A 72089-nucleotide genomic window follows, 5' to 3' on the forward strand; every position below is an offset into this window, starting at 1 on the left:
TGGACAGTGGCCAGCCCAGGCACAGAGGGAGGCTCCCGCCTTCAGCGCAGGCTGAGAGTTGGAATCCTTGAAACGACCAGGAGCTGCAAATGGGACCGAGCAAAACAGAAAAGATAAATTTTATGTCTTCACCAACCTGTGTCTCTACAAGTCTCCTTATGCCCAAGCGTCTGGAAAATAGAAAGGACCTACTGACATGACTTGTGGGGTTAGTATGGAAACATAAACCTGCAAAAATTGTTGTAAAATTATAAAGAAAAAATCCCTTCAAGAGTGATGATTAGTCATCTTGTTTGAAAATTTTCAGTTGAGAAGATTCAATCTCTCTTTTCTTCCTGTTGCTTTTTCTTTTTATAGCTTCATTTACATAGAATTGAGGCACAATAAATTGCACACATTTAAAGTGTAAATTTGATGAGATTTGACATATGTATACACTCGTGAAACTCTCACCACCGTCAAGATTCTCAATGGATCCATCACCCCGATGGTTTCCTTGTACACCTTGTACTTTGTCCTTCCCACACATCATCTCTAGACAACCACCGTATTTTTGGTCATAGATTAGTTTGCATCTTATAAAAATGGAATCATATACTATATACATCCAATTTTTTGGTCTGGCTTCTTTTACTCAACAAAATTATTTTGAAATTCATCCATTTATTTGCATGCAGCAATACCATAGTTTTGGTGCTGTTGTTGAGTAAAATTCTACTGGATAGATATACCACTTTTAAAAAAGCCCACAGTGACATCTTTTTTTTTTTAAACTCTTTCTTTTTAAAAAATTTATTTACTTGGAGTATAGTTGATTTACAATGTTGTGTTAATTTCTGCTGTACAGCAAAGCGATTCAGTTATACATACATATACATTCTTTTTCATGTTCTTTTCCATTATGGTTTATCACAGGATATTGAATATAGTTCCCTGTGGCGTACAGTAGGACCTTGTTGTTTATCCATTCTATATATAATAGTTTGCATCTGCTAATCCCAAACTCCCAATTTATCCCTCTCCCTTGGCAACCACAAGCCTGTTCTCTATGTCTGTGAGTCTGTTTCATAGATAAGTTCATTTGCATCATATTTTAGATTCCACATATAAGTGATATCATACGGTATTTGTCTTTCTCTTTCTGACTGACTTCACTTAGTGTAATAATCTCTAGGTCCATCCGTGTTGCTGCAAATGGTTTAATTTCATCAAACCTCTGTTTCTTTTTCAACATTGTTCCCACTTGCTCTTCAGTGAATGAGATGGTGGACTTCCATTCACAAGAGTTCTTCATCCTTTTCACCCTTTTATATATGAAATGACTCCCTTTAATGCATTTTATTTCAGTGGCAAAGAAGTGGGCTTCCTGTGTTCATCCAGGATATGTCAGCACCTGAACCATGAACCAGGTTTCCAGGAAGCAAAGCAATGAGTGGGGACGTATAGGGACTTACAAATGTGGAGGACAGGTACAGAGCCTGCCTCAGCCTAGAGATCTTGGAAAGAATAGAAGTGGTCAGATTGGAGATGGTGCTTATAAAATATTGCCTAAAAACAAACAAACAGGTAAATTTGTCAGAGCTTTCCCTGAGTGTTTTTTTAAAAAATGTTTCTTAAATTCCTACTATTCATGAAATTCAAGGATTTTCATTTTAACCTTTCCGCTGTTCATTCATAATTTCCGTTAGGGTTTCAGCAAAACATTAAAATTTATTTTATTTAGAATGCAATGCAATAAAAATAAATACAAGCAAGCAAGAATACAATTTGAGAATTCAAATATCTTCTGGTTTAGTCCAGGCTCCTTAGTACGCACTTTTCTTTGTTTGCTTCATTTAAACATTAACATTTTATTTAAATCAAATTAGCCCCACATGGCCCCTCTCCTTACTTAGATTGTATATGGATGTTTCCTCTCCAGCTGACATGAAATGGATTTATTCTTTTTTCCTGCAGACAAAAACTATGATGTGTAATTTCAGTGGAAGCCTGGTTTTTTATGACTGTTCTTTTGTGATGACAGATGGTCAGGTGTGGGCAGAAGGGAGGGTTAGGCAACCATGAGCATAGACAATGCTGGAACATTCAGCTTTAGGAGGGACAGGGGGATTGGATAGAGAAGTTGTCTTCCTAGCCAGAAAGCCAATGACAGAGAAGAGGGAGCTGTTGAGACAGAATCCTCCAAGCTAGACACTGGGGAGCCACTTCAGGTCTTTCTTTTAATTCAGTTAGAAGACAAGCCCTGGGAACCCTCCTATACTGTTGGTGGGAACGTAAATTGGTGCAGTCACTATGGAAAAATGGAATTACCATATGATTCAGCAATCCCACTCCTGGGCATTTATCCAGACAAAACTATAATTTAAAAAGATACATGCACCCCTATGTTCATGGCAGCACTATTCACAATAGCCAAGACACAGAAACAACCTAAATGTCCATTGACAGATGAATGGATAAAGAAGATGTGGTACATATATATATATACACAAAGGAATACTACCTAGCCATAGAAAAGAACAAAATAATGCCATTTGCAGCAACGTGGATGTAACTAGAGATTATCATACTAAGTGAAGTAAGTCACAAAGAGAAAGACAAATACCATACAATATCATTTATATGTGGAATCTAAAATATGGCACAAATGAACCTATCTTTGAAATAGAAACAGACTCACGAACATAGAGAACAGACTTGTGGTTGTCAAGGGGAGGGTGTTGGGGGAGGGATGGAGTGGGAGTTTGGGATTAGCAGATGTAAGCTATTATATATAGAATAGATAAACAACAAGGTCCTACTGTATAGCACCAGGAACTATATTCAATATCCTATGATAAACTAGAGTGGAAAAGAATATTTATAAAAGAAAGTATATATATGTATAACTGAGACACTTTGCTGTACAACAGAAATTAACACAACATTGTAAATCAACTATACTTCAATTTTTTTTAATTTTTTAAAAAAGAATCCAAACCCTGTTGGCTTTGTATCCTTAGCCTCTTCCTGCCCTGTCTTGTTTTCTCTCTCCAATGATGCTTTGACTTGACTGCCATCACCTGTCGGCCGTGTCCCACCTGATGGCGACTGCATAGGTGCTCATCTGATGTCCTACCAGACCAAGTCCAAGTCCTAAACTTGGAGTCCCAGCCTCACCTGACCGCTGCCCGTATCTGCAGCCTCTCATCCAGCTGCACCAACTCTCCAACCATGTCAACCCCCTTGCAGTTTCCTGTAAGAGCTTTCTGAGAAAAATGGATTCCCAGGCCACTGTTCTGATTCAGTGGGTCCAAGGTGAGACCAACGACTCTCTTTAGTTCAAGATGCTCCCCAGGTGATGGGGATGATGGGATGGTCAACTAGGTTCTGGAGCCCCTAGACTGCATCATCCTTTGGGGATTACCTAAGTCAATATATGTGAAACACCTTGCAAACTGTCACTCTCCATGCAGATGTCAGGCAGTGTGACTAAGGAGAGGAACCATGCTGAAGAGTGGGCCGCAGCCCTGAGGTTAATGTAGGCAGGGGCTCTCCCTTCCCTCCCCAGAAAAACTGGGGCAGGATCAGCAAGACTAGCTTTCCACATAAACAGCCCCAAGGCCGGCCCAGGAAAAGTTCTCAATACTCCTAGTTTGTCCAACACATTTTTTTTTCAGTAGCAAAATTATGTTATCAAATGATGCGTATAAGAAACCCAAATCCTAGCAGGCACTGCTAGTAAGAGTCCCAAAAGCCTTTCTGTCCTACGTTCATGCTGGCCAGACCCCGGTTTGGTTGAGGGTCCATGATTCAGGAAAGGCCAATGATGGTGGGCCTTCCCCTTGCCGTGACTGGTTTAGACAGTTTCTAGGCAATGAAACGCCAGGGGATACCTGTTCAGGGGCTTCTAGGAAAAATTACTTGCTCCTAAGAGGAGACTCTTTGCCCCTTCCACCCATTGGATATTTCCACGTGTACATGGGATGCTTAAAACTATGGCAACTATCTTGACATTTTGAGGGGAGTTAGCCCAAAGTCAACACTCCGAGGAAAGCAGAACAGAAAATGGGAGGAACCTGGGTCCTTCACAATATTGCTGAGCCATGGAATTTCTTTTTATGTAAGATGACAAATCCTCTTATTGTTTTAAGCCATTTTGAGTTGGGTTTTCTGTAATTTGCAACGGCAAGCATTCTGAAATACTAATGTAGAAAACAGATTAAAATGGTCAAATTATTATTAAACATTTATTTTATAGACTTTAATTCATAACTTTTATTTATTAGAAGTCACTCAGGGAGATAATGGAGAACTTTTGTGATGCATAATTTAAAATGGGGAGTTAGGGTCATAAATAAAAGTCATACCAGTCTAAGCATCCAATTTATTTTAGCATTTTGTTTTGATTGTATAATCCTGAGGAAAGACTGATTCCCACAAATGAGGAGCTGCAAATGTTAACAGTTTTGAAAAAAACTGTTTGCTTTGCAAACTCAAGACACTTTTCAGTTAACAGTGATAGCGGGAAAAGCTTTATTCCAATATCTGGGCTCAGACACATGAAGTTAGGTTGGCAGGCACGAGGTTATGTGGTGATCGTTAAAAGCTGGTAGAGAATATATTATTTGTTTACAATTTAAAACACGGTATTTAAAATTTTTCAATAAAACATTTGCAAAATTCCCCAAAGATCTTCATAGAATCTTAGGTTCCTTAGAAAACACTTTGAAAACTTCTGTCCTAAGTGTAATTAAATTATGCTAATTATGTATAATTAACTTAAAATCCAGGTTTCAAATGTGGTAGACAAGATCATTCCCTCTTGCTCTAATTCCAATTTCCAAGAGCTCCAGGCCAGACCCTGTATAATGTCATTCAAGTCTGGCAATAAGACAAACACTCCATTAACATAATAGGAGATGCGCTCCCGGGAGATTATGATTCACTGAGGAAAAAGGCTGCGTGTGGGGCCAGACCACAGAGAGGGCCTCTTTTCACTGACCTCCTCCTCCCTCCTGGTCCAAAGCATCCCTACCCTCATGACCATCCCCAGCAGCAGAACCACCCTGAGAAGAGACTGACAGTCCACACTGAGGCCGGACAAGAGAAAGCAGAAGCTGGACAGGGTAACTGTGGGGTTGCTGGGGCAAATGAGTCAAGGACCAGAATGAAAGAGAGAAGAAGTAAGGAAACTGGACTAGGGGACATTGTCTTTGCTGGCTGTGCATTTGGCTTCATGATGCATCTGTGGAACCCAGGAGGAAGGCCTCCATCTGGGAAAAAAGATGAGTAAAATGAGGAAAACCACTAATCTCCAATACCCACTGTGCTGGTTTTAAAATATGTCCATGAATTCTTTGTTCTCTCTCCCTTTAAAAGGTGGAATCTAATTCCCCTTGTCCTTAACTGTGGGCTGTATTTAGTGACTTACTTCTAACAAACAGAACGTGGTGGAAGTGATGGTATAAGACAACTAAGATTAAGACATAAAAGGCATGGTGGCTTTCTCCTCGTTCTGGCTCTTGGATCACCCACTCCAGAGGAAGCCAGCTGCCATGTCAAGAGGATGCTCAAGCAGCATTGTGGGAGGCCCACGTGGTGAGGAACTGAGGCCTCCTGCCTATAGCCATTCAAAGGAGTCATCTTGCCAGGGGATCCTGCAGCCTCAGCCAACAACTTGGCTACAACCTCATGAGAGACTGTAAGCCAGAACCACCCGTCTAAGCTGCTTCCACATTCCTGACCCACAGGAACTATGAGATAATAAATGTCAGTTGTTTTAAGTCACTAAGTATGGAGTAATTTGTTATGCAGTAACAGATAAGTAACACACCGTGAATATCAGATATGACTGAAAGCCCAAGTAAAGGACTCACGGAACCCACTCTGGGGGTTCATGTGTGAGCTGGCTGGCAGGGCCATCTTCTTATAGAAGCCCACCCCCCGCCTCCATAATAAGTTGTGGTGTGGCAATCAGAAACCTACAGTGGAATCACACGAGAGCCTTTAAAAGTTGTACTGTTGGGGTCCCTCCCCCAGAGCTTCTGCTTTAATAGTTCAGGGAGTGGCCTGGGCTTTGGGAGGCTTAAAACGTCTCAGGCGTGCAAGGTGGTGCCAAGGTAAGAGTCTCAGGTGCGGTGTGAACTGTTCCCTCAGCCAGTGCCCTGCCCCCTCTGGTTTGCACCCCCCTACCCCCTTCCCCCGCCCCCTTCGTTCAAGTTCAAGCATCTCATCTCTCACGTGGTCATGTTTCCCTGGACAGGGTTTGGACAAAGTTGGATGAGTTCTTCTTTGAAAGGTGCCTAGGACATTAAAAGAACTAACCATTAATGTTGTTTTTGTAGTGGAATGTTTTCTTCCATAAAGTAAGAACACAGGCAATAAAGAAAATAGGGAGAGAGAGAGAGTAGATTGAAAAACCCAGCATTCCTTTTAGCACTGGGCATTTTTCAGTGTCAGACGAATCAATAATCAGCAGATACTCGGTATGCAGAATGAGAAGTAGATCTTGGGTGACAGACCCCGGAGCTTATAGGACAAGGCGAGAAGGAATCGTGCTTTTTAGCAGCAGAAGCATAACTCCTGCTGAGGTGCTAGTGCAGGTTTTCCCGTCACCAGCACCACCCCCAGAGGGATGATACATCTGAGGACCCTCTCTTTTCCCTACTCAGTAAGTAAAAATGTAGGTACCCATATCTGAGCACCCGTGAAGATATCCAGGGATCCAGAAGGAGAAGTTTCTGCTCTCAGTGATCCCTGGTAAAACTCTTGAATTGATTCTCAACAAACGTTTTATTGGAAAATGGCAAAGCAGGCTAGTGCCATGGGTAAGGGCTCAGGCTCTGGAGTCAGACTCCTTGGGTTCAAATTCCTGTTCTCTTACGTCCCGTTGCCCTCAACTCTGCCTCAGTTTCCTCATCTGTACAATGGGGGTAAAAGTGGCATCTACCCCATAGGCTGGCTATTAGAGGAGATCATTTTTCCCACCGATAGCAGCGGATGACAACGTGGGGCACAGGAGGTGACAAAGCCCAGCCTGACTGTGCCCTTGTTGGGAGAAGAGCTTTACATAGCTAGACTCACACTTGCCTAATTTACTGATCATTATGAGGTAAGTCAGCCGTATCTGCTTCCTAAATCTGGCTAGAGATTTCCTCCTATCTCGTTACTGAGGAAAGCAACCACAGAGCGGACCGGGGGTGTGCTTCCCACCGTCCTTACCCCTCAGCTCTTCTCTTACTGAGCCGGATCTCCCCAGCTCCCACCGCTGTCGATATGCCCAGCCCCCACCCTCTGCTCTGACTCTTTCAGAAGGAGACTTTTTTTTTTACTACTGACTCTGCCTATTGAGATGGGCTTTTTCATTTACCTCCAAGGAGACCCTATGTTCAAGTGGGAAAGTTCTGGCTTGGGGCAGAGCCACCAAGAATACAGTCTACCCCAAGGAAGGAAACCGATATCCCTGTACCATCTCCTCCTTGGTTCCAAGAGAGCAGTCCCACTCCACGGGCTTTGGATGCCCACCCAGAGCAGACAGCAAGTACCACCACGATGAGTGCCACGCGGGGAGACAAGGGCTGCAGGGGGCTGTGGCTCCCTCTGGGCACCTTTCCAACCATTAACCTGTGACCATTAAAGATGGGGAAACATGTTAGGGTGATGTGTTGCTATGATCATTGTTAGAATAGGATAAACCGACCTCAGAGGAAGCAGTGAGCATTGTGAGATGATTACCCTAGTGGCCAGACCGTTGGACAAGTGAAAAAGGGCTTCAAAGGGCAGAGCCACTTTTCTGTGCGGGTTCCTCCACCAGCCCCGAGCGTGGCCCTGCCCTCGGATCTGAACCACCCTCGGCCTCAGCCTCCCTCCCTTTGTGGTCAGAACCTGGCCGTCCCTCTGGTACCCCTGTGTACATTCACTCATTTTCTACCCAGACAGAGCTAACAGGGCAGGACCCTGGCCAATTATTGAAGGAGGTTGCCTTGGTCTTTAAGCTATTTTCTCTGCAACTTTCTCCACTTCCTTCTCACTCCTCCCTCCCTCCCCTCTGGGCAAAAGGATTTCCTCCTCTCTAGTCTCTTCAAATGATTCCGACAGGAAAAGATCTGGTCTCAATACTATTCTCAAGTGAAAACACACCCAGACACTCCAAGGCATTTATTTATTGAGACAGTGAAAGATGGAGATGTCTATTGAGGGAGACCAAGACACGAGCCACAGATGGGGAGACCTGAAAGGAAATTGGGAAGCCCTCTGGTCCTGGAAAACGTGTTACACTTGAGAACTTATGTCATTTTAGAGCCCTGGTGACAAGTTGAAGAGGGACAGAGAAGGCACTGAGATGATCCTTTTCCCAAGCCCTAAGCTCCCCATCTTTCCAGCCTGGTATTAAGGATCCAGAACTGAGTCACAGCATACAGATGTGCAGTGCACAACGTATACAATTGTACAGGGCAACCTGCCAGCACTCTTTCCATAGTGCCACCTCAAGGTGCCATTGTTCTCATTCAACAAACCCCTTTTAAGTGTCTACCATGTGCCAGGCACTGTGCTAGCCATAGGACAAATCAAGAGGAACCAAATTTGCCCTTCAGAGTCCACAGTCTAGTGGAGAAGACAGGCACCTGGAGATAAACATCCAGTGCTAATAAAGTTATATACAAAGTACTAGAGAGGCAAAGAAAGAAGATTTAATGTTACCAAAAAAGATTAGAAAACTTCAAAGAGGAGGTAACAGTTGGGGCAGAATCTTGAAGGAAGAAGAGTAGTAACTCACTAGGCCAACAAGAACATTCTAGACATAAAGCACAGTCGAGGCCAAGATATGGAGACATGAGGCAGGGTGATGTTTGCACAACAGTTTGGCTTCACTTCTATCCTAGATTACCCCACCACACCTAGAGTCCCCGTAGTTCCTCTTCCTCTAGATCTCCCCACCACACCTAGAGTCCCCGTAGTTCCTCTTCACTCACTGCCTCTCAGGCAACTCTGCCTCCCAGGCTTTCCTTCTCAAGGTCTTTTCTCTCCAAATCTGTGAAGTCAAAGAAGTGATTCCTTAAGTACACACAAAGCTGGGAGCAGGGGATGGGGAGGGAGTCCCAGAAGAGAAAGGCTGTTTGCTTGCCTGAATATATCCAATGGTGTAGAGGAGCAGTAAGCTCTCAACTTCTACATCAGACTTCCTCTGACTACATTCACTCATTCCATTAACAAATATCAGGTATCTTTTACCTCCCAGGGGCTGTGGGAAGAGATACATGGATAAACCAGGCCCACGGGAAGCTTCTTGTCATGTTCCCTGGTACGTTTTACATCTGTTCCATCTTCCTGGACCCAGAACAGTGACTGGCTCTGCTGAGTCTGCAAAGTGGAAGAACCGTTCCTTCCCGATCCAGGAGAAAACCCCACCTTCTCTACCAGCTCTAAAACTTCAAGAGCACTTCCCAGAACTCCTTAATGTGGATTAGAGACCCTTATGTGTTTGGGGGAGTCCTGATGGGACATCAGGGATAAAAGGAAGGAAGGAGAGATGGGAGGGAAGGAAGAATAATCATCATTTTGCATAATTCTGCCCAGCATCTGTTAAGAAGATAAAATAGGACTGAATTTGCAGCCATAGGCCCCTGTCTTCAACCACCACAGACTAATTCGTGTCTATTGGCACTGACTTTTCTTTTTGTACATTTCTCCTTATTATGCTTTTTCTCTTTGACTTTAAAAATAGTCTCTTCTCTTAGGAGAGAAAAATGTGTCCTTAATTCTTACAAATCATATTTGACACATAGCTATCCAAAGTTTGTATTTTATTCAAATAAGAGCTATCAATAAGTTCTAGGTCAATAAAAAAGGAAGATACGATTTATTAAAATCAAATATTTTTAGTCTATGAAGGATTTCCCTAGATGGTATCATGGGCTGGCATTCCATAGGCCTATGGCAAATTAAATAAGCGTTCAAGCCAGTCCCAAGTGAAATGGTATTTTAAAGTGTTCATTTTTATTTTATTATTTTATTTATTTATTTTTTTGCGGTACGTGGGCCTCACTGTTGTGGCCTCTTCCACTGCGGAGCACAGGCTCTGGACGTGCAGGCTCAGCGGTCACGGCTCAAGGGCCCAGCCGCTCCGCGGCATGTGGGATCTTCCCCAACCGGGGCACGAACCCGTGTCCCCTGCATCAGCAGGCGGACTCTCAATCACTGCGCCACCAGGGAAGCCCCAAAAGTGTTCATTTTTAGAAGAAGAAGGAGTGGGGAGGAAGAGAAGGAGGAGAAGAAAAAGGAGAAGCAGCAGCAATTGCTAGGAGACAGTTGTTCAATCCAATAAAGTAATGGTCTGTGTGAACTCTAATGATTGTATCTGCAAAACAGTACATGTATGATTTGTGGACATTCCCCCCCCCAAAATAATAAAAGACTCATTTCATGGAAACATTTTGTGTTTTCTTTAGAAGATTTGGACAAAAACAATACATCTTTAACTCTGAACGCAGAATAATGGATCCGTGAAAGATTTATCTGGAATCCAGTGCAGTTATCTTTCTATATTGATCATCTTTGCTATTCATTATCATATTCAGTCCATCATTTATACGCAGATGACACTATCATTTATGGTCGTAGATTATGCTGGGAGAAAGCTTAATATTATCTCCAAGCTGATTTAAATGAAGTTTAAGATCATCTGGCACAATCTAAATTACTCTTAAATATTAATGAAACAAAAATCATGTTATTTGGCTCAAAACAAAAAGTTGGGAGAACTGAAAACCTGATATGTAGCATGACCTTGGAAAGAGTAGACAGTAAGATTCAAGATTCAGGGATGCACTCTGCTTTCACCTGTGACTGATAATATAACTGATCAGCAGGAAAGGATAGAAACATCCCAACTCCTCATTCTTGTAAGTATCATTCTTTTATTTAAAAAAAAAAAGATTGTTTTCCATGTCTCCAATGTTGCAGTTATGTGCCTTGGGTTTGGTTGGTTTTATTTATCTGAATGCAGCTCAACATTTGTTAGCCAAGTTAAAGATGCTTTATCTTCTCTATCTGGACAGATTTGCCTTGAATTATACATCTCATAAACATTACCATCTGTTGTCTTTTAAACAATTGGCTAAAAATTAGAAGACTCTCAACATTTTGTTGGCATAATAGCTTCCCTCACACTCTATTCCCCAAAATCAGACCACTTCATTCTTCTTTCTCAGTCATCCACATTTTCTCAGCAAAATTTAGTGAATGGAGAGAAAAAGCGATAGCCGCGAGAAGCAATCCTCTGACAGCCCCTAGTATTCCAGCTCTGTGTGTGCATGCGTGGATGTGTGCCCACACATGCACGTAAAGAGGAAAATGTCTTAAATTATGTAGATGACCTTTCTGGACCCCTTCTACTCTCAAATGTCTCACTAATGGATGGGAAATCCCTCAGCTGCCAAGCCAAGGTAGGATGGGGCTCATGAGGCACCAGAGTTGAAGCTGAACGTGGCCATATCCTTGGCTGGTTTCCCTGGAGAGGATGTAGATGAGCCCCAGGCCTGGCTGGCAGAGACAGCTCAGCCCCTGACCAGTGATGCACTAGATCCATCTTCAAGGTAGGAGCTGGGGGTACTCAAGGTGAAAATGATGAGAGTTGGGGCAGACCTCCATCTTTGCTATTATTATTGCTAATGGCTTTCCTTTACTACAACCTTCCTGACTGTTGAAAACTTCATCCAGTCATCAGTGTCATTGAGATACATCTCTACTGCCTCATCACACCCACTAGCAGCTATGGCTGCCTTTGGGGGGCAGAGATTTCGTTTACCAGGGGCCTCCTGAAGGGGTGTGTGTGTGTGTCTCATGCTTATTCTGCACATTGCCTCTCACTTGCCAAATTTTCTCCATCTCTGATCTTCCAAGAGAAGGAAGTTGAATCAAAGAAGGATTGAGTGTGTGGGGAGGTAGATGAATGGATGGATAGATGGTGACCACATGGAGTAAGAAATTAGGGATGTTTTGCTACTGGTTCAAGAGCCCCCCCTCTCCATCTCCTTAGAGAAAAAAGAAATGAAAGAGGAGAAGAAAAATAGCTTGAGAAAGGATGATGCCGTCATTTCTCTGAAGAAATTTACATGTAGAGAAGCGTGGACCACCCCCTCACCTACTGGCAGAGCTTAGCTAGTCCAGTGCTTGTGTCCAGTGACTATTTTTAATCTCGTTTTTCAAGGCTCAGTTCACGAGTTATCTTTTCTAAGTCTCCTGGGAAGACTTTACCACTCTCTCCTTTGTATTTATTCCACTTGATTCATAGGCCATTTAGACCCTTTATTGTTTGTGTGTGTTAGAATTGCGTACATGTTAGAATCTATGCTGGGCCAGCCCTTGCAATTTTCTACCCAACCCGTGTTCAGTGTCAGAAGCCCAGCCATGTGCCTCCGAAGTGAACCCTGCTGCCTCCATCCAGTGATGGCCATTCAGTCATGTATCCATCTTAGAACCAACATGTGATAAATCTCATCAGTGAGACCAGAGGTGAAATGCTGGGGCAGTGGCAGCGGGGACTTCTAAGAAGTGTTTATTCTTAGCAAGAGAAACACAGGAAGAAAACACTCACACCGATGCTGTTGTGGGCAGAGATGTGGCAACTTGTCTTGTGGCCATGAGGACACAGTCAACATGCTGAAGAAGGCAGAAAGGAAAGATGGAAGAAACCTGAATCCTTGATGTTGTTTGTATTGAATCAACGCAAGGACCACCCCATCTCTAGACTTCCTGTCCATTCTGACCTGTGTCTTCTGTGATTCACAGCCAAAAGCATCCTAATTGATTTCTCCTCTAAACCTGCTCTGTCCAATGCAGTAGCCACTCATGTGTGGCTATTTAATAATATTCAGTGCCTCCGTTGCATTAGCCATATATCAAGTGCTCAATAGCCCACGTGTGGCGAGTGGCTACCATATTGGATGGTGCAGAGTTAGAGAACATTGCCAGCACCTCAGGAAGGTGCATTGGACAGCACTGCTCTGAACTGCAAACTCCTCGAAGGCAGAAACCAGACTGTATTTGTCTCCATTCCTAGTTCCTGATGGATAATCATGCAAAATAAATAAAATTGCTGAATAAAAGAATGAATGGTCTAAGTATCATCTTTTCTGAAGGAACTGGCACTACTGAGTTCTGACTAATGTCTGCCCCAGTGATTCTTGAGTTCACACAGGTGGCAACATCGGTGGTCCAGTCAGCATCCCCACCCACTCCTCCCCCAAACAGCAGCTCCCTTCAAGCTGCTTCCTTTGCTCCCTCTGCTCCAGGAATCCGACTTTCTCCAGATTCACTTCAACCTCCTAACCCCTCAACACCTTCCTCCTCTGAAAGATGCTGCTGCAAATAAAACAGTCACTGGGCCCAGGCTTGCTCCACTCTTAAGTGTAGTGTAGACACTAGAAGTGTGCCAATGTAGACAGAAGCTGCCCACACACTGGCCAGAAAGGATGATGTTCCAGCCAAGCCTGTTAAGAGCCAGAGGCTCCACAGGGGTGGCGCTCCCCACCCCACCCCAGCCTGGTTGGTATTCATTCTGTGGCCAGATGCTTCCTCACCAAAGCCCAAGGTATTCTCCTGCCTCTTGGGCAAGAGTGCCCTTGGAACAAAGCCCGGGTGAAGGTCAAGTTCACAGGTAACACGGAAACATCTGCAGAAGTGTCCTGCTGCTCCTTTAGAATCCCGCAGTGGCCCTTGGCACAGTGGCCTGGATGAATGGCTGCCTTCTCCTTTAGACTTAACTTCAGGGAAGGGGCTCTGCCCTTCTCCCCTGGAGAAGTCCACCTTCTCTTGTTCGAACGGCCCTGGGAAGAGTCTCACTTGAGCCTGATCTGCCACAAATTAGAGTTTCTTCTGCCCTGTACACTCCCACGACCTCCCACCCAAATGAGGTGCTACAATTCTGCACCCAGTTTCAGTGTGTGTGTTTTTAACACATTGAGCAATGCCCTGGACACCAGTTAGATGTCCTACAATTCAACTCAGTTTTGACACTGTCTCCCCGGAGATGACACCATATCCCACAGGTTAAGTGCTCAGTCCCAAAACACTGGCCCCTCCCCCACTTCAGATACCAATCACGAGTCCAGGTTGTCCCCTGGGCTTCTGACCAGTCAGCTACAGGTTAGAGGTTCCCATGCTTGGGTTCGATTAATTTGCTAGAGCAGCTCACAGAACTCAGAGAAACATTTTACTTCCTGATCACCGGTTTATTATGAAAGGATATAACTCAGGAACAAACAGATGGAAGAGATGTTGAGGGTAAGGTGTGGGGAAAGGGTGAGGGGCATTCATGCCTCCTCTGGGCTCACCACACTCCCTGAATCTGCACGTGTTCATCAACCCAGAAACTCTCAGAACCTCATCCTTCTGGGTTTTTATGGAGGTTTCATGACATAGGAATGATTGATTAAATCATTGGCCATTGGCGATAGACTCAACCTCCAGCCCCTCTTCCCTTTCCAGTCTTTGGGGAGGGACTAAAAGGTCCAACCATCTAATTACATGGTTGGGTCCCCTGGCACCCAGCCCCCATCCTCAGGTTACCTGGGTGCTTTCCAAAGGTCGCCTTATTAGCATAACAAAAGACATCTTAATTGTTCTCCCTACTTAGGAAATTCCAGTGGTTTTCGGAACTCTGTGCCAGCAATGGGAACAAAGACCAAATACGTATATCTTATTATAAATCACAATATCACAGGTGCAGAAGCACTTTAAATGTAATGAAGCTTTTGCTCTCATAATTGCTTAAAAGTCTTGGGTCACAGAGTTGCCCATCAGAAGTGGCTGCAGGGCTTCCCTGGTGGCGCAGTGGTTGAGAGTCTGCCTGCCGACGCAGGGGACGCGGGTTCGTGCGCCGCCCGGGAGGATCCCACATGGCGCAGAGCGGCTGGGCCCGTGAGCCATGGCTGCTGAGCCTGCGCGCCCGGAGCCTGTGCCCCGCCGCGGGAGAGGCCGCAGCGGTGAGAGGCCCGCGCACCGCAACAAAAAAAAAAAGAAGAGGCTGCAAAACGTAGCCCTTTGAGTTTTTCCCAGCTCCTCACCACACCTTCCTCAGCACAACTGCTTTTTTTTTTTTTTTTTTTTTTTTTTGCGGTACGCGGGCCTCCCACTGTTGTGGCCTCTCCCGTTGCGGAGCACAGGCTCCGGATGCGCAGGCTCAGCGGCCATGGCTCACGGGCCCAGCCGCTGGGCGCCATGTGGGATCTTCCCGGACCGGAGCACGAACCTGCGTCCCCTGTATCGGCAGGCAGACTCCCAACCACTGCTCCACCAGGGAAGCCCACAACTGCTTTTTTTAAAAATCCTAACCCTTCGCATCAACTCTCCCAGCCCTTACGTAAACACTCACCTCACAGGCACACACAAATGGCTCTATATGGGCCAAGCATCACTCAGTAGACCATGTTTTAGATTCTGACCAGTTTAAGCCACTTGGAGAAGGATGCTGGGATACTGTGAGAATCTGAGGGGTACCCAGAGACTTATGATCTGCCCTTCTTTCTGGAGTGCTAAGGAGGTCTCCCTCCCAGTCAGTCAGATAGGAAGAGGGTGGGGGAGGGTGTCATATGTGTACCTCAGGGGCCTGTTGACCCATAAGTTTCAAGAGGCATTTTATTAAGCAATGTTCACATGCTTGGCTTCAATCAGTGCCTTTGTGGTGAACCGACTTCATGGGCTTGGGCTTATGAGTATGTAATTTGAACTACAATGGGTCACATGTGAAGGAGAAAGATTTAAATTCAGCCAAGTAGGGGTGAAATGTCCTTCATGCAAAGACAGCACAAAGGGAACCGAGGTTGGGTCCCTTTTTCACTTTCGGCATTGTGCTCTTCAGAATACGACCAACAAGGTGGCCGGAGGGGGCGTGGAAATCTAATGGGTTCGACTCATAGTAAGTCCATCCACAGCCTCCCCAAGGCACAAGGAGGTGGTCGCGGGTTCTAGCTTCAGATTCAGGAAGGCTGGGGTTCAACCAGCCCCCTTGACTTCCTAGCTAAGGCCATGTTTCTTAGTTCTCTAGTCTGTTTCCTCACTTCTTAAAGTTTAGATTATAATAATAGAATCTTTCCCTAAAAGTTGCTGTGAAGATTGGAAAAATAGTGCACGTAGAGTGTTTAGCATAATTCCTGGCACCATCAAAAGTGTTCAATAAATTAAAAGTGTTGTTCTCTCAAAATATAAGTCAGATGACATCATTTGTCAGTTCAAAAGCTGGCCATGGCTCCCCATCTCACTCAGAGTAAATGCCAAAGTTCTTATAAAGCCTACCACCGCCATGACCTGGGACTCTCCATGACCCAGGACCCCCGCCCAGCCCTTTCTGATTAATCTCCCCTCACGAATTCTGCTGCAGCCACTGGCTTCCCTGCTATCCTTGAATGCCTCAGGGCCTTTGCACTGGCCCCTCTAGAACCATCTGCCTAGAGCACCTGCGCCAATATCTGCATGAATTCTCCCCTCACTTCCCTTAAGTCTTTGCTCAAATGTCACCTTCTCATTGAAGCCTTTACTGAACGCTCTTTCTAAGAACCTAACTTGCAGGCTCCCCAGTGTGCCTTAATGCCCTTTCCTGCCCTCCTAATTCTCATTAGCACCTACCATCTTCCATCTGCTAATTAATTTGCTAATTTATCATGTTTAGTACCAGTCTCCCCCTCCCAGTAGAATGGAAACCCCATGAGGATGGAGATTTTCCTCTGTTTAATCTACTGATATATCCCTAGGGCCTAGAAGTCATGGCACACAGCACATTGTTGGTTCTCAATAAATATTTATTCAGTGGAAGAAATGTTATTTGTTATAGTTATGAATAGGGTCACATAACCTCAAAGAGCCTGTTGTTTTGCCTTTGCACAGTCCTTCCACCTTTTATTCCTTTTCTAACTTATTTTAATTTTTTTTTTTTTTTTTTTGCTGGAGTGATGATGTTTGTTTACTATACAAAGGACTTAGCAAATAGCTTCTAATAACATGGTTTCTGCACAGCATCCCTTCTAGACCTTCAAGAGTTTAAGGCTCTGTTCAGCAGTGTCCTGGGAGCCTGGATCGGAGCTTGGGGACAATTTTCTACAGCAGCGTCTTCCAGAGTGTCAAGGTTACAGGCCAGAGTTAGACAAGCCAGGGTTGGGTTGTCATGTCCAAGAGAATCAGAGAGAAAGCCTACAAAGAGGCAAAACTAAAGGGTCGGAGACAAACGGGAGCTGGTGGGCAGGAAGCAGTTTTGGAAGCAGATGAAGCCCAGAGGATCCTGTGGTTTGGGGCCACAGGAAGGGGTGTGGCCCTAAGTCAGGGTGCAGACTGAATGGAATAGTTACATTCCAATGCAATATCTGAGTGCAGCGTTCATTTGCCTTGGCCCCATCCAAAGGGGGAGAAGTGACTGACAAATGGGCCCCATGATGAGGTTGCTTTTTCAATCAGTAATGTAGCTGGGGGTGGAGGGGAGGGCTAGAGGCACTTGTGGGAGGGGAGCTTCACCGTCATCCGTAAACAGCTCATCTCTCATGGACTGAAAGGACTAGATGGAGCATGGCCATGGTGGCTGCAGCCCAGAGCTTTGAAGTCAACCGTTCTTAGGTTTTCTCCTTTTTCTTTCCCTTTCTTTCTTTTCCTTCTTCCTTCCTTTTTTTTCCCTTTCTTCTTTCCTTTCCTTTCCTTTTTTTGTTTCTGGTTCACGTGTATATGTGTGTTAGTGGGTCTTTTTGTGTGTGTGTGTGTGTGTGTGTGTGTTTTCTTGGTGTATTTTCCTTTTGATCTCCCTTATTCTTGAAGTCAATTTCCCTTTGAGAATCCCAGTTTGTCTGGCTTGAGTGAAAGCACACAAGGCAAAAGAATTGTGGCTTTGTCAGTGTTGGACCCTAAAGAGTGGTCCTCTGGGGCTAGGGGTGGTGATGTCAGGGCCTCTCTCAGCAAATCAGCCTCCAAGGGTGGGAAAGAGCAGGCTCACTGACACAGCAGCTTTCTGCCACCAGCAGATCCTTCTTCAGGGCCTGCACATGCCCAATCCTCAGAGAGCTTCTGTGTCCTCCAAAAGTACAGCCAATTCCCTGGGACCAAGCTGTACTTTTAGATATAAGGGTTTACTATTATTATGATTCAGGTATGGTAAGACTAACATATCAGGAAAGAACTGCCATTGAAAAGAGAGTTTGTTACACTCACAGATCCCAAGAGGAGGGGGCCACATGGGGAAGCACCAGTGTCACCAGGCAGAGGGAGGGAAGGAATCTGGGGCTGGAGCTTTTAATGTGGTTTCCATGGGAAAGAATGGGTGAGGCAGGTAAGCAAGCTTAAGACTGACTGTTTGAATAATTTCAGCAGGCTCTGGGGCACAGGGGTGTCCCTAGTTGCCTGGGACCTGGCTCTGGGGTATTAGGAATGTGGATAGTATCCTGGAGTATGAGAGTCTGATCTAGGATGTGGTTAGGCTGTGAGCTCTGGATTGGTTGGTTTACGAGGCATGTTTGCTAGACAGGTGAGTTGTTTGCTATCTCTAGGAATTAGCTAGCCCCGGGAGAGGCAGTCTCTCTGCGTTATCAAGGCCCCAAATGTAAAAGCATTAAAAATACAGAATAAAAAGTCCTGATTAATAAGTCCTGGGGGCAGCTTAGTTCAAGGAGAAAAAGCACTGGCCTGGGAGTCAGGAGCCACGAACATGTCATTCACCCCTCTTCTCTCTCCTGAATTACGAAGCAAGTATAGATCAGCACAAGGACCCCTTGCATCATAAATATTCTATTATCTTCAACTAAACCATATCAGTGACCATCCAAACTGTCCTGAGAAAGAAGGGGATGAGAAAGGGGACACCAGGCAGAAAGCCAGAGAAGCCCACCCTTGCCCATACTGGGTGGGCTGCAGGACACAACAGATGGACAGAAAAGTCAGAATTTTGGTAATTGAGGAAACACAATAAGGAATAAATTGGAAGCTTGGTGAAGTAAGGTGGTTCAGGAGCCAGGTCTCCCCCATCAGTCCCTTCCAATCACCTCTTTCATGCCACATGCCAGGCCAAGCCCAGGCAGATGGTCAGGATGCGATGCAAAGGAGGAGACAGCTCTGAGGGTCTTTGGGCAGCAAAAACCCAGAGTGCTTGGAAACTAATTGGGCTAATTCTCCCTAAAGTGATCATGACTTGATATATATTTCCTTCCAGAAGTACTTCTTCTTTTTTTTTACTGAAGTAGAGTTGATTTACAATGTTGTGTTAATTTCTGCTGTACAGCAAAGTGATTCACTTATACATATATATATTCCTTTTCACACTCTTTTCCATTATGGTTTATCACAGGATATTGAATATAGCTCCCTATGCTATACAGTAGGACCTTGTTGTTTATCTATCCTATATATAATAGTCTGCATCTGCTAATCCCAAACTCCTAATCCGTCCCCCTCCCACCCTCCCTCCCCCTTGGCAACCACAAGTCTGTTCTCTATGTCTGTGAGTCTGTTTCTGTTTCATAGATAGGTTCATTTGTGTCATATTTTAGATTCCACATATAAGTGAGACCATATGGTATTTTTATTTAGAAAGAAGACACCTAGAAAGAGAAAGAGAGACAGAGACAGAGATCACAAGAAAAAGTCAATCCCTAACCCAGCAATACGTTCCAGTCCCAAGCGCTAATGCCTCAAAAACTTGAGTTGACGATTACATAATATTGGGAAACTGCTCCACACTTTCTTTCTTGGAGGTTCACAGTTAACATCAACACCTTAACAGCTCAGAGAAGATTTGGGGTGAAGGGAACCTGTCTAGCCATGGTTAGCCCAGTGTTTCCCTAATGATTTCATCATGAAACTCTTTCCCCCTCTCCAAGTAAAAACTAGTACCATCCCAAACTCTATAACTTGGGCTAAAGCAATGTATCTTTAATGGCAAGATGTTAGTTATCTTCAAATAAACAAGGCAGATCATCTCCATCTGGGTACCTGCCCAGGTACATACTCACATTAACTGGCCCAAACAGAGCTACTGCACAGAGCCAGAATCCAGGAGAGCATGGTCAGGGATGAGAGCGTCAAATCTAGGTCAAAGCAGCAGGTAACATGAGGGAGGTGCCAACTGTTAAGGCTGAGGATAAGACTTGAAGTCCAAGGACAGCAGCTGGATATGGGAGACAGGCACGGGCCATAGGACCAAGAGCAGGAGATAAATTTGGACTGTTTGCTCACAGTCTGCAGTGGATTTTATTGTGCCAGTCCCACGGGTGGCATCCCTGGACTTGGGGTGCCTTAAAAACACCACATGTCCTTGGAGACAGGTGCCTCCCAAGAGGAACCATAAAGCCAGCCCATGTGTAATCACATATTTGGTTAGATGCCCACAGTTGCCAAGAGTAGTAATAAGGTACTCAGTAATGATTGCTCCAGCATCAATGTTCATAAACACGGGACAATGGCACTAATTCTAACCATATAGAAAATTGAGCTCCCAGATACCAGGGGAGCTGACTTTGCCACATGGGCAGAGCTGCACTGTTTATTAAAGTAGGAGACAATCCGCCAGGATGAAATGACCCTGTGTGGACCCATTCTCCCCACCAGCTTTGCAAGGGACGATGAAGTCTCTAACTGGCCAGTAAAGATCAAAGTGTATCCAAGGCAGAATTTGGTTATCACACACCTGTCCGAATGAGGAAATGAGTCATCACGTGTGTGCACAGTCATCACGGTCACCAGGAGAGTGGATGAAGGAGTTTCACAAATTCTCCGATAATAGAGACGAACACTTATTGAATGCTCACTCTGTGACTAGCACTGAGCTAAGCACTTTACCCGGATTATCTCATTTAATCCTCAGCAGCTCCATGAAGCTCAGGAAGGTTAAGAAGCTTGCCCCAGGCCAGGTGAGCTTTCAGGGCTGGCACCTGCCTGTAGTTCTGGCAGTCAAACATGTTCAAACACTGTTCTTTCTGTCCCCTCATTGGGCCTGGTGACACGTCCTCATCTCACGGCGCTTGCCAAGTCACCCTTCCTTCCCCACGGAGCATCCTCTCCCCAAAACACCGGCTCATCTGTTTTTGCTGACAGTTATGCCCTTAAACCAGAACTCCCCGATGGATCTAACACCCAATGGGCTATAAATATGCTGAGATTTGATCCCCCACCCAGACGGACAGGAGGGTGGGACGTGGGGTAGCCAGATACCTTGGGCTGGGAGCCCTGGATGTCTCCAGATTCCAAAGCCACCCTCTGTCCTCTGCCCCATGACGCTGCCCCATGACGCTGGGGAGCTGCAAATATGTGTCTCCTTTTACAGGTGACTGCCCGGAAGGTTCTAACCCCCAGGAGCATGAGAGAGAGACCCGAAGGCAGGGAGAGGAAGAGGACTTGCTCCTGCCTGTTTGCTGGCTGTTTGGCCAGTGATGACCTAGCATTAGCTTCTGACCTCCACCCTGGCAGTGGGATCCAGCTTCTGCCTGTCCTTCCTCTTGTCCAGCTTGTCCAGTGGCAAGAGGCAGGCAGGGCCCCTCCAGGAAGCAGATTCCCAGCACCCTGGCCTCCCTCCATCGAGCTCCTCGGCTGCCAGCACCCGCTGATCAGCAGCCCCCTCCTCTGAGGACTGGTCCCAGCGCTCAGGGACTCTCTTCCAAGCGCCAGGTCTGATCATCGCAGCATCTCTCCTCCTTTGCGCAGCCTGGAGGTGGCGGCAGCAATTCCATGTGGGTTCCCTTCTCAGTCCTAATGCCTGTTTAACCAATTCCCTATATTGTAACAGAGGAACTCTCTCTGTTACAGTAACTAGAGCAGTTTCTGATTTCCTGAACTGGACCCTGATTTACATACCTGGTTATCCCAGGGTGCCCTACAAGCATCATTCTCTCTATGTGTCCTGACAGTGAAAAGGTGTTGAAAGCACTACCCAACCCTCTGCCCCCTGACCCATACGGGCCCAGGGAAAAGTGGCCAACGGACAGCACAGAGTTCATCCACTCACAGACACACCCAAGAAAATAATTCCAAAATCAGAGTCAAAAGGGGTGCTCGTGAGCATTGAACTGCTCTAGACACATGGGTGAGTCCTCCTAGGACTGGACGTACAGACTAACCATGATTGCCATTAACTCTGAGTCCACAGGCTTTCCTGAGTGCCAGGGGGTGTCTTCCCTTTCCTGCTCTAAAATCAAGCTATTATGACACAGGAAGGTTTAGGTTCAGACTTCTTTAAATGTGAAAAGCAAAAAGTCTCGGTTTGCAGCCCCATATCCAGCTTATCTTTTTCTATTAATCAATCACCAGCATTTATCTAGCACAGTAGGTGCTAGCCCCAGGCCCCAGGAAGACATGCACTTGCAGATGCAAGCAGAAGGTAGCCTCTTGATATACATTTATTTCCCTTCACAGCCCCACTGGCTTTCAGTAAGGACTCAGTAGACACTTCTCATAATTTCCCATTGTTGTTGGGATATTTTTATCCCTCTTGTATGAATCAAAGTGTGACATACTGTCTCACTGTTCAAATCCTGACTCTGGCAAAGCCATTATTACTTATTTGATATCTTCCAAAAAAATTTTATGACTTGCTCCCCCACTTCAAAATCAAATTTAAATGATCTCATCATGAAATACCTTATGATGGATGGATAGGTGTATGACATCAGTGCATGGAGAATTTACAAAACCAGCAACTTGCAAAGCCGGGTCATCGTACTCTCGTGACCTGGACTCCTCTTACAAGGGAGGTGCTGACATGCTCTCCACTCCAGGCTTGGGCCAGAATAGGCTGGTTCTGTTCTGAAAACCTAGAGATCAGCATTCCAGATGGCCAGATTAGAAATTAGTCATTTAGGACAAAATGCATCCTAATAATGTCAACCTAATAATAGTAATAATAACAATACTAATGCTTAGTAATTCTTCAGTATAACTCAAAGTTCTGTACTCATATTAACCCATTGTTATGGGCTGAATTGTGTCACCCTAAAATTCAGGTGTTGAAGCCCTAACACCCAGTACCTCTGAATGTAACTATGTTTGGAGCAGGGTCTTTAAAGAACTAATTAAGTTAGTACAGGGTCATTAGAGTGTGCCCTAATCCAATCTGACTGATGTCATTATAAGAAGTGGAGATTGGGACACAGAGAGAGAGAGACCTCATTGGAACACAGTGGGAGAAAGGCCATCTGCAAGCCAAGGAGTGAGGTTCTAGAAAAAAACAACCATACCTATGCCTTGATCTTTGTCCTCTTGCCTCCAGAACTATGAGAAAGTAAATTTCTGTTCTTTAAGCCACTCAATGTGTGGTCTTTGTTATGGCAGCCCTAGCAGACTAACACACCCATGAACTTTCAAAAACAAAAAAAACTCCCTATGGAGAAAACCATAATTCAGAAAGATACATGCACCCCCCCAATGTTCATTGCAGCACTATTTACAATAGCCAGGACATGGAAGCAACCTAAATGTCCATCAACAGATGAATAGATAAAGAAGATGTGGTACATACAATGGAATATTACTCAGCCATAAAAAAGAACAAAATAATGGCATTTGCAGCAACATGGATGGACCTAAAGATTGTCATACTGAGTGAAGTAAGTCAGACAAAGATAAATATCATATGATATGCTTATATGTGGAATCTAAAGAAATGGTACAAATGAACTTACTTACAAAACAGAAATAGAGTCACAGATGTAGAAAATAAAATTATGGTTACCAGGGGAGCAAGATAGGGAAGGAATAAATTGGGAGATTGGGATTGACATATACACACTACTATATATAAAATAGATAACTAATAAGGATCTACTGTATAGCACAGGAAACTCTACTCAGTACTCTGTAATAGCCCATATGGGAAAAGAATCTTAAAAAGAGTGGATATATGTCTATATATAACCGATTCATTTTGCTGTACAGCAGAAACTAATACAACATTGTACTCCAATAAAAATAAATTAAAAAAAAATACTTCCTAACACGAAGGAAGGAAGCTGCAAATATTTTCCCTATTTTTCAGTTGGTAAAAGTGAGGCAGGAAAAGAATGGTGGACTTTGCCTTGGTCTCTCAATTCACCTGTGGACAGATGGGATCTGGCCCAACTCTGCCTCTTGTCTGCTGGCCACGGCTCTGTTCTTCAGCCGGAGTGACTGGGGAAACAAGAATTAAGCAGATATTTTCAAAATGCAATCAACTCCAGATTGTCCATTATTAATGTGGAATATAGCCTACGTAGAAAATGAAAATACACATATATTTCAAAACCCAATATTAGCCACTAATGTCAACCCGTACAAACATTCCAGATTTCATCAACCCCTGCTGTTTTCCTTTGAGGAAAATCCTAACAGTGTTACGGATTCATCTATTACCTTTAACTATTCATAAAATATCCTGGGCTTGGAAAAGAAACATTTGATAGAAACATTCTTTGTTAGAAACATTCTAAAGTTTATCCGTATTCTTCTGGGAGAAATGGAACTTCTAGATCCTTGGCTTGTTTTTAAACTGCAAATGTTAAATTAACATTTTGTAAGATGGATCTGATGTGCAAAGTGGCTGGTGTAGTTTTTCCTAATCCTCTGTTTTAAAGAGAAGAAGACGTATTTTCCTAGGTCAACCAACTGGAACCCAGTAAAACATTTCCTTAAAGTCATAGCACAAGAAGGGATCTTATAGATTATCTAGTCTAATAGTTTGCTTTTATCTTTTTTTTTTTAAAGCAGCAGACCTCTTTTTTCAAAAACAACTTTTTTGTGGAAGTGTGATGTATAAAAAGATGAAAGCTGAGCTTCTCTGGTGGAAGAGAAGCTCTTGAACCTTGACCACTCAGGCTCCTTCTTGCCCCTTGATTTTCCTTGACTCCGAGGAAAATAGTATGAAAACCACAGGCCTATTCCAATCCTTTCATTTTACAGATTTGGAAACTGAGGCCCCGATGGAAAACATGGCTGTGGCCAAGATTGAGCATCTGATGACAACACAGCCAGACTGGGAACCCACATCTCCTGATTCCTGGTCCATGATTTTTGCTTTCATCACATTGTATTTGTAATACTGTTGCAGGAAGAGGGACCCATTCCAGGGCCTGAGAGTGGGCTCTAACACTTGTAAATGAATTGTCTGAGGAGACACATGTACTGACAAAGTAAAAAGATTTTATTGGGAAGGGGCACCTGGGCGGAGAGCAGTAGGGTAAGGGAACCCAGGCTCTCTGCCATGTGGTTCACAGTCTCAGGTTTTATGGTGATGGAGTTAGTTTTTAGGCTGTCTCTGGCCAGTCATCTTACTTGGCCCATGTTTGGTCTGGCTCAGGGTCCTTCCTGGTCATGCGCTCATCTCTCAGAGAGAAAGATTCTGGGAGGTTGGTAGCACAATATTATGGGCTGACACCTCTTCCTTTTGACCCCTCCTGAATTCTCCCGGTTAGTTTTCGGCAGCAGAACGATGTTCCTTTTCGGGACCTCCTGGTTGTGAGACAACTCTTGCAAGTGGTTATCATCCCACCTGGCCGAGGTTTCAGTCAATTGTTCCGTAACAATGCTGAATTTGTTTGACAGGCTGGGTCCCAGGACAGCTTCAATGCTTCAACCAGATGCAGCTCTCACTGCCAAGAACACACACATGTGGTGAGACACGTATGTCAGCATCAGTTACATTAAGCAAGTCTCTTAAGTGCCCAAAATCTGTAGGTAGATTTCCAGACATAGGGTCCCAAACCCTTAGGTTAGGGTTCTTTGCTTGATGAAATGTTCCTACACTCTAATTCAGTGGTTCTCCAACTTTAGTGTGCCTTTAGAATAACGTGGGGGTGGGGGGAGGGTGTTAAAAAATACACGTGCCAGAAATTCTGACTCAGTAGTTTCAGGGTAGGACCTCAGAATCTGTATTGAAGAACGATCCCAGGTGGCTCGGATGAAGTCGTCCACAGACCGTGCTTTGAGATATGTGAGCTTGTAAAGCTTGTGAGCTTGTGGTCTTTGTCTTTCAAGCCTTCACTGGATAACTAAAATTAGCTCAAATTGCAGGAACCACAAAATTGTCAACACATTTTCAACGTGACAAGAGCATTATCCTCCCTCCCCAGATTCAGAGCACTGAGCCCCAGGAGGTGACTTCCTTCCACTGTGGCATCCTGGTGAATTCCACAGCTACTGGACATCAGCTCAGGTGGCCACGTCGGGAGAAGAAGCAGGAGCAGATGTAAGAAGCAAAACTTTGTTTTCAGGCGAATGGTTTCCACAGAAAATGAAACGAGCAATAAAGCCCTACAAAAAGGTATTGCGCGTAACCACAACAACCATAAAAAGTCATCCCTTAAGGGATAGCTCGTCTAAATTTGAAAGTAAGCATTAACTCTCAAAGGTCCTGTGCTCAAATAGTATGGTGGTCAATCTAAGGGGCTGAGAAACCAAGCAAAGTTTAAGAATTCATGGTAGAGGGGCTTCCCTGGTGGCGCAGTGGTTGAGAATCTGCCTGCTAATGCAGGGGACACGGGTTCGAGCCCTGGTCTGGGAAGATCCCACATGCCGCGGAGCCACTAGGCCCGTGAGCCACAACTACTGAGCCTGCGCGTCTGGAGCCTGTGCTCCGCAACAAGAGAGGCCGCGATAGTGAGAGGCTCGCGCACCGCGATGAAGAGTGGCCCCCCGCTTGCCGCAACTAGAGAAAGCCCTCGCACAGAAACGAAGACCCAACACAGCCAAAAATTAATTAATTAATTAATTTTAAAAAAAAAGAATTCATGGTAGAGATCAAACCTTGCACTGAGAAATCCCTGCGTTGAGCTGTGCCCAAACCAGATGTTTTCACTGGTAATTATTGTGATGATAATTCATTTAACTAGGAATAAAATAGGGCAGGATTGTTTACTTCTGCCTGTTTCCCCAGACAAGCAGAGAAATGAGAAGAAAAATCTCAGAGGTTTTACTCTTGGCTAAATGAGATAATTTTCTCAAATAACCAGGAATAAACACAGCAAGAAAGTAATTTGTCTTTACATTATACAATAGTTGTAAATAGACTTCTTACACCTCCTTGCATGGGAAAGTCAAGGTGGAGACAGCCTGCCAAAGAATTAAAACATCTCGAGTTTAGTTTCCATCTGAAAAGACACAGTCCTTAGAAACCTACTCACGTTGTCAGCCTTGTCATGAGACTTCCAAAAGCTATTCTTGGTTTCTCTCCTCCGTACTGAACCCATTCCAAGGCCAAGAGATTGCAGGTTGAATTGTGGTAAGATAAAAGATGACTCTGAGCGCTTAGGGAGAAAACTTGCAGAGACACAAGGAAGAGCAGAGTACATATCTGAGAGGAGGTAGACTGTTTGGCTGGGTTTTTCAGATAATCCTTAATATAAACTAAGAATTGCTGGTGGTCCATGAACATTCTCATGATCACGGCAAAGCACACCCTCAGTAAGGGAGTTACTGTCATTATGTCAGGCTGCTGGGGTCCAGGACCAGAGCATAGTAGGGTGTGACACATCACACACATCCCAGAGGAAAAACAATTTGTAACTGTCAAATTTACATGAAATCACCCAGATATTATACAACATAAATCACCCTGTAAAGCGTAAAGCACAGCCATGTTTCTTCAATAGCCGGACAAAAACTGATTTTTTTTCCCTTAAAGAGGATATTTTTAATAAGAAAGTATCAATACTTTTGTTCAGATAAAATTTTTTTCTATCACTATAAGTAAAAATCCTTTTTCCTTTTCCCGCCCCATAGTTAAATCTCTTTGATGCCCTCACTCATTCTGTGCTACCACTGCCTCTTCCTTGGCCTCACCCAGAATTTCTAGAAGAGGCTGCACAGGAGACATTAGCATCTCCAGGTTATGAAATGGGACCATGCCCGAACGTGGCATCAAGTTCGTGTTCAGGACCAAGGACAGTGGTCCATGCGCAGTAGCTACCACTGCTCCTAGCCCCCCTTCCTCTCCCCAGCCCAGTATCTCAGTCACATCACACCTGTGAGCGGAGGAATGTCAACCACATGGTTAAGATTAGAAACCACAATAGGGTTGAATTGCCATATAAGAAAAGGGGCTTTCTCCACCCAAATTCCATTCTTATCAGTCAACAAACACATCCAAGTTCAAGGATGGAAGCTGTAAAATTCGAAGTGTTTAGTCAGTGCTTCCTTGGGTAAGTCTCCCCTGATGACTTAGTTCTGAAGATGGCAGTTGCTGTGTTTGGAGAAGTGGTGGCTGAGAATATTTGCTTGAGCCCCAAAGCCACAGTGGCTGCTGCGTGCTCCCTTTGGTCCTCATCCACTGCTGGGCCAGCTCTGCCCTGCCTCAGTGTGTCTCTGAGATCATGGCCTTTGAGAGGAGCTCAGTAATATGGACCCAACCAACAACCCCACTGGCCAAATCTGGTCCTACCAGTATCTTGGACTGAGAGGTTCAATTCTCAAGAAGCCATAAGTGGTAAGAAATTTGCTTCTTTTTGCACCTTCCGGAGTAATGTCAGAACACAGGCTACTCTGGGATTAATGTGCTTTTGCAAAATAGAACAGAAGGTGCAGAGGATATAACTACCCTACAATTCTGTTAAATATCTTTATTTATAGAGATGAAAGTTAGAAAGCAGGATTAATTGTTGCAATATGAAGAAAGTAGAAACTAGTTAAAAAAGAACATTTTAGCATGCTAGCAAAGGGCTGGGGTTCTCTTTGAAGGTGCCCTTTACAAACCAAAAGAGGTTACAGCCTGGAGGAATTATTCTGATTTGGTTACAGAGTCTCTCTCTCTCTCTCTCTCTCTCTCTCTCTCTCTTTCTCTCTCTCTCTCTCTCTCTCTCTCACACACACACACACACACACACACACACACACACACACATATACACCCCATACACCTCAGTATACTTAGAACATTGAGGTCAGAGGAGAAAGATAAAAAGATGGCAGATCCTAGCTAACCTCAGCTTGCTACATCCATTTTCTCTATTTTAAGGGTGAAACGAAACATGAGGGAGTTCAAGTGAGTCCCAGAACCTACATCAAACCTAACAGGGCTTCCAGGTGCCAAGGGTCATGTTCCAGGTCTTGACAGGGTCAGACAAAGCCAACAGCAAATAGTCACTGCCCAGCAGATCGTGGGGGAAAGGGGCCAATTTGGAGGGGCTGAGGGAAGGGAGAGACAGTCATGGCAGCCCAGTGAGCTACCCCAGCTGGCTGAGCACAGCCTTCCTTCCCCCTGAACATGTCCATGGTTACCATTTGCTCCTTGGAAATCCTCCCACTGAAGAACGGAGCATTTATTCTGCACTGCCCATGTATTATGCACCCTTGACACCCAGGTTATAGTGATACATAAGAATGGAGATAATAGGAAAGGAGCCAGACCCTAACCCTAACCCTAATCTGCATTCCAGGATCCTTTTATTATTACTTTAATAAAGAAAACATTGATTTGATTAACAAAGATTAAAACAGTTTTAGAAATAAAGCCCACATTGTATGGCTATTTTCATCATTGATAATAAAAATTGACCCATTATTTTGTGCCACCTAATTGCTCTTAATCTTACTTCTCTGTATTCCCAGCAACTCCATTCTCTGCTCCCTTGGGTCTGCTTTATTGGATAATTTGGTCTCTTGGGTTGAGAAACATTGACATTCATTTTCCTCCCAAACAGAAAACATCTCTCACATTTTTCTTATCCCCATTGCCCCAAATCTTTCACAAATCCTACATCTCTCTCCCCGACTTTGGTTCTTCCTGAAAAGATTACCCTCTAGCTAAACAACACACTACATGGTCTGCTTGGGGGAAGTTGTCAGTTCTTTGTTTTATCCAAACTTATTAACTTGGGCAGGACCTTAGGAAAAGGGAGAAGGGAGTGGGCCCAGGAATGAATATGCTCTGAGTGTGGTGGGTCTAGAGAGGGGACCTGGCACTTGCTTTGTTTAAACCCCTGCTATTTCCATCCCTCGGAGGGTCCGTCTACTCTGGCCAAATCAACCATGCTAAACAGAGTTTTAGCAGCGCAATGCTTGCACCTATGTTATCTTTCTGCATGATAAGAATTTTGCTATCAATTCCCCCACGTACTGGGTGCATAACGTTAGTTGGATTTCAATATTGTCATGAAAAGCTGTGGTCTTCTGGAAATCCTTATGTATGGACAGATACCCTCGCCTAATGGCTCTTGGTCACTCCCACAGAGGAGACTGATTTCCTCCCCTGGGATTTGCTCTGAGGAATTTCTCTCCAGCTCTCTCCTTAGGAACTCAGCTCACAGGGATGGGTTGAATCAAAGCCCAATCATAATTACTGTTCCCTTCCAAGGGAAGATGTCCCCCTTGGGTCTCAGAGGCACAATTAACGGTTATATATTACAGGTATATCGGTTTCAGATGGTCATTTTTTTTTCTCAGAGATGCAAAGCTGTTTTCAGCCTCTCAGAGTGTTATAAATAGATATATATAGACAGACACACATATATATGCAGTATGTGTATGAAGTTTAAAAAGCAGATCAGGAGGGGGCCTCTGACATCCGCTAACATAACACAATGATGCTGCTGAGGGGAGAAATCACAGAGAAGCACAACAGCTCTTCCCATCAAACAAAGCCCTGATCTGACCACTCACAAAATCCATTTCCCTAAAGCCCCAGAATTCCCATGCCTGCCTTCTTCTCTGTCCTTGGAGGCATTCTCTCCACCACTGTCATACTCCCTTCACGTGGAGTTGGAGATAAATCATCATCTTGGAGAAACGACTTTCAGTGGGGCTGGCTAAGCGCACAGAGGCTCTCAGTTGGGTGGCAGCCCCTTCCAGCCCCAGAGGGAATTATATGAGGACGTGTGGAAAAATTAAAATCCTGGGTGGCAGCTATGGGGGCTGAAATGAACCAGCCTATTATCCAGCGCCTCTCTGACAGTGAGGGTTAATTTATCACACGGAATCCAATCACTTTTTATAAAACCAGTGCAGGTTTCATTTAGTTTGATGAGGTATATTGCAAGATTTAAGAAAATCAATTTTACTGAGAGCTATATTAAGCCCCAGGGAATATAGCACTACATGTATCTCACATAAGTTTTTGTTATTACTCAGAGGATCGCTGGGGAAATTATATACTTAGCCCGATGAAGGGTAATGGCTACCTTCATTGTCTTGGGGATTCCCACCCTGCTTACCTCTGTGAAATAACACATAAAAATGGTAGGATACCAAACTGGCACTTACCCAAGCTCTGCAGGGCCAGATGCATGATAAGAGTGAGCAAAAGTAACTCGATTTCCCAGAGATGCTAACTCCCTGCAGTATGGGATGTTACTAACCCACACTCAGGCATTATGGGTACTATCTATTTTGACTAAAGCCCTATTCTGATTTGAGTTCTCAGAGCAGTATTTGCAAAGGAAGCCACAATGGGCTTAAAATTGCTTTCATCTGATCTGCCAGGTTAATATTTCCAGAGAGGTATATTTCTTAGTGAGAAACTTTCCAACAGTGGCTAAGGAACATTGCTATCTACAGTCATCTGGTCTCTTGGAGACTTTTGTTTGCAAAGCAATAAACCAAGCTAGCTTTTTATGGGGTCCCCAACTTGAAGCTGGTGTCAGGGAGTGAATACCCCAGCTGAATTTGGCAATAACTCCTTTCTGCAAAGGCCATTAGAATTGATAGCAAAGGGTATGGGGGGTGTGTGTGTTGATGGGATGAGGTGGTGGTTTGCGATGTTTCAATCCTACTGCATCCCACAAACACCAGAGCTGCTCTTATTTATCCCTGTTGTCCAGTATGGCAGGGATTATATCCATGTGGTTATTTAAATTAGATTACTTAAAACTAAGTAAAACTAAAAATTCAATTCCTCAGCTGCAATCGCCACATTTCAAATGTTTAGTAGTCATGGTGGTTAGTAGCTACTAAAGTGGACAGCACAGGTAGAGAACATTTCCACCATTGCAGAAAGTTCCAGTGGACGTTGCCGGGTAGCCCTTCAGTTCTCAGGACTTAGTAGCTATTACTTGGATCTGAGAGTTTAGTTCAGACTGAAGTCATTGCCCACATACCACAAGTGTCCTCCTTTTCCAGATCCTCTTTCACCAGCATAAATTGGGCCATAAGTGACCTCTTGATGATCTTTGAGTCAGAGAAACTCTCTTCCATCATACCAGGAACAGCCTCAGGAAAAATTCAGAACTCGTTTTGGAAATTAAGAAATGAGGATGAAAAATGTAAGCTGTAGGACAAAGCTGATATTTAGGAATCTGGAAAAAAAGGTTTTTATCAGCTGAATGGATGTCCTGTACCAAGAACAAAATTTCCCACCATCCCTTTGTGTCGTATTTGAGATTCCACATATAAGTGATATCATATGGTATTTGTCTTTCTCTTTCTGACTTACTTCACTTTGTATGATAATCTCTAGGTCCATCCATGTTGCTGCAAATGGCATTATTTCATTCTTTTTTATGGCTGAGTAATATTCCATTGTATATATGTACCACATCTTCTTTAGCCATGCATCTGTCAATGGACAGTTAGGTTGTTTCCATGTCTTGGCTATTGTAAATAGTGCTGCTATGAATGTTGGGGTACATGTAACTTTTTGAATTATAGTTTTGTCTGGATATATGCCCAGGAGTGGGACTGCTGGATCATATGGCAACACTATTTTTAGTTTTTTGAGGAACCTATCTATGAAACAGAAACAGACTCACAGATATAGAGGACAGACTCTTTCTGGTTGCGGGGGGAGTGGGACAGGGAAGGTCTGGGAGTCTGGGGTGAGCAGATGCAAACTAGTATATAGGATGGATAAGCAATAAGGCCCTACTGTACAGCACAGAGGACTACGTTCAATACCCTGTGACAAACCATAATGGAATATGAAAAAGAATATATATATATATATATATATATATATTTATACATAACTGAATCACTTTGCTGTACACCAGAAACTAACACAACATTGTAAATCAACTCTACTTCAATAATATTTTTTTAAAAATCTCCACTGTCACGAGAGGAACTACATTCCTCTTAAATTCATATGCTGAAGTCCTAACCCCCAGTATCTCAGAATGTGACAATATTTGGAGACAGGATGTTTAAAGAGATAATTAAAGTTAAATGAGACCATTAGGGTGAACCCTAATCCAATGTGACTGGTGTCCTTATAAGAAGAGATAAAGCAACACACACAGAAGGGAGACCATGGTGAAGACGCAGACAGATGACGGCCATCAACAAGCCAACGAGAGAGGCCTTGGAAGAAACCCACCCTGCCGACACCTTGATCTCAGACTCCTGGCCTCCACAACTCCGAGGAAATACACCTCTGGTGTTCAGATGCCTCAGTCTGTGGGCCTCAGTTGCGGCAAGCTGAGCAAACGAATGCAGCTACCATGCAGTCTTCTAGAGCAGACCAGAGGCCTATGCAACAGAGACCATCGAGATTTCTTCAAACCATTGGAAGCTCCCTGGTGGTCCAGTGGCTAGGACGTGGCACTTTCACTGCAGGGGTCTGGGTTCAATCCCTGGCCGGGGAACCAAGACGCTGCTAACTGCATGGTATGGCCAAAAAAAATTTAAAAAAAAACATTTCTTCAAATCAAGCTGGAGATATTTTGAGGATACATTGCCCATCATCACCATTTTTACCTCAAGCATAACAAAGCAGCTGTTTGAACAGAGGATTATTGTGCCTTTACCTGTAGGGAAATTCAGGCTTTGACGCTGCTCACAGAGTCAGTGGGGAACTGGAACTCAGGAGGTGACAGACAAATTACCCACAGAAAAGAGCAGAACATTTCAGAAGAGTGTTTAAAAAATCATTTTGCCTTCACTGATATTAGGCTGTGACGTCCGTTATTGATTTCTACATGTCAACTCTAAATTAGATCTGTATGTGTGTTTACACACATCAGGTAGAGTTAAACACATCCACAATATATAGATTTAGCAGCTGTTCATACAGTCACTCGTTTTCAAGGTGTTTAACAAAAATTAATTAATGCTACATGCAACCTACCATATGTTCAACATAACATGCAACAGCCCACAGGGAATACGATGCAAACTTTAAAACCCAGTGAAGTTCTGATGCTAATACTTTTTGTTTGGTAGGATGCCTGGGGGGAAAGGCCCAGTCCTCAACTCCTGGATAGAGATTGGAAAACCTAGATAACAGAAGGGCTTAATATTATCCAATTAGTTAGCTGTATATCTTAGCTTTTATCTGCAATAGAAATTTTCCTCTTAATCTTTTTTGCCTATTTTTTTTCTGGCAGCATTGCAATTTTGCATTTTTTAAAAAATTTTCTGCCAGATTGAGCAAAAGAAACATCATTCAAATCACAGTTTGAAACAAAACACTTGCATGACATTTGAGAATTACAAAATGCTTTTAGAGTCAAATTTTTCATTTGATGCCCACCATACTTCTTAAGGTTAGGTTATTACTCCCATTTTACAGATAAGGAAACTAAAGATCAGAAAGCTTAAGTGACCTTCCAAAACTTTCACAGCTAGTTCCATAGGGAGCCAAGCCAAAATTTTTAACCTGGGACTTTAACCAATCTCTCACGTGCCTCCAGGTACCCTGCTCCTTCCACCACGACACACTGCAAACTCTAGCAGAGCCATTCCAGAGAAATATCCCAGTGGTGCCTCTCCATGAACCTGCCCTCGCCCTTCATCAGTGTTGTAGATAGTGTGCTTCTCTTGCCTGAGAAGGTGGTTCTAAAAACAGATGGGTAATCCCAGGGGGCACACAGGGTGAGACCCAAGTCATCTCGGCTGCGACCAGAGCCTGCCCACAGCGAATCACTCGCCTCAATTCTCCCGCCTCATCCCACTGACCTTCTCCTAATGAATGAGGTGGGGTCAGGAACAAGAGATCTAGAGTGGGGAGTGGGCTTCCAGAATCCATAGGTAGGAGCAAAGAGGCCAAGGTGAGAAAAAACTGGGATGAACTTCCTTCCCCTGCATCACCTGCAGTCTTTACCACCTGCCCCACCCGTATGGAGTTAGCTAGCGATGATGTGTCTTTCACAATGCTCACCCACCCTGCACCAGGGAAAATCGCAGAGCACTTCTGGAGCTGGTCTATAATATAGTAAGGACCTGCCCTGCCCTCAGCCCCCTTCTGAAGAATGTTCTTCTAGCACAACATTCCTGTGTCCCCAGCTTGTTACTTTCATTTAGTGGACCAATCATCCTACCTGAACCACATCTGATGCTACCCAGGATTGGTGTCCCAACCAATGCAGGCTGGTAACAAGGATGATCAATCACCTCTGAGGAGGCTTGAAACAGACTCAGCCCAATAGAGCTGTTCTGTATTAGACAGTGACAGGCGGACCCAATCTTGGCAAATAGGAATGCTGGGTGTGTGCTCAAACTATAACACAAATAACTCGGCTTCTCTACTCTCTAGTCCTGACAGAGCTGAGGCCCTAGCATCTGTGGCTAATGAGGAAAAGGTGTCCTCTTCTGCTTCTTTCCCTTGTATCCTAGAATCAGTCCCCATCACCCAAGGAGCTAAATAACGCCATCTGTTAAATAACGGTAATGTTAAATAACCCACCTGATGGAGAATGACCCTGGTCTCTTATAAGTAAGTCCCAGGGGCCCACACAGAAATGTGAGACACACAAAAATAACATCACCAGCTCACCAGAGGGACACGGGCCCAAGATGCCAATTTTTAAGTTATTCTTTCTCACGTTTTGATTTTCTGCTTCCTTGCATCATTGGGCTAAGAAGAAAAGGTACTGAATATTCTCCCCAAAAGATTCCCGTGGAAAGTAGTTGAACACTGTAAAAACAGATAAAGCAGAGATTATTGCTTTTTTGCAGGTCTGTTGCCTGATTTCCCTTAGGGCCCTGCTGTGGGCAGTGGGGATCGGCCTGGAAACCAGGCGTGTGTTAATTTGCATGATTGTGTTCACTAACCACTCCATCCCAGCCCCAGTATAACCTAAATTAATTCAACAGGAGCAGGTGGCTTAATTTGTACATTATTCATATTTGCTAATAAACAAGTAATTTGGGTTTTAGCTCAGATTTTCTCTTGGGGACAGGGCCAAATCTCTGCTGAGGATCTGGCCTGGGGAAATTCATTCTGTGGGTTCCTCTCATCCCAGATACCTTCAAGCTTTTCATACTGAGAAAATCTGGTTGAACATATCTCCAGCAACTCCACACACGTATTCCTCAGGCTCAGTCCTGACTGTAGAGGTAAACAGCCCCGTTTAACCCAGGTTACAGTTCAGGCTCACCTTTGCTACCAGGGGGCCCTGGCTGCACCTGACCTGTAAGACCTGGACTTCTGCTGAGCTGAGACACAGAGCGCTGGAGTCCCGGTTCTCAGATGGGGCTTCTGCCTGGGTCTAATTCTCCTTGGTTTCTTTCTGGCTACCTGCCTGGTGGGTCATTTTTCTTCCCAAAATAGGGCCTGTCCACTCTGGCCCTGATAGCCCGTCTTTCTGAGACTGACATCTCATCATGAACTTAGCCCAGGAGCTACCAGATGTTGTCACCCCTAAATGGACCCCGAGAAAAGGATCCTTGGGGTCTACACCACTGCATTTTTCCCACCTATTAAATGTGACCACAATAACAATACTAGTGATAATAGGCAGAGTTTATTGTGGTATTTCAATGTGCCAGGAATTTTGCAGAAGTTAATGTTCAGATAATTGGATAGTTGAGGAGACCGGCTCAGAAAAGTTAAGCGTCTTGCCCAAAGTCACACAGCAAGTCATGAAGAGCTGGAACTTAGCCTGCATCTGTCCTGAATCAGGGCCCACCTCAAACCATGTTCATGTTACTCACCTCCCATACCCATCTGATTGTTGTCCAGTGTCGCCTCCTGAGCTCACTTCAGGGCAGGGAGAGCTGGCACAGCTGACTGGCTTAGTTTGGGTGTTAAGGACCAGTGCTGGGCTGCAGGAGACTCCCAGATTTAACTACAACTGTGCAGAGCCCGAGAGAGAACACCAAGTCCAGTCAGATAGAAGCCTGAGCGCCAAAGCCAGAGAAGTGTGCTGATCGACCAAAATACCTTACAAGACATTAGCCACCCTTATGTGAAAAGAGTATAAAAATCCAGTGAGCTCTGTAGCTACCCTCTTAGACACGGCACCCAAGGTACATCCCCTAAGTGACCAGGACTGCCACTGAGATGGGGAATCTGGTTGTCTGATGCCAACTAGAAAGACAGTAGCATCTTGCTTTCAGGTTATTCTCCCACTGCCTCAAATGAACTATCGTCAAAGGTGACGGTTGAAGCACTTAAGGGGATGATTTCTGGACTATCACTCAGCTTTCAGAAAAGGTTGTATGGTCTGTTTCACGCCAGTTGCTAATAAATGCAGTGAGGTCATGTGGCATTATGAGACTTACCCACCTCAAACCTCTTAATTCTACCAAAAGGAACCTAAGAGTTGTGTGTGACTAGTTTCATTTGGGTAGCTTCTCTGCATGCCTCCTTTGCAGCACCTTAGGTTGGTCCCTGGGCTATAACACCTTTCCTTGGGTATATCATACCATAGGAGAAAAGAGACCAGCTCCATCCACGCAGCTCCATGAGCTGCCCTTCTTTCCCTAATACCTCTTCTCTAAAAGGTCGTGGAGCCTCCACTGTGCAACACTCCCAGCCCTGCCCTTCACCCCAGTTCCCAGGGCTGGCAGTGGGCTCTTGACCTTGAGGAAAAGTCAGTGACAAGGAGAAAGAAGGAAGCTGTTAAGGACTGAATGTTTGTGTCCTCTGAAAATTCATGTGTTGAAACTCTAACCCCAAAAGTGATGGTAATTGGAGACAGGGCTTTGGAGAGATAATTAGTTCATGAGGCTGGGCCCTGGTCTGTTGGGATTAGTGCCCTTATAAGAAGAGACACAGAGAGTTCTCTCTTTTTCTCTTTCTTTCTCTCCACCATGTAAGACACAGAGGGAAGGCAGCCGTCTGAAAGATAGGAAGAGAGTCCTCACTAGAAACCGAATTGGCCAACAACTTGATCTTGGACTTCCCAACATTCAGAACCATGAGAAAATAAATTTCTGTTATTTCAGTCCCCCAGTCTATGCTATTTTGTTATGGCAGCCTGAGCAGACAGAAGCCATAGAAGGAGAGAAAACCCAGTAGGCAGGTTTAGTCAAAGTGGTCAGCCTACTCATGAGAAGGCAAAGCTCTGCTTTTCATGCCAGACTTCTTCAAGCCATTCCTGCCATGTTTACAGACAGAAGAAGCAGCTGCTTCATTGGGTGACTTGAAGGACTCTGAGAATTCCACCTGCCACATACATCTCTGTGCCACAGTGCTGGGGCTACCTGCCCCTTGCCTGGCTGAGAAGTCTCCCCACCAAATGTGCTAATGTGTTTGGAGAAAAGAAGGCCCTGGGGTACTGACCTTCTTAGTTGTTACAGGGATTCTCACTGTGCTTCCCTGTGGCTTCAAGGATTTTTGTTTGGAGTAATTCAAGTGACGCAGGAGCTCATTGGCTGGCACCTTGACAAGATCACCAAGATCTTCAGATCTTAGGGTTCAGGAGCTTAATTTTGTGAGTTCAATGAAGTTCTGGATGATTGGTTCAGGCTAATCAAACACATGAGACTGGCTGACAGCTGCTGGGTACATGTTTTTCTAAAGTAGGAAGTATTTTTGAAAAACAAAATTTCTAACTCAAGGCAAGGTCACAGAGGAGGGCATGGGAAGATTTTTAATGGTTCATGTCATCAAGCTCTAATGAGCCTCTGCCCTAATAAGTGGCACCCCCCCAGTGGGCCAGAAGACCCCTGGAGCCAATCAAGGCACCCACCTCTCTGGCCAGGGCCAGAGACAGATGGTAACTCTTCAACTCATTGTTTATTTTTATGCTTTTAAATATCCCAAGCAGAGCAACTACTCGTTTCTATCATTAATATGGTACTGTTTCCATGATTAGTATTTATCTCAGATCAATGACATTCAGATGCGTATGGGGAGGCTCTCTCAGCTAATCTGAGCACACTTCAAGTCATCTCTCCAGCAGATGGCTAGTCTCATCCATGGCATGGTAGGTTTTGGGGGCTTTTTTCAGATGGTACCACTTCCCGACCCTGTCCCCATTCCATTCACGTTGGGTTACAGGATTGAAATAATGCAAAGTTTAATGAATATGAGATTGACCGGAAAGAAAACAATTGGAGAGATTCTGGTTGGACTTGAGGTAGGTCGACCCAACTTCCTCTTGTCCCAGTTTGGAACTGGGCGCCAAGGTCTCTCATTGGTCAGGGCTGGATCTTACTGCCGATCTGTCCTGCAAAACTACAGTTGTTTCCCCCCGCTGGCAGAGAGAAATGAAGCAGATACACATAGATGAAGAAGCAAGAAACTCTGCACATTCCTTGCAGACAGATGGCCACCCCCATTGGTGCTGCTACATGAACAGCCCCTGGGTGGGGGGATGAGAAGGTGACTTCTCTTCCAGATCATCCTGTTCTGGTTGCAGGGCCATGCAAGGCCCAGCTGTGCTGCCTGCTCTTGGGGACTATGAAATTATCTATCTCTCTCCACTTAGTTTCCCTCTTTTCTTTAACTAGTTTTGATGGATTTCTTTTTCCTGAAATCAAAGGGCTTGATTGGGTTGCTTTGGGATTCCTCTGGGCCTCTCCTGTGACCAAGAAAACATCAGATTTGTTTGAAGACACATTAAATAAGCATAAGATCCAGGTAGAGTGACTTACAAGGAAGTAAAATCATCTAAGGACCATACAGGAATTGGGAGCCTGTGAGAAAGGACCTGGAGTGAAGGAGTCCATGGGAAGGGTCCTGTGAGGTTCACAAACAACACTCAAGTTCACCTTTATGTAATTCATAACACCCCTGAGTACCAGTCAGGTCTATAGGAAATGACCTATAAGGTCATTAAGGGCATCGAAAGCACTGACTATTTTAACCTCAAAGATTGGCAATTCCAGAAAAGTTTGACATTTTGGAACCTGATCTAGATGGGCCCTTAGCACTGTTCACGACCTCTGTATCACTGCTCAGGCCCCTACTTCACTGTACCTTGCATATTGCTTAAAGAGATGCTCAAATCTCCATCCTTCTGCCACTCCTGTATTGAATGAGAGCCTAAGTGATTTATTTTTCACTCCAGTCCTCCTTTCCTGTAAATGCCTGTCTATTCTCTGAAAGTATAAGTGGATTCAGGGATTTTTTTGACCCACCATAGCTCTGAGAAAAACTCAGTATTTGTTATTCTCAGTCTTAATGCCTGCTCATGGTGATTTTAATGCTGCATTTTAAAACTACTGTGGTATTTTAATAATACAACATTCTTTCTGGTATTGTTGAAACATTACATTATTCAATGTATCCAATTGCAGAGCATTTTTCTTTGCCCTTGTGGTGCGTTATTACTGTACTCTTCACAGAAGTATAATTTGAGGAGCAATTTTCTAGCAAACATTGAAGGTGTTGCATTACAAATGCAAGGTGATATGCCACTCTGCTCATGGAACCACATTGCAAGGCCAAGAGCCTTTTTTCAGGGTAAACTCACAGTCATCCCAGCGGGACCCCACCTCCCACCTTGCTTTCCTCAGTCACCCCCACTCCATCTCAGGAGTCTGACTTACAAATTCAGTTTCTGGTGCCCAAGATGCGTGGCCACGTACAGGGACCTGGCTGACTAATGCATTCACATTCTTCCTGAAGCTATTTTGTCTCTTGAGTGGGGTTTCTCCTTAGCAAGGTCAAGTTTGTTATTTCCTGAAACTGGGTTTGGCTTTCTCAAATACAGAATTCACACACACGGTCAACAGATTGCCTTTGACCCACAGCTGTGGGTTGTTTTTTTTTTTTTTTCTAATTATGAAATCTTAAAACCAATTTAAAAACGATGGTCCAAATTCAAAACTCAGGAGTTTTCACATGAAAACCAGGATTTCCAGATGATCTTAGCAGTCATTGTGGCACTAAGTCAAGGTTTTCCTCTTTGAGGAAGCTGGGTCCTCCCCAGTTCCCCATAGGCCCCCTAGTCCCGCCTAATAAACCCCAGGAGCTTCGTAGGTTATCATGCCTGACTATCTTTGTAGGGACTTGAGACTGCAACCTTGGCTTGAATAGCTGTGATAGGCAGAATTCTAAGATGCCCCCCGAATTCTTGCTCCTTTTCATACACACCCATCCCCTTGCAGAAAACTCTCTTCTAGCATGTGGGCAGCACCTGTGAGAACAATGGTATATCCCTCTCTGATTGATGGCAAAGCAATTTTGCAGATGTAATTAAGGTCCCTAATCAGTTGATTTTGAGGTAATTAAAAGGGAGATTATTCTAGGTGAGCCTGTCCTAATCAGGTGAGTCTTTGAGAGAAAGAAATGTCAGCAGATGCTCTCGTACTGGCCTTGAAGAAGTAGGCTTCTGTGCTAGCACTTGAGGGCAGGCTTTAGGGGAGTGACCCCCAGCTGAGAGCCAGCAAGAAAATGGGACCACAGTCTTACAACCTCAAAGGACTAAATACTGACAACAGCCTGAATTAGTTTAGAAGAGGACCCCGAGCCTCAGATAAGATCACCACCCCAGCTGACAGATTGACTTCAGCTGGAGAGACCCCAAGCAGAGGATCCGGCAGAACCGTCCTAGACTCCCAGCCCACAAAAACTGCCAGATTTGTGTAATTTGTGTTGCTGTAAACCACTAACTTTGTGCGGTTATGCAGCAATGAAAAACGAATACAATAGCTTATATGTTAGATCATTTGCTTTCATACCTGTACTCATATCCCTAACCAAGCCAGAATTATAGGAACTGCTTTCACCTAAGACCAGGAGACACATTATAGAGAATACTCTGTTGCCTCAACAGGAAAGTGGAGGAGTTGCAAACTCAAATGTCTGAGAAAATGCCTGGAGGACAAGCTTGATCTAAGAGAGACTCAGGGAATATCAGTGCTGTAAAATGTTCTTAGCTATCACCTGGTCTAGCTCCCATCCCATTTTGAGATGAGGAAACTGAGGTCCAGAGAAGTTAAATGACTTATCCAAGGTCCCATGCCTTGATAAATCATACTCACATTTCCTATAGTTAGCATAAACCTCGTAAATTCTTGATTTATCAGAACTTGTGCACCTGGTGGTGCATATGCGGAGGTTGGTTAAAGAAGGTCACCCTTTTCTTGAGGAATCAATATGTAAATGGTTGACGCTGCATTACATCCAAATGGTTATTAATTTAACAAATATCTATTTCCCAAGCATCGTCAGGAGCAGCTGAGAAAGCAACAAAGAAGGATGCGTGATCACTGCGTTTAAGGCCTTTCTAATCTTCTCCAAGAGAAAGCTCACAGTTTAGACAACATAGGGGCTGAGCAGCAATGCAGGACAAGCAACACACATCTGGCATATCTTCTGACTGCTTTGCTAAAGGCTGGGACCCCTCAGTTACCCCCACTCCCAAACTCCCTCAGCCACTGCAGTGCCTAACAACCAAAGACACTTCCTGATCTGCATTCTGCCACCATGTTTTCAAATGCAGGATACGGCTCAGTAGTGGTCACGAAGTGCGTTGTGCCAGAGGTCTGAGAAGCACGGATCCAGCAAAGGGCAAGCTGTGGGTGGTGCTAAAGAAGAGGTGGCGATAAGCCCGCGATGGACCCTCTGCAGATGCCCACGACCCGTGGAGAGAACTAAAACGTGGACATGGTGCCGGGAGCCTTGATGGTGAGAGATTCTCAGCCACCAGCTCCTGCTTTGTTTTACATTTGAAACACTCAACCGTCTGTTTAAAGAAAAGCTGTTTCACTTCGCTCCCTGGTTTCAGGCAGAGCCACACCCTAAACAACAGTGACAGCTGCCTCTATTATTAACCATCTCTAAGGATAGAGACTCTAAGTCTCCGTTGGCCACCTCTTCCGCCCACCCCGCCCCAGCACACCAGCTGTCCTGATTTCCCCATTTCCATCCCGGCTCCACTGTTTGCTGACCTAATATCTTCAACCACTTGTAACCAATAACCAATTGCAATTCTCTATAGCTCTGTCCCTAGGTCCAAACAGTGACACAGCTGGGTCAGTTCTGTCTGTAAATGACTGAGTCACGACCATCATGGATCCTGGGTCCCCATGACCACCCCGGGGGTGGAGGTGCCCCAACTCTTTCCGGCATCATTCTGCCACTGTACTTGGATAGACCCCCATTCTCTGGGATTTCAGCTGGTCACATGGCTTTTCAGCTCCGATCTGTAGTTCTCAAGCTTTTCCGTCACTTTGTGACCCAGTCTGGGCCTGTGGCATATGACTAGAAGTGATGTGTCCAATTCCAAGTCCGCTTCCACCTAAAGATGAGCCACTTGCCTTGGGTTTCCTCCACCCTCATCCCTCTTACTACGCAGCAGAGATGGAGTTACATGTTCACAATAGCCGACTGGCCAGGAAACAGAACTGAACTACCCACCTCTGGACTATTGTGGTAAAGAGAAATGAATGTCTATTTGTTGTTAACTGAGGTATAATTAATGCCCCCCAAATGCAGAGATCTCAGGGGTTCTCTTCACTACGTTTTGGCATTTGTATGTCCCCATGTAACCATCACACCAAACAGGATATAAGATACCACATCTGTGTTGTTTAAGCCACTGTGTTTTGGGGTTTCATTGTTACAGCAGCTAACCTGTAGCTTAACTAACACACCTCATAAATGGTCTCTCTGCCCCCAGTCCTCCAATGTGTCTTCAAGAAGATCTTTCTTAACAGCCAAGTTAGGTATTCTGATTCCTGCTCCAAAGCCCAGAGTCTTCCTCACTGTCACTCTCATAAAATCAATCCACCTGATCTTTAATAGAATTGTCCCTTTTTTCTCTTAGCTGGGAACTGTCCTTTCTTAGGCTGGATGGTATGGTTTCTAGCTTGATCCCATCCACAGTCAGATTTTGATAGCATTCCAGGAGGCCTTTGGTCAGTTATTCAGTGTGGTCTGATGCCCCTTTGATACCATATGTTTTAATTCCCTCTTGGGAAAAGATGGAAAGTGATGTAAGTAACTGACCGAAACTTTTAACTACTATTTTAGAGTCCCACCAAAATTTGTGTGTGCTATCTCTGAAGGCTAAATTTTATTTTACTGCAATAAATGGTCTATATGGTGCTTACAAATTTAATGTTAGAAATCACAGTTGGAAAATTGCTTACTGTTTAATATCGTTACAAAAGAACAGGGAGTGACCTGCCCAGGAAACCCTTCATTGAAGTAATGGGTTGTGAGCAAATGCCACACCCACCAATTATTTCTGCCCTAAAGATGATAAAAGGGGTCCGATACTCTGAAACCAATGTCCCATTGTGACCACAGCCTATGTGTCCACCTCCCAAACAGAAGGGGAGGGGTTAAATCTTGCTGAGACCTATGAAAAAACTTTAACTCAGAAGTAGAAGGCAGAAACAAATAAGCTAAATAATTGTATCATTTTGTTTTGCCTAGAGAATAAAGGAGAGGAAGGGCTGTTCCATATAAATCTCCTGGAGTCATGAAATTTTTAAATCATGGTTTATTACAAAAAGAACCAGCTACTAGGCCTGATGCAGAGGAGGGAGTCACCCCTGATTTTAGCAAGCGCCTCACCCAGTAGGGCTACAGGCCACCCAGAGGATGAAAGTGTTCTGTGTCTCTGGTCCTGCCAGGCTCCCGGCTTGGGGCTTTATCCCACACCTGCTTCTGCTTGCCTAAAGCAAACCCCACGCCTCCACTCTGACCAGAGTCGGTAACAGTTACATTGTTCCTTGATCCCATCTATCCCAGCCTCACTTCTCTGCCAGGCTGGCGCTCAGAGGAGGGCAGAAAGCTCGCTCCTGGCCTAGAAGGAGAAATGGAGCTACCGTTTGCCCACATGTCCATAGGGACCAGCCAGGTCTGCTGTCGGCCACTACCAGGGCAGAGCTAGGGCATCTGCATGGATGGTCCCCAAAACACATTTCAGCTTAATATGGAAGAATTTCCCATCATTCTGAGTGATGAGTGAGCCCCTCATCCCCAGACGTGTCCAAGGAGAGTCTGCATGATCTTCTGCCAAGAGACTTACAGAAGGGATCCTCACACTGCATGGGAAGGTGGATTATAATTTCTAACACCCCTTCTTGCTGAGAGTGGGCTGCCTCTCTGCTCTGGAAGCCCTCCTCCCCTCAATCCTGCGGTGCTTTGACTCTCACCGAGGGGCCCACCCCAAGCTCAGTCATGGCCCAGGCTCAGGACAAACTGTGACCTCAGCCCCGTGATCATTCAGGAGCTGGAACCCACCGCACAGAGACTTGGAGCAAAGAAGCAGAGCTGCTGGTCCAGGCTAGACATCACAGTTGTGAGATCTGGGATGCACCCTTGTTTCCGAAATCAGTCCACCCTTGTGAACTCTTGTCTTGAGCATGGAGTCCTGGTCTCTTCTCTATCCAATCCCTGGGTGGTCCAGGAGGGGAGCCTGTGCAGGGAAGGGGATGGGGGCGGTAACTTCAACCTACTCCCATGATACAGGCCAGGGGCAGACAAGAACTAACAATGAGTCCACGCGCCCACTTGTACACACACACACACACACACACACACGGAATCCATCTGCCAAGTCCAGGCTCTGGGTCATCACAACCTAGAAGAGGTTCTATGAACCCACCAAGATCATACTAGTCCCAACTCAAAAGTCTAACAGATAGAGGAAGGAGATATGGGGATATATGTATACGTGTAGCTGATTCACTTTGTTATAAAGCAGAAACTAACACACCATTGTAAAGCAATTATACTCCAATAAAGATGTTAAAAAAAAAAAAAGTCCAACAGTTGAGCCCACTGGCCAGAAGGTCAAGGTTGAGAGAGGCAGGCAAAGCAAGCTAAGTTCCAACGGGCCTGGCTGTAGAGGGGTGTCATCTCAGGATCCACAGCAGGACACCAGCCAGGGGCTACCTAGAAATAGTTGTACATTGACAGTGACCATGGCCTCTCCCAGTAGGGAGATACCCGTCCCCAGCCACTAAAGGCCCAGCAGGGAGCAGACTTCTCTCTAACTGCTCTCAGGCCCCAGTTGTAATAACCTGTCTGCAATCCCAGACCCCGATGAAGCAAAATTAAACACAGGATGAGGGGTTTGGACCAGGCTATTCCTGACAACAAAGGGATAAAGATGCAAAATTTTATATTTGCTAATGTACATGTGCACAGGCAAAAAAAAAACCTAGAGGCATAACTACATCAATGTGGTTATTTTGGGTGGTGGGATTATGGGTAATTTTTATTTTTTGTCTGCTTTTCTGCACATCTCAAATTCACTGCAATGAATATGTATTACTGTTATAATCTGTAAAAGGTTAGTTTTAAAATTCATATGGAATTACAATTTTATGGTAGTCATTTTGCAATCAAAGCTATTTTGCTTACATGTAGAATTCTCGTTTCTACCGTTCTTCCTTTGTGCTTTTCCCCATCTCTATTTTTACTGCCCCGCATTCAGTGCTCTAATAGACCAGCTATCTTCTCCAGTCAGGCACTCTGGGTGTACGGGTTTAAGTGACGTGTGCATAGAAAACGATTTGAACAGCACAAGACATGCAGGTGCCGTTTCCTGACCCCACGCACACTCTGCTCCTTGGCCCCTTCATGCTCTTCCCACGGGCAGGTTCCCCATTTTCCTCTGACAAACCCAATCCTACATTTTCTTCCACTCTCTGTCAAAAATTCTGTTCCTGTAAGAAGCCTTACACAACTCAGTGCATCCATTCATTAATAAAATAATTATTAAGCATCGAGCCCATCCCAGGCGCCGCCATGCTCAGAACAAGAGACACAGCCACAAACCAGCCTGGCCCCTGCCCTTCCCCTTTAGAAGAGAGTCCCCCAAACAGCAGACCGTGAGGGGTACAGGCAAGCTGGGTGTTTATCGTCAGCCCTTGGGAGTCGTTGCTGCCGCTTGCTCAATGGGGGAGCAGGGGTTTACAGTGCTGAGGGAGATACAAACCAGTAACTGTCACAGTAATAGCTAAGATCATTTAGCTATAACACAACATTCTATGTTATAGACATGTATGTATATATATATGCATGTCTGTACATATATGTATACATATCGCAAATCATTGCAATTACCTTAATAAGCAAGCATTATCCTAAAACAGCTAATGTTTATAGAGGACTGAGTACATGCCAGGCCCCAGTCTAAGTACTTTCACATGTACAATCTCATCTGTACATCACAGTAGCCCCTCACTATAGATACCATAATTATCCCCATTTTACAGATTAAAGAATGGTGACATGGAGAACGTAAGCAAATTACCTTAAGATTACAAAGCTAGTCACAGGGAATACAGCCAATATTTTATAATGACTTTAACTGGAGTATAATCTGTAAAAATATTGAATCACAATGTTGCACACCTGAAACGAACATAATATAGTAAATCAACTATATTGCAACAACAACAAAAAAGATTACAAAACGAGTCAATGATGGGTCTTGGTTTCAAACCCAGACGTCTGATTTCAGAGCTCTTCTCACTTTGTTGCTTCCCAGTTACTGACTCTGAGATGGTCTGTACAGAGTGTAGGCAGGAGGAAAGTTCCAGAGCCTTGGGGCAGTAGGGAGCATAGCCCAGGCTCAGGGAGTTAGAGGAGCCTTCCTAGAAGGGGAAAAGGCTTTGCTGAAATGGAAGAGGAATTGGAGGTTGGGGAAGAAGGGGGTGAGAACAGGGCAAGTGGAGAGAAGATCAGCTCTGAGGTGGGAAGGAAGCAAGGCTGATTTTTTGAGGCAAAGGCAGGTCCTTCTGGCGGGCGGGTGGGGGTTGGACTTTGTACACCAAGCTACAGGGCTTTTTCTCAAGTTCAAGGGAAACAGCGTAGTCAGATTTGCCTTTAGGGAGACCATATTTCATATTTCAATATGGAGAATGGGTTGGAAGCGGCCAGACTGCAAACACGGAGATGGGGAGCCCACGTCACAGGGTGGGATCTGGGGGGAGGGGACAGGAGCGCGACCTGGGCAGGGCAATAAGGGTGCAGAGAACAATCATCTTCTATTTTCGCATTTCTTCTGCATCTCCGGTGTGAGGGCTCTGCCGCACCAGCCTGTACTTGCTTAAACAATGCCTCCGAGCTGGTTGTTCTCTGGTTTTTCCTGTTTATGTATCTTGTCTCAACTGAGCCGTGAGATGCCCCGGGGACAGGGACCACTTCTGACAGATACACCCATCGGTGCTCGCACAGCACTGGACACAGAGATCAGTTATTAGTGCTCTGAATAAATCAGTTATCATGTTTGTTATTGCGTCAGCCTTATGATCAAGGGATTTTATAATCTAAATGCACCTTGCTGAAATTGAAGACTAGTTCTGTAGCTCTTTCCTTTGGGTTCATAAGCAATCACATGCGGAACGGAACTAGGTGACTATATATGTAAAATGCCTGATAAAACAGCGCTAAGGATCAGTAGGAAGAATCATATAGGCAGATTGTGCGTGTGTGTGTGTGTGTGTGTGTGTGTGTGTGTGTGTGTGTGTGTGTGTGTGTGTGTGTGTATTGAGAACACAGGGCACTGCAGGATGCGCTCATCTTATCTATCTTTGCATTAAAGCTGGAGTTAGTTTCCTAAGGTCCGTTTTTCTCTTCTTTAGGCCTTCTGAAGGATTCATGCACCAAATAACTAAATTATGTCTTGGTAGCTAAACAAATTATGCAAAATTATACGCCATGAATATTTTATCATTCTAAACCCTGAAGCCAGGCTCCAGACAGTTTTATGTCTGCAGCAACCCGTGTCATACCCAGATGAATTCAGCTAAAGACAAATGACTTCTTTCAAAAACTTAACTTTCTTTTTCTTGTTGCATTTCTCCTTAAGGATGTCTCAAAGGTATTACAGTACATAGGTCTTGAGAGTAAATGAACTTCACCCTCCTCTTAGCTGGCTAAAGCCCGAGATTGTGCCTAGCATAACTTAACTCTTGAAATATGCACAAAATTGATCAAGGTTAGCAGTGGTCTACCTCAGGCATGCATTGAACAGCTATAATATGAATAAACAGCTGAAAGTGGCCCAAGGTTCAACTGGGTCCACACACTTGCTTTTGTCTTAGAATGTTGAGATTGCCTACAAAACACATTTTTCTAAATAATGAGGTTGTAGTCACCCAGGAATAAAAGCTGCAGCTGGGATGATGTCCGTGTGAAGGAAAATCAGAATTGCTTGGCACTTTCCTTCTCCTTTCTCAATTACCTTTGTTAGTTTTGAGCTGCCTTTTCTGGTTTTAAAAGAAAGCGCTACCTTACGAAGATTCATGGCTGTGTTCTCAAAGAGGCCAGCAGAAGAAAACGAGGAAGCTGTAAGTTAATAAGGCTCTGCTGGTCCCTCTCCTTGGCTCCTGAGATGCAGAGTCTTACAGGTTAATGCTTCAGGTTGAGCAACTTGGCCGGGCATCGGAGGAGAAGGGCACATCTGTCTCTCCTCACTCCTTCCACCTGTTCCGTAGGCTCAGAGAGGAACCGAACCAGCATGTGCGTCCAGCCAGGGGCTGACAAGGAACACCAAGAAAAGGAGACTGCTGATTTTGTTGGGGTGATGGAATTCTGGGAGACTGCCTTTTTTTAAAAAAAAAATGTCTGTTAGTCTTACAATTTCATTCGTGCACTAAACAAATACAATTTATTTTTCAAAATATGGCTGACTCATGGGAGCACCACGGAAGTCATAAGCATCTTTTCTGTCTAATCAGCAGGCTGGGTTTCCAGAGATAGCGTTCCCATCTTCTTTCCCAGGAAAGGGTGGAAAAAAGAAAAAAAGGAAGCAAAACAGTCTTGTTACTCAGAGGCCACTGGGCAGATCCCTGAATGCCCTCTGAGATGGCCCAGCTCTGGGCACGAGCCCCAGAATGTGTCCAGGAACAGGCCACACTGGAGATGGGAAAGCACCCATGTTTGGGGGGCCAGCTCTCATCTCCCCTGTCAAGCCAGCCCAAAGCTGGAAGCAATGAAGGGTGGGGGCGGTGGCAGCTACAGGTTAGTGGAAGGAGCACAGGGGCTAGGGATGTGGGCAGGAATCCTCAGCGCTGCCTTTCTGAGCCACGTAACTTTAACCAGTTACTTAAGCCTGGCTGAGCCTCAGTGTTTTTATCTTTAAAATGGCTATAAATTCTACTCACTTCCCGGAGTTCTTATAAGATTGAAACAAAATAATTGCTTGAAAGCACTGAATAGGGTGTCCATAGCACAGTAAATGCTTCGTAGCTGAGGCTGAGCCCCACTGTAACTGACTGTGTCCCGATAGTGATACCACTGTCCCCTGGATATGAAATGCACACCACTGCCCATGTATTTTTCTCACCCACAACCCTCTCTCCTCCCTCACATTCAGAAACTGGCTCAGAAAAGGACTTCATAAAAGCATTCATACTCAAGAATAAAAATCTAATTAAGTTTTCCCTTTTCTAGGAGTATTGCCTTTTAGTTGGGAATTAAAACGAAATCATTTCTAGCAGCACAATTTTAGGTCTCAGCAAGCTAATAGGAGAGGCATATTGTTTTTGTTTGTTTTGTTTTGTTTGCAAAATGGGTAATAAAGAATTTTTCAGTGAGCTCTTAAAATTATGCAGAGATGTATTTTTTTTTAAGATTTATTACTTATTTTAATTTACTTTATTTTTGGTTGCATCGGGTCTTAGCTGCGGCAGGGGGGATCTTCGTTGAGGCGCGTGGGCTTCTCTCTAGTTGTGGTGTGCAGGTTCCAGGGTGCATGGGCTCTGTAGTTTTCAGCATGCAGGATCTCTAGTTGAGGCGTGCAAGCTCAGTATTTGTGCCATGCGGGCTTAGTTGCCCCGCAGCATGTGGGATCTTAGTTCCCTGACCAGGGATCGAACCCGCATCCCCTGCATTGGAAGGCAGATTCTCTACCACTGGACCACCAGGGAAGTCCCAAGATGTCTCTTTAAATGGCTGGTTGGGCGTCTAAATGTAACTACCTGCTTACAAAAAACACAGAGGATAGAAGAACATAATGAATGACACTGAGAGAATGCCACCAGCAAAATCCAGACTGTGAGAGCTTCCATAAGACAAATAATATTTTTTTTAATTAATTGCAAGGAAGAAAGAGAAATATTAGGTGAACCTGTTGATTAAAAGATGTAAAACACATAATTAACCAATCACAAGTGTAGACCTTAGTTGGATCCTAACTAAAATAAATTGTAAAAATAAAAAGTATGACATTTATGAGACAACTGGAAAGTTAAACATTCGTTTAATTGAATGAATAATGATGATTTTAAGATAATGGTTAATTTTATCTTGTGTGATAATATTACAGTTGTTTAAAAAAAGAGTTCTTATTTTTGATATACATACTGAAATAGTTACTAATAAAATAGTTTGTGATAGTAAATTTTATGCATCAACTTTGCTAGGCTATGGTGCCCAGCAGTTTGGTTAAACACCAATATGAATGTCGCTGTGAAGATGATTCTTTAGATGTGATTAACATTTCAATTAGTAGATTTTGAGTAAAACTGAGTGCCCTCCACAATGTGAGTGGGCCTCATCTAATCAGTTGAAGCCCTTAAAACCAAATACTGGATTTCCAGAAGAAGCAATTCTGCCTCAAGCCTCTAATATAGAAGAAACCCTGCTTGAATTTCCACCCTGCAGACTTTAGGTTCAAGATTGCAATGTCAGCTCTAGCCCTCACAATCGGACAAGCCCATTTCTTAAAATATATCCGGATAGATAGATAGATGACAGATAGATAGATATAGAAAGATATTAGATACAGATATCCTATTGGTTCTGTTTCTCTGGAGAACTCTGCCCATTACCTGGTCTTTTGTCTGAGATTCGTTTCAAAATGATATGAGAAGTCCTGGTGGGTGGGTCAGTAGATAGTTGGGGCAAGACTGACCTTAAGTTTATGGTTTTGGGTGCTGGCTGATGGGTACTTTTAAAAATAAGGGTAGTAGAATCTAATTTTATGTATGCTCAAAATTCTCCAAAACAAAAGCAAAAAACAAAATAAAACAAACAAAAACCCTCTCTTAATCCATGTAATTATTCCCCAGGGTCATTTGCAAGGCACAAAGGTTATGTAAACAAATTATTGACTCAACTCTGTCCAGTGTTTATAAGCCCACTCCGCCCACCCCCACCCTGTATCTCGAGCAGCCAACACCAGTGGGACTGACTCCCCACAAGGCTGCCTCACAGGACCTCCTGGGACGGCTTTCAACAACCAAAGACAGCTAGAATTGGCAAGATCCATTCCAAAGGAGGGACCTGGGAAAGGCAAGGGCTCATTGCCCATCTCTCAGATCCTGAGAGAGGCAGAACTGGTTCTAGAATCTTGTTCTCTGCGCTTCCATCCAGAGCTACCCAGAAGCACTCTTGTTTTCCTAAAAGGGTACTTGACTACAGCTCAGCGAGGAAAGAAGCCATAGGCTCTCCTCTCCTGAGGTGTTTCCTGTCACTCCACCCCATTCCCAACAGAGGCCCCAACTCTCCTTTGAGACCCCCTGCATTTTTAATGAACGATTCCAGGCACACGAAAAAGTACAGCTAATAATACCGTGGGAAACTCCCCATGAATTTACCACCCAGCCGAAAAAAATCAAACACTACAGACTCAACAGAAGACTGTGAGCCCTGCCCAGACTGACTCTTTGTCCCCTCCCCAGAGGTGACCACTCTCCTGAACTTAATATGTGGCATTATCATGCATTTTCTTTCTTTCATTTAAAAAGAAAAAAAATGGATCTGTTGGGCTTTTTTAAAAAATTTGATTTACTATGAACTTTTTAAATGTGGGTACTTTGTATAGGCTATTCATAAATAATACACAGTATAATTATCATTGATGTTTAAAATTTTTACTAATGTTTTCGTATAGCAGGTATCCTCGTGCAAGTTGCTTTTTGCACTCAGCAATACGTTTTTGAGATTTATCCACATGCATAACTCTAGTGCATTCACTTTCACACAGCTGAATTGTATTCCCTTGTATGAATGAAGGTACCACAATAGATAGACCCATTTCTCCTGTGATACACGCTCAGGTTATTTTCGATTTTTCTCTTTTACAAACAAGGGTGGAATGAACATTCTTGCAGTTTCCTGGTGCACAGCTGAGAACATCTAGGCCCCTTCTTCACTCTGTCTTTTCCGCTCTGTCCTCCATCTGCCAAGTTCACAGGGGAGACCCCGGCAGAGCTGGCCTGTATCCCTCCGTGGGTGAAGGGTTTGCTCTCTGCTTCCTTGGGCAAAGTGAAGGAAGGCACAGAGCAGTTAACTAATGAATTCAATGAGGAACCACTGGATAACGGAACCGTTCCTTAGAGTGTCTTACTTTAAGAATAAGGTTTGGAGAACTTAGTTATCTGAATAATTGCCCTGTCTAGACTCAGCGGCCACCTCCCTCAAGTTCTTGGCAGTATCCAAAAGGGGTCAGCACTAACAGAGCACAGTTAAATATAGACATCTAGGAATAAAAGGCCTAATTAAGAACCAGGAAGTTGCTCTTGGGAAATTTTAAAAGTTTGCCAAGGCACCCTTAGCTGTGCCAAAGCCTAATTTGGCAGGAAAATGCTGACGAGAGTCCCATGTTGAGGCCGGGGGGAAGCAGATTTATCCCCCAGATCACCAGGACTTGCAGGCTAGCTGCTGCTGTGTTGCCCGCCCTCCTCCCAAGTCACACTTTCCAGGACGGGGAGGAAGGAAAACCACCACAAGGCAACTGGATCAGATTCCCAACCGTGTGCGAGATGCTCTTTCTAACGCTCTAAACTACTAATTTACCAGAAGGAAGAATTCGGGACCCTCAGAAGTCTTTCTAATTCAAAATGCATTTCTGACCCTTCAGACTTGGGAAGGACGTTTACCTTCGTGCTGTATATGAGGGCAAAATTCAGCTCCCCGTGTGAGGTCTCAGAGCAGAAACACCTTTTTCATCCTGATCTAAGGGAGCAGGTGAACAACAGTTCTCTAGCCTGTCAGCTTTTAATGAACTCTTGCGACGTTTTATTAATATAGTTGGACAGACTCTACATGCTCATCTGGGTATGTGGCCATGTTTCTAGTAGATTCTCAGGGGTTAAAAACAAGCACGAGTTAGGAATATTTATTCTTCATACAAATAGAAATGAGATTCTTGGGGCTTCCCTGGTGGCGCAGTGGTTGAGAGTCTGCCTGCCAATGCAGGGGACACGGGTTCGAGCCCTGGTCTGGGAAGATCCCACATGCCGCAGAGCAACTAGGCCCGTGGGCCACAACTACTGAGCCTGCGCGTCTGGAGCCTGTGCTCCGCAACATGAGAGGCCGCGATAGTGAGAGGCCCGCGCACCGCGATGAAGAGTGGCCCCCGCTCGCCGCAACTAGAGAAAGCCCTCGCACAGAAACGAAGACCCAACACAGCCATAAATAAATTAATTAATTAAAAAAGAAATGAGATTCTTAAGACTCGTTATAGAGTACCCTCGATACAAAATATAAAGCTGTCATTTCTCTGTCTCCAGCAGCAGCCGATGCAGGCTACATGGAGCAGCACGGACCTGGTTCTGAGCCATCTCAGACCGAGCGCTATCTGACCTTGCCCGTAAAATGGGGTTGTCTGTCTCCTAGGGTTCCTAGGTGGATCAATGGAGATAATGTACTGGAAAGCACTTTGAAAAATACAAAGTGAAATTCAAATGGATTATTGACAGCCCTTTGTTAAGAGTTCATTTGATTGCCGAATGTCCTTGAACGCAACGAGGCATCATTCCTTATAAACCATTTTGTAACTCAGACCTTTCCACTAATTCAGAATGACCTTCCCTCCAATCAGTTTGGCTCCTGTGGTTTTACTTCAAAGCCCTGGAAGCTGCTGTGTGGAATCTCATAGAGAAGAGGAAAGGGCTTTTAGAGGTCATCTCGCGTCACACCTCCTGCCCCGGTCCCCCAGTGGGTGTCTCCTCTATATCCTCCCGGAAAATCCCCAGACCTCTGCTTGGAAATCTCCTCTGAGAGCAGCTAGGACATGAGTAGCCCCTCCTGTTGAGGGTGATGAGGCCGACATGAACTCCATGGAATCAAAACTCACTTCTACCATGGGGTCCAGGCCTCTGTCCAGAGCAGGGGTTGGCAAACTATGGCCCGAAGGCCAAATTCACCCCAATGCCTGGTTTTTACAGTCTGCGGCCTAAGAATGGTTTTCATATTTTTAAATAGTTTTTTTTTAATTATTTTAATTAGTGTTTTATGACACCTGAAAATTATACAAAATTCAAACATCAATATCCACAAATAAAGTTTTATTGAGATACATGCATTCATTTTCATATTTTCTGTGGCTGCTTCCACACTATACGTCAGAGTTGAGTGGTTGCTACAGAAACCTCCCAGCCTGCAAAGACTACTACAATATTTAATCTCTGTCTCTTTATAGAGAAATTTTGTTGACCCCATACTTTTGGGTCACGTCAGCAATCCCAACCCCTCTTAAAACGTGTGAACAATGTTTTCAAATCATTGACTCACCCTAGCCAACCTTTTTAAGGACTTCTGATGGTCCAGCAGCTGTGCTGGCCACTGGGAAGGTTTTTTTTTTTTTAAATAAGAGACTGGATTTTGAATGTTCTCACCACCAAGCAACAACAAAAAATACACAGAGACATGGTAGAAATTCAGAGGAAGGGAAGGGAGCATTTCAGAAAGATTTCACAAAAGGAAATTTGAACTTGAACTTAAAGAATGGGATAGGTTTGGGAGAGTTGGAGAGAATTAAGAGGGTTTTTTTCTTTTCTTTAGCATTTTTTAAGCATGACTCCTGTTTAAAGCCCTGGGGTCAGGAAAACTCAGCATATGTTCAGAAAACAGTGGCTCATCCAATACTTAGAGTGTAGATGATGCAGCAGGCTGATTTCAGGTAACGGGATACATCAGTGGACAAAACAAGGATCCCCACCCTGATGTAGATTACATTCCAGTGCCCACGTGCCTGCAGGAAAAGGTTCAGAGAGGAGAAAAAGGGACCCCAGGTTGAGGGCAGGTTACAGGCAGAGTGCAACACCCACCTGAGGAGGTCTCCCTGTGCCGCTCGCTCCAGGGCACTGGAATCATGATTAGAAACAGGTGGCACCTGGTCCTGCCCTGCAGCATCGCACACACTCCAGCCTTGGGCATTTCACCTTTCAGGAGCTGCCTCAACTCCTCTTCTTTAAAACTAGGGAGTAGGAGCCGATCTAACTCAAGAATTCTATGATAGTAGTTACACCTTGATTTTCAAACAAAATTTGGGGGATTTGTAGGGGGGAAAAAGATCTAGATAACTGCTCATTTTGTTTTGTTTATAAGTTGCAATTGTGTTTATTTTTCTTATTTTGTTCATTAAAGCTCTGAAAATGTGTTTCTTTAAAAAAGAAAAAGTACTTTTACATGGTTCCGAACTTCAAGGATCTACAATCCAGTGAAAAACAGTGGATGTACCCAGTGGTTAAGAGGATGGACCCAAGAGCCAGATTGCCTGGGCTCTTGGATCCCAGCTCTGCCCGGACAAGCAGTGACCCGTTTGCTGGGGAAGTTACCAGACCTGCCTGTGCCTCAGTTTCCCAGTGAACTGGAGGGAGTAACGGCGTTGACCATGAAGGTTGTCGTGAGGATTAAATGAGACAGTAGCTGTGAAGGTTGTAGAGCAGTGCCTGGCTGGCGGACTGCTCATGAGGACTCATTATTAGAGGCAAACAAGTAAGTGTGATGAAGTGTGGTTGAGGCAGTGATCAAAGTTTGCAAGGGACGAAATTGGGCTACAGAGTGGGGAGTGCGTCTGTCTGGCAAAGAGGAGGGTTAAGACAGGCTTTGTGGGTGTTGGAGGAGAAGCAGGTGTTTTCCCAGCAGACAAGTGGCATGGTGGTATTTTAAGGAGATGAAGCTACATGAGCAAAGATGCCCCCAACTGACCTCGTCTTCTCCCAGCCACGGCTCCGTCTCCTCTGCTCCCCATCTCCATGAATAAGACTTCTTCCCTCCCCACCCCACCATCACCACCAGCTGCTCAAGACGGAAACACAGGGGTCTTCCTTGTCTCCTCCTTCCAGCCCATCCTCACACCTGGTCGTGCTGATTCTACGTCCCACACATCTCTCAAATCCATTGTCTCTCTCTCTGTATACCTCCATCTCTCCATCTCTCTTTATATCTCTAGATCTCTCTGTATCTCTGTGTCCCTCTGTAGCTCCATACCACTCTCATGGTTTCCCTTTGCTCCCAAGATCAAACCGCACTTCTTGACCTTGTGGGATCAGTTCCCCCCCTCCCCCTCTGCATCCCGGCAGCCTCGATTTCTTTCATATCCAAGATGCTTGCTGTTCCCTTCCCAATCGTCCCTCCCGCTCTCCTTGTAACTAGCAATACTCACCATTCAGGTGGCAGTTCTAATGTCACTTCTTCAGGGATACATCCCTGAGTCCTGCGCTTAGGTAGCACCCTTTCTGGCTTCTCTGTACTTACCACACTCAGAATCGATTGATTACTTGTGTGCTTGTTGTGTATAATCTGTAAATTCCATGAGGGAAGGGATTTTTTAAATATATTTGCACTGATGCACTGACACATCCCCAGCCCCTAAAGCAGCGACTGTCAGATAGTTAGGCACTCAAAAAATATATATTGAATGATCATCTCTTCCTCACTAGACAGTGAGGTCCTTTAGACCTGGGCTGTGTCAATCTTATATTCCCAGAGCCCAATTCGGTGCTTGGCCTGTACTAGACACACCATAAATATTTGTTGGACAAATGAACAAATGAGTGAATAACTTCAAAAGTATATCTCCAAGTGAGATCCCAGACTGGTTCTGATATTCCAATTTGCAGTTTTAATAGCAGGGAGCAGTGCCTCCTTCACCTCCCGAGAAACGTACACCATGCTTCTGTTAATGTGGCCTGAAATGGCAGGAACTCTTTAGTAGCCAATCCCAACTACGGAACTCAGTAATCCAACCACGGCATCTCAGACACAGAAAGGATCTGGGGGATGATTGAATTCAGTCCCCATTTGATGTTTGAGTCCTTTCTGCACTGCTCTCATCACACCTTCGTTCAGCCTAAGTTTGAATATTGTGAGATGACCAAACGTCTTTTTTGTCACCTCCGCCTGATAGAAGTTCTTTGTGATCCTGAAGCAATAACTCGCACCTTGTAGCATCCATCTGTGGGTCCCAGCTCTAGTCCCTAAGACACGGACTTTTAAGCTATGAATTTCAACCCATTAATAAGGCAGGAAATCAATTTATAGGCTCAACAACCATTTTTTTATGAAAAGGAATAGACTAGACAAGGCCAGACTAGAATAGAAAACATCGAAATAAGTTGAACATAGTAAGAGTACTAATGTTTTCTGGAATGATTATTTCAGTTACATATGTGGGTTGCGATATAAAATGTAATTCTTACTATAGGTAACAGCCACAGGCAAGTTGAAAAGTGAGTGAGTCCCGGAGAGTGAGTGGACGGGTGCTCTTACCTGCCGGCCTTCCCAGCGTGGAGACCAATCAAGGTGGCCCCTAACGTTTCATCTTGCCAGCCGAACATTCCCTGCTTCTTTCTTCCCTTGTTCCGCGTATGATGTGGTAGTTGGCTGTGTGCCCTTGGAATTTTGTCTGCATCCCAGGAAGTGACAGCTACCGACATACTCTGTTGCCACGTTTCTCTCTCACCAGTTGATTTCTCAGGACTTTGGCCCAAGAATGCCAAAGGGAAATGGGGAAAGAGGAGGAGGAGGTTGGGGGAGGGGGAAGCTTCTTGGCTGTCCCCCGCCCACCCCATGTTCCAGTGATCACCACATTCTCTTCAAGGTGCTCACAAATTAACGCTTCCAAAACCAAGTCCAAGATGGACAACATGCTGACCTGCCCATAGTCTGTAAAATCAACTTCCTCTCCATTTCGAAAAATGAATGCCTGTAGCTGGCCAGCATTTTTTTCCCTAACACATCTCCCTGTCTCTAATATTCTTCTAATTTCAACCAGTCACAACTTCAGAGTCTCATCTGCAATTTGCCTCAGTAATTTGCAGCATAATTCGTTTATTCCTGAGATCTGAATTCAGAGTAGCTGCACGTTTCTTAAAAGCTCATCAGCTTTCACTGTCACTTAGCAGTGCTCATTCTTTCTCTGCATTGTTCCACCCTCCTCCTTGTCAGAGGAAGCAGACAGAAGTAGGTCTGTCCCAACTCTGCCTTCACTAGGCCGTCGAGCTTCCATTTCACCATCTACTCCAAGCTCTGGGTCTCTCTCTCCCTCCCTGATCTTGCCTGAGACAGCTGTAAGCCCTTTTTGTGGCTTTTGGAGTGTTTTGCACATCTCAGCTCCCCTCCCTGACACGCCTCTTGTAGTCACTCTGGGTAGTGTGCTTTTCCTCAATTTTCTGCAAGAGTCCTTTTTTTTTTTCTTTTTTAGGCTGCGTTGGGTCTTCGTTGCTACTTTCTCTAGTTACAGCGAATGGGGGCTACTCTTTGTTGCAGTGCGCCGCCCTCTCATTGTGGTGGCTTCTCTTATTACGGAGCACAGGGCCTAGGGTGCACGGACTTCAGTAGTTGTGGCATGCGGGCTCAGTAGTTGTGGTGCACGGGCTTAGTTGCTCCACGGTATGTGGGATCTTCCCTGACCAGGGCTCGAACCCGTGTGCCCTGCATTGGCAGGCGGATTCTTAACCACTGTGCCACCAGGGAAGTCCCTGCAAGAGTCTTTTTAAAGCCTGAGCTCATTCAGTCCACAGCTACCTTGGAGTCTTTAAATACTCCCCTACTCCGTCCCTCCTTGGAACCTGTTGTGATGGCAGGGAGGAGTTTGTTTTGCAGAGCCTCTCACTGTCAGGAGTGTTCCTCCCTGGAAAGGTCACATGTCACAGAAACACAGTGGGCTCTTTTCTATCCAGGTTTCCTAACATGTGCCTTCCTCACAGTATGTGTCCAATCAGATCCAGGTTTTCGTTTCTTGCTGATCAAGATCTCTGGGATGACACAACCCCTTTCTTTTTTGGACAGACTATCAGCTCTAAAGGTAATGATTTACCTTGTTGCCTCTTAGTCCCCTGCGAGAGCAGTGTGCAACCTAGTGAGCTTATCAGAAAATCGCTGAATACAGCTGGGCACGCTATAGAATAAAAGTTTGAGATCTTTCTTTTTTGCTTTTTCTAAAAGAACCCTTTTTGAGTAATAATAATAGTTGTTAAATCCTACTGAGTGCTGATTTTTTGCCAGGCAAGTCTCTAAGCTCTTGAAATGTACGATTTCATTTAATCCTCCAACAACCTTTACAGACAGGACCCGTTATTACTTCCATTTTACAGAAGAGGACGCTGAAGCAGAGAGGTGAAATCTGCCCATGATCATAGAAGAAGCAAATGGCAAAGGCACGACTGGAACACAGGCCATTCAACTCATGGTCTGTGCTCTAGCCCACCATGTCATATCAACAGATACCCTTGATCTTGAAATTATTCCATCAGTCTTTTTATTTTTTTATGTTTATTATTTATTTTTTTATTGCGGTCCTCTGGCCTCTCACTGTTGTGGCCTCTCCCGTTGCGGAGCACAGGCTCCGGATGCGCAGGCTCAGCAGCCATGGCTCACGGGCCCAGCCGCTCCGCGGCATGTGGGATCCTCCTGGACTGGGGCACGAACCCGCGTCCCCTGCATTGGCAGGCGGACACTCAACCACTGTGCCACCAGGTAAGCCCCATCAGTCTTTTAAAAAGTATTCTGGACCATATATTTATTTCCATTCAATATTATGCCTGCTTGTTTCACCTAGGACTTGGAGCATATAAATGTCTTCTTGAGTTTTGATTATCTCTAAACTCATGAACACCTCTACTTTTATGCCAGAAATGTCTGCTTTCTCTATCTACCTCTATTATGCTTCTTATGACCCCCTTGCGCTGCAGTCATTTGTTGCAATCACATGTCTGTGAGCTCCTGGGTTTTAAGGCCCATTACTTAATTCATTTTTGAGTCTGTTGAATGAATGAATGAGCAAATGAACTCTGTGTATTCATTCACATTAACAACTTTAAACATGTTGGGTAAGTTGACTCTAAGGGGGAAAGAACAGCACCTGTGTTTTTCAAACACGTTGCTATCTTTGCCTGATGGGGTTGACCTTCCCAAGTAGACTGCCTGGTGGAATGTTGTAAAATTCCCTCTTCCCACAAATTCTCACACATGCCTGTAATTCCACAATTAGAGATTCATTCCTTGACCTATATCTTACCAGCCGTTTGTATCTTAGTGACCCCTCCTGCAAAGGAGAAAGATTTCATAGAGCCTGGAGGAGAGCACATGAAGGCCATGAAATCTAAGCAAAGGAATACAGGGGGCCTCTGAGAAGGGCTGGGGACTGGGCAGTGTACTGGGAGTGGAGACCCTGAGTTCCACAAGTTAGGTGACTCTCAAAACACTTTCTGATGAGATGTTGGCTCATAATTTTAAAGCAGAGAAGAAACTTAAACCAAATCAGCTTCTTTAAAAATGAAAGTCTTTATCAAAGCAGTTCTTTAAGAAAATGGCCTCAAAGGCCTCAGTTAAAGATCTGAGGAATTAGACCAAATGAGGTCAATTTCACATGTGCTGTGTGTGTCTATAAAGACGTGGACCAAATTTCTGAGTCAGCAGAAGAGGCCAGCTACACCCCAAGTGCCCACTTCTGAGAGCCCGTCCCGGCTTTATCTCAGCCCAGTGCCCACCCCTCCTCTCAGCACATTTCTGACTTTCCTGCCATTCACACACAGTGCTGGTTTAGAAATAAAAGTTTGCTGTTATCCTGAATGAGTGATTTAGCCCTTCTTTCTGCATTTCCTTAAAAAAGAAAAACAGTTCCATTAGCTTGCTGGGTGGCAGCCTTCCATCCCCACCACCACCACCTCTGCTCCGCTTCTGCTGCCAACTCTCTCTGGGCATCTTAGGCCAGCAATTTCAGCTCCCTCTGCCTCAGTTTCTGCATCTGGGTTTGGGGATTCGGGGTGGGGCGAAGGAAGTGATTGTTTCATTAGCAAAGTGCATTTCATTACCATTAGCATCTTCCTTCCCTTCTTCCTCACTGGGATATTTTGAGAACTAATGAGATAATGGTCTGCAAGTGGTTGGAGCCCCTCAGAGGGAGTTAGATTGTACCCAGGACACTGGCCCCACTTCCTCTTAAGTACTTCTGGTCTTTAACAATGCTCATGAGCTTAGATCCAAAGAGTGATCTCAGCCATAGCCTCAAGGCGCACACATTGCCTCCTGGTCAATTACCACAAGAAATACCATGTTATTCACCGGTTTCATTCTGACCGTCCAAGCAAATGAATAAAGTACATCTATAGCAAGCCTGCTTGAGACCAAGAATTTCGTATTTCAAAATGACAAGTAGTAGATAAATAAGAAACAAAAAACCTACTCAGTTCTGACCCAGAAGAAAGAGGTGGCACAATGTACTTGCCGTTAAGTGTGCTAAAAAAAAAAAGTCCAAATTCACATTGAATAAAATCCATTTGTGTAAGGGATGCTCATCTTCCTGGATGCCTCTGAGAAGTACACCACAGTAAAGGGAGTTCACTGGGGCTACGGAACATGAAAGGAAAAGACATGGTTCTCTAACAAGCACACAGAGATTAACTGATCAATTTGGAGTGGGGGCAGATTAGGAAATCTGTTCCAGTGTCTCTTTGATGAAATTGATAGGCAAGCTTGGTGTAAATAGGTGGGGAGAAAGAGAGGGGGAGCGGGGGGGGGGGGGGGGGGAGAGAGAGAGAGGGGGGGGGAGGGAGGGAGGGAGGGAGGGGGAGAGAGAGAGAGAGAGAGAGAGAGACGAATGAATCTCAAGCAAGCAATTCCTTCCATGTCTCTGGTTGGTAGATTTTGAGGACAGCCCCCTCTCCAGTTTCACAGCTTTGCAAAATTTAACTGTTTCTCTGTGTTCCACTGAAATACTTCATTTTAGAATCCCACAAAATGATTTTGTCTCCTGTTCATTTGTATTTGGAATTTAGAGTCTGACATCCATCCGAGCGGCGCAGGCTGTGGAAATTAGGGAAATAATGGTAGAGAGCTATTTAGATTTCTGCTTCTCATTCTACAAATATAAGGGGAAGATTTTAAATATTAGATGGAAGAAATAAAATATAGATAAAGAAGTATTCACACTTGGTCTTTATAGAATAATCATTGCAAACCTTTTCCAAATCTTTCTCCTAATTTTGCTTCAAATATTGTAGTAGCCTCTCTTTAGTTTTTATGGCTACATTCACTCTGTAGGATTATGTTGGGCAAAGAATTTGAACACAAACAGCTCCCACTATGGCGTTCAGCCCTGGGATCCTGACGTCTGGGAAGTGCGTGGCAAGTAATCTATTACAAATAATGAAGAATTTAAGTTTATCAATGATTTATTATATGGTATATAAGCAGAATATTTCAAGATTATTACCATAAGCGTATCTCTCACTCACCCAAATTCCAATTTGATTTTACTTCCTTTTCTTCTCTTTCGGATCACAGAGTTGAATTAATTCTACTCAAGTTCTGATGCAATCATCAATCCCCAAAAGGCCCCTCTTTTATCTTATAATGGTTTTCTCTCCTACTTCCTGATCCCCACTCCAATCTCCCCCACTCCAGACCCCCTGACTCCTGTTTTTATTTAGACATATGCATATACCTACTTGAATAATACATGGTACTGCTTTGTGTGTGTGTGCGTATGTGTGTGTGTGTGTATTTAATTACAAAAGGCAATGTGCTAAAAATCTCATTCTCGGGGCTTCCCTGGTGACGTAGTGGTTGAGAGTCCGCCTGCCGATGCAGGGGACACGGGTTTGTGCCCCGGTCCTGGAAGATCCCACATGCCGCGGAGCGGCTGGGCCCGTGAGCCGTGGCCACTGAGCCTGAGCGTCTGGAGCCTGTGCTCCGCAACGGGAGAGGCCACAACAGTGAGAGGCCCGTGTACCACAAAAAAAAAAAAAAAAAAATCTCATTCTATTTCTTACTTTTATCCAACTGTATGCTTTTCCAATGCATCCTTGTTGTTGTATGTAAATCTAAGTATTACAGCTGACAGCTTACATATAACCACATCTGCCCTTGTCCTAGCGATGGGCTCCCGGTTGACTCCAATTCCTTGCTGCTAGGAACACACTCAGAGCTGTCCCCTCATAGATTATCCTCCCTCCAGTAGTTCGGGAGGGTTCCCATTTCCCTGCATCCCTTTCAGCACTTGATATTAATAAGATTTCCAATTTTGGCCCATCTGATGATTTTAAAGTGGATAGCATTGTAATTGAAATTTGTATTTCTCTGATTACTAGTGAAGTGAGTATCTCTTCATATGCTTATTATCAATTTGGATTTCTCCTCTGAACTGCCTAAATCCTTTGCCCACATTTTCCCAATGTGGGTTTCCTCTATTTTTCTTGCCAACTTGCAGGACTTTCTCGGGGCATTAATTTCTTATTGATTTTTGGACACTGCAAACATCTTTCCCCAGTGCTGTCATGTAGGTTAACTGTTTTGAGCTGAAATCTTTACTTCTGATGTAGTCATACCCATGAATTTTCCTCTTATGGTTTATATTGTTTGGGTCTTGCTTAAGAAATTTTCTTCAGACCCCAGAGCCACAAAGATATGGTTCTACATACTTTTTTTTAATAAATCTTTATTGGAGTGTAATTGCTTTACAATGGTGTGTTAGTTTCTGCTTTATAACAAAGTGAATCAGTTATACATATACATATGTTCCCATATCTCTTCCCTCTTGTGTCTCCCTCCTTCCCACGCTCCCTATCTCACCTCTCTAGGTGGTCACAAAACACAGAGCTGATCTCCCTATGCTATGTGGCTGCTTCCCACTAGCTATCTATTTTACGTTTGGTAGTGTATATATGTCCATGCCACTCTCTCACTTTGTCACAGCTTACCTATCCCCCTCCCCATATCCTCAAGTCCATTCTCTAGTAGGTCTGTGTCTTTATTCCTATCTTACCCCTTTGTTCTTCATGACTTTTTTTTTTCTTAGATTCCATATATATGTGTTAGCATACGGTATTTGTCTTTCTCTTTCTGACTTCACTCTGTATGACAGACTCTAGTTCCATCCACCTCACTACAAATAACTCAATTTCGTTTCTTTTTATGGCTGAGTAATATTCCATTGTATACATGTGTCACATCTTCTTAATCCATTCATCCGATGATGGACACTTAGGTTGTTTCCATCTCCTGGCTATTGTAAATAGGGCTGCAATGAACATTTTGGTACATGACTCTTTTTGAATTATGGTTTTCTCAGGCTATATGCCCAGTAGTGGGATTGCTGGGTCATATGGTAGTTCTATTTGTAGTTTTTTAAGGAACCTCCATACTGTTCTCCATAGTGGCTGTACCAATTCACATTCCCAATAACAGTGCAAGAGGTTTCCCTTTTCTCCACACCCTCTCCAGCACTTATTGTTTCTAGATTTTTTGATGATGGCCATTCTGACTGGTGTGAGATGATATCTCATTGTAGTTTTGATTTGCATTTCTCTAATGATTAATGATGTTGAGCATTCTTTCATGTGTTTGTTGGCAGTCTGATATCTTCTTTGGAGAAATGTCTATTTAGGTCTTCTGCCCAGTTTTTGATAGAGTTGTTTGCTTTTTTGTTATTGAGCTACATGAGCTGCTTGTAAATTTTGGAGATTAATCCTTTGTCAGTTGCTTCATTTGCAAATATTTTCTCCCATTCTGAGGGTTGTCTTTTGGTCTGGTTTATGGTTTCCTTTGCTGTGCAAAAGCTTTGAAGTTTCTTTAGGTCCCATTTGTTTACTTTTGTTTTTATTTCCATTTCTCTAGGAGGTAGGTCAAAAAGGATCTTGCTGTGATTTATGTCATAGAGTGTTCTGCCTATGTTTTCCTCTAAGAGTTTGATACTTTCTGGCCTTACATTTAGGTCTTTAATCCATTTTGAGCTTAGTTTTGTGTATGGTGTTAGGCAGTGTTCTAATCTCATACTTTTATATGTACCTGTCCAGTTTTCCCAGCACCACTTATTGAAGAGGCTGTTTTTTCTTCACTGTATATTCTTGCCTCCTTTATCAAAGTTAACATGACCATATGTGCATGGGCTTATCTCTGGGCTTTCTATCCTGTTCCATTCAGCTATAGTTCTGATTTTGTGCCAGTACCATACTGTCCTGATTACTGTAGCTTTGTAGTATAGTCTGAAGTCAGGGAGCCTGATTCCTCCAGCTCCATTTTTCGTTCTCAAGATTGCTTTGGCTATTCGGGGTCTTTTGTGTTTCCATACAAATTGTGAAATATTTTGTTTGAGTTCTGTGAAAAATACCAGTGGTAGTCTGATAGGGATTGCATTGAATCTGTAGATTGCTTTGTGTAGTAGAGTCATTTTCACAATGTTGATTCTTCCAATCCAAGAACATGGTATATCTCTCCATCTATTTGTATCATCTTTAATTTCTTTCATCAGTGTCTTATAATTTTCTGCATACAGGTCTTTTGTCTCCTTAGGTAGGTTTATTCTTAGATATTTTATTCTTTTCGTTGCAATGGTAAATGGGAGTGTTTTCTTGATTTCAGTTTCAGATTTTTCATCATTAGTGTATAGGAATGTAAGAGATTTCTGTGCATTAATTTTGTATCCTACTACTTTACCAAATTCATTAATTAGCTCTAGTAGTTTTCTGGTAGCATCTTTAGGATTCTCTATGTATAGTATCATGTCATCTTCAAACAGTGACAGCTTTACTTCTTCTTTTCCGATTTGGATTCCTTTTATTTCCTTTTCTTTTCTGATTGCTGTGGCTAAAACTTCCAAAACTATGTTGAATAAGAGTGGTGAGAGTGGGCAAACTTGTCTTGTTCCTGATCTTAGTGGGAATGCTTTCAGTTTTTCACCATTGAGGATGATGTTGGCTGTGGGTTTGTCATATATGACCTTTATTATGTTGAGGAAAGTTCCCTCTATGTCTACTTTCTGCAGGGTTTTTATCATAAATGGGTGTTGAATTTTGTCAAAAGCTTTCTCTGCATCTATTGAGATGACCATATGGTTTTTCTCCTTCAATTTTTTAATATGGTGTATCACATTGATTGATCTGTGTATATTGAAGAATCCTTGCATTCCTGGAATAAACCCCACTTGAACATGGTGTATGATCCTTTTAATGTGCTGTTGGATTCTGTTTGCTAGTATTTTGTTGAGGATTTTTGTATCTATGTTCATCAGTGATATTGGCCTGTGGTTTTCTTTCTTTGTGACATCCTTGTCTGGTTTTTGTATCAGGGTGATGGTGGCCTCGCAGGATGAGTTTGGGAGTGTTCCTCCCTCTGCTATATTTTGGAAGAGTTTGAGAAGGATAGGTCTTAGCTCTTCTCTCAATGTTTGATAGAATTCACCTGTGAAGCCATCTGGTCCTGGGCTTTTGTTTGTTGGAAGATTTTTAATCACAGTTTCAATTTCAGTGCTTGTGATTGGTCTGTTCATATTCTCTACTTCTTCCTGATTCAGTCTTGGCATGTTGTGCATTTCTAAGAATTTGTCCATTTCTTCCAGGTTGTCCATTTTATTGGCATAGAGTTGCTTGTAGTAATCTCTCATGATCTTTTTTATTTCTGCAGTGTCAGTTGTTACTTCTCCTTTTTCATTTCTAATTTTATTGATTTGAATCTTCTCCCTTTTTTTCTTGATGAGTCTGGCTAATGGTTTATCAATTTTGTTTATCTTCTCAAAGAACCAGGTTTTAGTTTTATTGATCTTTGCTATCATTTCCCTCATTTCTTTTTCATTTATTTCTGCTCTGATCTTTATGATTTCTTTCCTTCTGCTAACTTTGGGTTTTTTTTTGTTCTTCTTTCTCTAATTGCTTTAGGTGCAAGGTTAGGTTGTTTATTCAAGATGTTTTCTGTTTCTTAAGGTAGGATTGTATTGCTATATACTTCCCTCTTAGAACTTTTTTTGCTGCATCCCACAGGTTTTGGGTCGTCATGTCTCCATTGTCATTTGTTTCTAGGTATTTTTTGATTTCCTTTTTGATTTCTTCAGTGATCACTTCGTTATTATGTAGTGTATTGTTTAGCCTCCATGTGTTTGTATTTTTTTACGGATCTTTTCCTGTAATTGATATCTAGTCTCATAGCATTGTGGTCGGAAAAGATACTTGATACAATTTCAATTTTCTTAAATTTACCAAGGCTTTATTTGTGATCCAAGATGTGATCTATCCTGGAGGGTGTTCCATGAGCAGTTGAGAAAAATGTGTATTCTGTTGGTTTTGGATGGAATGTCCTATAAATATCAATAAGGTCTATCTTGTTTAATGTATCATTTAAAGCTTGTGTTTCCTTATTTATTTTCATTTTGGATGATCTGTCCATTGATGAAAGTGGTGTGTTAAGTCCCCTACTATGAATGTGTTACTGTCAATTTCCCCTTTTATGGCTGTTAGTATTTGTCTTATGCCTTATGTTAGTATTTGCCTTATTCCTTATGTATTCAGGTGCTCCTATATTGGGTGCATAAATATTTACAATTGTTATATCTTCTTCTTGGATCAATCTCTTGATCATTATGTAGTGTCCTTCTTTGTCTCTTCTAGTAGTCTTTATTTTAAAGTCTATTTTGTCTGATATGAGAATTGCTACTCCAGCTTTCTTTTGATTTCCATTTGCATGGAATATCTTTTTCCATCCCCTCACTTTCAGTCTGTATGTGTCCCTAGGTCTGAAGTGGGTCTCTTGTAGACAGCATATATATAGGTCTTGTTTTTGTATCCATTCAGCCAGTCTGTGTCTTTTGGTGGGAGCATTTAATCCATTTACATTTAAGGTAATTATCGATATGTATGTTCCTATTGCCATTTTCTTAATTATTTTGGGTTTTTAATTGTAGGTCTTTTCCTTCTCTTGTGTTTCCTCCCTAGAGAAGATCCTTTAGCATTTGTTGTAAAGCTGGTTTGGTGGTGCTGAACTCTCAGTTTTGCTTGTCTGTAAATGTTTTAATTTCTCCAACAAATCTGAATGAGATCCTTGCTGGGTAGAGTAATCTTGGTTGTAGGTTTTTCTCCTTTATCACTTTAAATATGTCCTGCCACTCCCTTCTGGCTTGCAGAGTTTCTGCTGAAAGATCAGCTGTTAACCTTATAGGGATTCCCTTGTGTGTTATTTGTTGTCTTTCCCTTGTTGCTTTTAATATGTTTTCTTTGTATTTAATTTTTGACAGTTTGATTAATATGTGTCTTGGCATGTTTCTCCTTGGATTTATCCTGTATGGGACTCTCTGTGCTTCCTGGACTTGATTAACTATTTCCTTTCCCATATTAGGGAAGTTTTCAATTATAATCTCTTTAAATATTTTCTCAGTTCCTTTCTTTTTCTCTTCTTCTTCTGGAACCCCTATAATTTGAATGTTGGTGCATTTAATGTTGTCCCAGAGGTCTCTGAGACTGTCCTCAGTTCTTTTCATTCTTTTGTCTTTATTCTGATCTGCAGTAGTTATTTCCACTATTTTATCTTCCATGTCACTTATCCGTTCTTCTTCCTCAGTTATTCTGCTATTGATCCCTCCTAGAGTATTTTTAATTTCATTTATTGTGTTGTTCATCATTGCTTGTTTCATCTTTAGTTCTTCTAGGTCCTTGTTAAATGTTTCTTGCATTTTCTCTATTCTATTTCCAAGATTTTGGATCGTCTTTACTATCACTATTCCGAATTCTTTTTCAGGTAGACTGCCTATTTCTTCTTCATTTGTTAGGTCTGTTGGGTTTTTATCTTGCTCCTTCATCTGCTGTGTGTTTTTCTGTCTTCTCATTTTGCTTATCTTACTGTGTTTGGGGTCTCCTTTTTGCAGGCTGCAGGTTCGTAGTTCCTGTTGTTTTTGGTGTCTGTCCCCAGTGGCTAAAGTTGGTTCAGTGGGTTGTGTAGGCTTCCTGGTGGAGGGGACCTGTGCCTGTGTTCTGGTGGATGAGGCTGGATCTTGTCTTTCTGGTGGGCAAGTCCACGTCTGTTGGGGTGTTTTGGGGTGTCTATGGACTTATTATGATTTTAGGCAGCCTCTCTGCTAATGGGTGGGGTTGTGTTCCTGTCTTGCTAGTTGTTTGGCATAGGATGTCCAGCACTGTAGCTTGCTGGTCGTTGAGTGAAGCTAGGTGTTGGTGTTGAGATGGAGATCTCTGGGAGATTTTCGCCATTTGATATTACGTGGAGCTGGGAGGTCTCTTGTGGACCAGTGTCCTGAAGTTGGCTCTCCCATCTCAGAGGCACAGCACTGACTCCTGGCTGCAGCACCAAGAGTCTTTCATCCACACGGCTCAGAATAAAAGGGAGAAAAAGTAGAAAGAAAGAAAGAGGATAAAAGAAAATAAAATAAAGTAAGATAAAATAAAATAAAGTTATTAAAATAAAAAATAATTATTAAGAAAAAAAATTTTTTAAGTAAAAAAACAAAACAAAACCAAAAAAAACGGATGGATTGAACCCTAGGACAAATGGTGAAAGCAAAGCTATACAGACAAAATCTCACACAGAAGCATACACATACACACTCACAAAAAGAGGAAAAGGGGAAAAAATCATAAATCTTTCACTCAAAGTCTATCTCCTCAATTTGGGATGATTCGTTGTCTATTCAGGTATTTCCACAGATGCAGGTACATCAAGTTGATTGTGGAGATTTAATCCGCTGTTCCTGAGGCTGCTGGGAGAGATTTCCCTTTCTCTTTTTTGTTTGCACAGCTCCCGGGGCTCAGCTTTGGATTTAGCCCCGCCTCTGCGTGTAGGTCACCGGAGGGGGTCTGTTTTTTGCTCAGACAGGACGGGGTTAAAGGAGCCGCTGATTCAGGGGCTCTGGCTCACCCAGGCCGGGGGGAGGGAGGGGTACGGAGTGCGGGGCGAGCCTGCGGCAGCAGAGGCCAGCGTGACGTTGCACCAGCCTGAGGCACGCCGTGCATTCTCCCAGGGAAGTTGTCCCTGGATCCCGGGACCCTGGAAGTGGCGGGCTGCACAGGCTCCCCAGAAGGGAGGTGTAGATAGTGACCTGTGCTCGCACACAGGCTTCTTGGTGGCGGCAGCAGCAGCCTTAGCATCTCATGCCCATCTCTGGGGTCCGCGCTTTTAGCCGCAGCTTGCGCCCATCTCTGGAGCTCCTTTAAGCAGTGCTCTTAATCCCCTCTCCTCGCGCACCAGGAAACAAAGAGGGAAGAAAAAGTCTCTTGCCTCTTTGGCAGGTCCAGACTTTTCCCCGGACTCCCTCCCGGCTAGCCGTGGTGCACTAACCCCTTCAGGCTGTGTTCACGCCGCCAACCCCAGTCCTCTCCCTGCGCTCCGACTGAAGCCCGAGCCTCAGCTCCCAGCCCCGCCCGCCCCAGCGGGGGAGCAGACAAGCCTCTCGGGCTGGTGAGTGCTGGTCAGCCCTGATCCTCTATGCGGGAATCTCTCCTCTTTGCCCTCCACACCCCTGTTGCTGTGTTCTCCTCCGCTGCTCCGAAGCCTCCCCCTCCGCCACCCACAGTCTCCGCCCGCGAAGGAGCTTCTAGCGTGTGGAAACCTTTCCTCCTTCACAGCTCCCTCCCACTGGTGCAGGCCCCGTTCTTATCCTTTTCTGCTTACTCTTTTTTCTTTTGCCCTACCCAGGTACGTGGGGGGTTTCTTGCCTTTTGGGAGGTCTGAGGTCTTCTGCCAGCGTTCAGTAGGTGTTCTGTAGGAGTTGTTCCACGTGTAGATGTATTTCTGATGTATCTGTGGGGAGGAAGGTGATCTCCATGTCTTACTCTTCCGCCATCTTCCCCCTCTCCTCCTTCTACATACTCTTGATAAAATATGTATCCCTTCCCTTCATTCTTAGGTCTTTAATCCATTTGGATTTTATTTTTGTATATGTTGTAAGATGGGAATCCAACCTTTTTCCCCATGGTGAGTCAGTTCTCCCAACACCATCCGCTAAACGATCCATCTTCTCCTCACTGGTTTGGGAAGAAGTTTTATTATATACAAGTGTCCCACGGAAACATGGGTCAGTGGATAAGCTCTCTATACAATCTCTTTGGCCAGTTTGCATGTTCTTGCACCTCTACCCCACAGTTTTATTCTGGTAGTTTTGAAATACGTCTTAGTCAATATGTTTTCTTCAATGGGAGAGAAGGCTAAGGCAGCAGTTAGT

This window comes from Delphinus delphis, chromosome 5 (genome assembly GCF_949987515.2).
Source record: "Delphinus delphis chromosome 5, mDelDel1.2, whole genome shotgun sequence".
NCBI lineage: Eukaryota > Metazoa > Chordata > Mammalia > Artiodactyla > Delphinidae > Delphinus > Delphinus delphis.